Source organism: Carlito syrichta, unplaced genomic scaffold (assembly GCF_000164805.1).
Source record: "Carlito syrichta isolate Samal-C Ts95f unplaced genomic scaffold, Tarsius_syrichta-2.0.1 Scaffold301698, whole genome shotgun sequence".
NCBI lineage: Eukaryota > Metazoa > Chordata > Mammalia > Primates > Tarsiidae > Carlito > Carlito syrichta.
The window spans coordinates 53130-125166 of NW_007245794.1; the positions used below are offsets into that span (position 1 = coordinate 53130).

General features: G+C 40.0%; 2 protein-coding genes and 1 pseudogene across 4 annotated transcripts in view; all 3 read right to left on the reverse strand.

Annotated features, from left to right (window-relative positions):
- The window catches only part of ASPN (asporin), a 26280-nt gene extending 22178 nt beyond the window's left edge, over positions 1-4102 (reverse strand). Inside the window, exon 1 of the mRNA XM_008055140.2 lies at positions 3848-4102. The gene's annotated coding sequence lies outside the window, so the exon portion shown is untranslated. The remainder of the gene's footprint in view (positions 1-3847) is intronic.
- Positions 4075-9621, reverse strand: LOC103257422 (annotated as a pseudogene). Its single transcript, XR_504126.2, has 2 exons — positions 8211-9621; positions 4075-4164 (listed from the first exon to the last, which is right to left on the reverse strand). The product of XR_504126.2 is annotated as an elongation factor 1-alpha 1 pseudogene (transcript).
- An 11077-nt stretch (positions 9622-20698) lies between these two features.
- ECM2 (extracellular matrix protein 2) lies at positions 20699-46280 on the reverse strand. 2 transcript variants are annotated; one of them, XM_008055143.2, is made up of 9 exons: positions 45983-46280; positions 41152-41340; positions 38197-38697; positions 36912-37027; positions 35106-35241; positions 30741-30898; positions 28590-28729; positions 26572-26898; positions 20699-21010 (listed from the first exon to the last, which is right to left on the reverse strand). In XM_008055143.2, exons 1-9 carry the CDS (start codon positions 46263-46265, stop codon positions 20842-20844), a joined length of 2019 nt encoding a protein of 672 aa, XP_008053334.1. In that variant the 5' UTR covers positions 46266-46280; the 3' UTR covers positions 20699-20841. The 2 variants fall into 2 exon arrangements, with proteins under 2 accessions (XP_008053334.1, XP_008053333.1); XM_008055142.2 differs by having other exon boundaries at positions 38197-38763; positions 45983-46278.
- Positions 46281-72037: the final 25757 nt, after the last annotated feature.

Here is a 72037-nt window from a genome sequence, read left to right on the forward strand (position 1 = left end):
CCCATCCATGGCATCAGAAGCATCAGCCAGGGTCCCTCCCTTTCTTTTTCTTCTTTCTTAGACTGATATGTTACATGAGACCCTCCCTGCCTTTAGTCTAAACTAATATAAAATCAAAATCTGAAATTTGCCTGGTGCAGTGGCTTACACCTGTAATCCCAGCACTTTAGGAGGCGAAAGTGAGAGGATTGCCTGAGCTCAGGGGTTCGAGACCAGCCTGGACAACTTGGCAAGACCCTCTCTCTACAATAAATAAATTTTAAAAATTAGCTGGGCATGGTGGTGTGTGTCTGTAGTTCTAGCTACTTGGAAGGCTGAGGCAGAGGGATTGCCTGAGCCCAGCAGGTCGAGGCTGCGATGGCCATGATTGGGCCACTGCACTTCAGTCTGGGCAGCAGAGTGAGACTCTGACTCAATAAATAAATAAATAAATAAATAAATAAATGGAAACTTCTGCCTGCTAGTTTTAGGCAATAGCATTATCTGTCGTAGTTGGGAAGCATACCAGTTGCTGAGCAGTAGAGGCAGCTGCCTGTATACAGTAGTTGGGCCTTTCCCTGGTAAGTGAGAGATGGAGACCTGGTGGTGGAGGAGGTTCCAGAACATTCTGGACCAGAGAGCATATCCACTCTACTTGAACAGCTCCATGAAAAGGACTCATAGGAAGCGCACCACCTCGAGACATCATCTTCTGCTGTTGCTCATCTATGGCTGTTAGAAAAGTCTTTATATTGAGACCAAAAATGCCTTCTGGCAAATGCATTTCTTTGTTCTAGTTTTGTCCTCTGTTAGCCATATAAAATGAACCTAATATTTTTGTATTCCTTATTCTGGTTGCCGCAAAGGAAAAAGTCAGGCCAACCTTGACTCCCTGAGCTCATCATTTACACTCTTCATCTGACGTTACTAGGTCTCCTCCATGGCCTTGTTAATTAGTTCTAGTGGCCAGGCATGGTGGCTCATCCCTGTAATCCTAGGAATTCAGGAGGTCAAGGAGGGAGGATTACTTGGGACCAAGAGTTTGAGATCAGCTTGGGCACCATGATGAGATCTCATCTATACAAAAAACCAAAAAAATTAGCTGGATATGGTGGCGCACGCCTATAGTTCAACTACTTGGGAGGCTGAGGCAGAGGATCACTTGAGCCCAGGAGGTCAAGGTGAGCTGTGACTGTGCTACTGCACTCCGGCCTGGGCGACAGAGTGAGACCCTTACTCAAAATAACAACAACAACAATAATAATAAGTGCAAGGAAGTGTTGGTCTTAAGCCTCTCCCTATTCCCACTAACAAGTAAGTTAAAAGTCTAGCATGAATCCGGAAATCTATTCACTACCAACTGTAAAACTGTTTACCAAGAGAAAAATGTTGGAATGTCCAGGAGGGTATATTATATAGCAGTATTTTTTCTTATTATTTGAAAGACCATAAAGAATATTATTTCTCCTTTGAAATTATGTGAATTTTAGTTGTTAATTATGTGAATTTATTTTTAAATTTTGAGTTTATGAACATGGTTCAAACTCTATTATTAGTTTTGGCAGCATTTAAATTGTACTATTTTTAAAACCTTTAAAAATATTTATATCTTGTTCTCAAGAAGACTCAATATTTCCCTGATTTAGACCAATTTTACCAGTGTTTTTTACTCATGGAATGCTCTGGATTTTGGTTTCAAGTTTCTCTTAATTGGAAGACTATTTGGAGTATTATTCCAGTGCTGCTGCTGTTACTAATAAATCATAGCAGTTTAGAACTAAGAGAGGCCTTTGAGACATCCCCCAGGGCCCTCTTTTTACAGAGGAAAAAACTGAGGTGTAGAGTGTCCAGAACTCACTGAAAGTAGCTGGGATGAGGGCTGACCTCCTAACCCCTTACTGGTGGTTGTGCTTTCCACCGTACTGCACGACATCAGCTAAATGATTTAAATCTCATATTTACTTCCAGACAGTAAAACAGACTTTCCTCTAGAGAAGACTAGGTGAGAAGGTTTGGCCAGATTCTTAAGAGTTCATAACAGAGCTAGAAATGTAGCTAAGAAATATATAAGCTTCCTTTTTTTCCATTTCACTGGTCCACAAACTTAGAATGGAAACTTTATCTAAGTGAAATGGTATTTCCTCTCAGACACTATTATTAGATAAATAAGTCACTGTGCTTTTATATCTTATGTTTAAAGTTCTGCCTGGCAGCTTTTCCACTCAGCCTAAATATGCCTATAAATTTACAGGTACCAGTAGTAGATTTCATTATATAAGTGTGATATGCCATGTTCCATATATCTCACAGGAGGAATCCAAACTAAATTCGGGTAGAATGAAGGCATAACCTTGTAAGCTAACAAGTAAGTTAAAAGTCCAGCATGCATTTGGAAACTTAATTCACAGTACTATTTTTTCATGGATACTGATACTTTTAAGGACAATACTTTTCTTAAAAAATTAATTTTTTCTTAGAAGTATGAATAGCTTCTGATTAAAGAACGTAAGACTGCTTTTCATTTTCTACTAATTTTGCCCTTCATTAAATTTTCAATATGACTGACAACCAAGCTGCTGTCTTGAAAAACATAAAACTCCTGCATCTTTATTTTTCTTATGTTTCCTGCAGTGTCTTCAAGACTTGTGCTTGTAAAGTCAGTCTATTTTGTCTCAAACTTCAGATTAGGTATTAGAATATTCATTTTTAATGTGGAAGTTAGTTGTAACAGAAGGCTGCAAATCCTTTCTTTTTTCCCCTACTACACTGTATTGCTTAATGCCAGAAACAAACTAAAAGCATCAGGATGCTTTTATGTGCTGGGCTTGTGTTTCTCTCTCTTTTTTCTTTCTTTCTCTCTCTCTCTCTCTCTCTCTCTCTCTCTCTCTCTCTCTCTCTCTTTTTCTCTCTTTCTCATCAACTCAGTGATTTTTGGTAGTTAAAACAACAACAACAGCACTTTATTTTTAGAGAAATAAAAACCCCTCAGGTTCTTTATGACTCAATCTTTACACCATGTGGCCACTGTTTTTTGGCTGCCACACCTCTGAGTAGATTAACATGAAAGAATACTATGCTCGATTTGGATGACTAGAGAGTAGAATATTGAATATATTGTTTCATTTTTTAAATCTAAGATTTAAACAAATTTATTTTGGGAGGGGACAAAGGAAATCTTTGAGTGTGTTAAATTCTGACTATATGGATGCTGTGAAAAGAAGTTCTTAACCCTTCATATTGAATATAGAGCTGGCTAAACTGTTGCTGATAAGTATTCTTTCTTGGAATTGTATAGATTTTTCATTTTAACTGTTCAATGCCATTTCATTACATAAGAAGAAGAAAGATGTTTATCAAGGAAAAATGTAGATATTTAAATGTATAAGTAAAAATAACATTTAAATAATTCACACATTTTGAAAACATATAAGAAAATATCATAGTTTTACATATTGGAATATATATTATTACAGTTATTTAATATATCTATGATATCCCCAAACTTCATTATCATTTGTTGTTACAGCAATGTTATGTTTCTAAAGGAACATACAAGATGTTTATTTAAATTAAAAAAAAAAATCAATCATGTTAACATTTATGGTAAAGCATAATGATAGATTTTCACTTAGCTGTTAAAAAAGGTCACATAATCATATTTAAATTAAATTCATATATAAGATTAAAGTTTAGAATACTATTGGCACGAATTTAGGTTTGTATTTAAAGGCTGATTTCTAAGAACTTATAGAAATAGGCTTTGAACTTTATCATATTTATAAGCATTTATTAATAACATAGATATCTCCTTAGTATTGACTGTAAAGTAATTATATACTGGTACATGTAAGACAGACATGAAACATACCTGTCAGAAGAGAGTAGTTAGTCCTCTTGAAAATAGAATTATCCAACATGTACTACTTATCTATAATGTAGTTGTTCTCAAGCACTATTTAAGAAGAAAAGATGAGGAGGTATTACATTTAAAAGAAAAAACACCATTCAACACAGCCCCTGATGTGGCTGTACCCTGGGTGATACTGGAATAAACTGCTTCCACAGATTAGTCCATGTTAGTACTGAGAAGCGAGATTAAAACTTGTTACTGCTCATGTGTTTTCCATCACTGTTTGTATCGTAGCCAAGACTTCTAGCTAAACTGTAGACGTCTACTGGAAGATTCTGAAGAAAAAAAAAGCGTTTAATAATGCATGGCAACTGGCCATTTGAGAGTACAGTCAGAATCATTTAAGAAATACCTGATTTGAAAGAATACTTTATGAGATTCTTAAGTGAATTAATACTTATAAATTGAAATTTCAAAAATCATTCATCCTGTATAGACTAATAAAATACTTATCAAGCTGAATAAAAAATGCCAACATTATTGAAGAATAAACCCAAACTGCAGATTTACTTGAGAAAGAAGCCATGTATTTTGTTTTCTTCTGATGACTGATGTTATCACATTAAGCATATTTCTAAGACCTTTTTTTTAAGCTCTTAGCCCTGTCATAGGCATGTTGGGGAACTGCAGACCAGGCTCCATGAGCTGCTCCCTGGCCACAGCATGCATGGTATGATGCAGACAGGCATGCGTGTCCAGGTAACAACCTTTTGGTATCCCTACGGCTTTCCCTTTTCAAGAGAATTTCGGCTGAGAACTCACTAGCATTTAACAAGACTTAAGAGAAGGGAAGATGCCATTCAATGAGATAATCATTAACTGTGCCTCCATTTTCACTCACCCCAAGAGATTGCCACTTCAGCTAAGACATACTCCTTCAAGAGAGGATGGTTTTCTAATTCCAGTGGCAAAGGCTCACTGTTTTAGGTGACCCCAATGGCTCTTCCTGATTGTTGTGTAGATTTGGGGGCCAGCCTGTTTGCAAAGAGGTTTTCCAGTGGGTTCTCTCCTGTCATAAAGAGTCTGACCATCCTCTTTTCCCTCTCTCCAGAGAAATGACACACATTATTGAAGCAAGGAAGCTATAGTCATAGAAAGAATACTTGTGTCTCAAATGTGCAGGACAGCTAGCCATGCGTTCTTCCCCTCACTCAAAAGACTCCTCCTTGGACCTAGAGCCTGACTTTCACAGGCAGCTTGACTTCTTTATGTGGTCCTCAGTGTAGCTTAGGCCCTGTTCCAGCCCTGCCACACCTGAGGGGAGTCATCCTGTTTAGTTTAGAATGCTCATATTCTCATTTATTCAAGTATATTTTAGTTGCAAGTGTATCTGTTAAGTGAATGAATTAGGAGCATAATGAAAGTATGAACTGGATTTTATTAATCTCTGTATCCAAAGCATCTAGTGTTTGCCTGAATTCCATCATAGCACAGTCATACACAGGAAGCCCTTGGGCATAATTTAGTTTGTCCTGCACAGTGTTTTGTTTTTAACTTTTTATAGAAGTTTGTATCACCAAACAAATAAACACATCTTGATGGTACAACTTGATTCGTTTTTGCAAACTGACCCTTGATCAAGAAATTCCAGTGCTCCTGAATTCTTCCTCATGCTCCTCAAGGAAGTCACTGCCTGACTTCAGCACTATAGGCTATTTCCTGAACTTTTTGTAAATGGGATCATTCTGTGTGTTTTCTCTTGTGCCTGGCTTTTTCATTCAGCGTCCTCCTTTTGAGACCCACCCATGTCATTGTAGTCAGCATTAGCTAATCTTTGTTACTGTATAGTATTATATGAATAAGCCACAAATTAGTTATATATTCGACTAGATGAACTTCTGGAGAATTGCTGTGAATTTTCTTTATTCTGTCGTTTGGAGATCATACGTGTGTATTTTCATTAGATGGATTTGCTGTATATAAAAATCATGAGGTATCACTTCTCTTGAACAGTCAAGTTTAGCCAACTCATGGTTCCTATTTTTTTCATGGCAGCAGTTGTCTGCAGGATGTGTGTTCCTCATTTCTCTGCTCACAGGGTATGTCCACATCACCCACCCAAGTCACTCTTCTCTATCACATCTGCACGGCCCTTCTGGGTGCAGTTTTGCCACTCATGTCTAGAGGGATGGGAGGCATTTCTTTTTAGATTATGTTTCTAAAGGTATATTACAGCTACTTTTTCTTCTTCTCACTGTGAGACTTAAGCTAGTCAGTCTTCCTTGCATCTTGGAGTTAGAAATAGGCCCCAGAGTATATTGCTGGGGTGGGGGTGGTATATCTGGCTTATTCACTGTATTCTGCAGATAATGTGGTGGAGGTATGGGCCTTGGGCCCAACCCTCCATAGTCTTGGCGCTGTGTAATGGAAAACTTCACCTCACATCTGCCAGAGATGGTGCAGCAGGCATGAACATGCCGTCTGGGAAGAAATTGGAGTTTATCTCCACCCTTTTTCAGGTTGTCATTCCAAACATAGCAGTGCACATCTTCTTCATTAAAGGATTACGAGGAGAAAAATCCTCCATTTTTGGTTCCGGAGGGTATCCTAGCAAAAGAATCTACTTCTTTTCTCCCTGTTTGTTATTTGTTATTCCTTTTTTTTTTTTTTGAGTTGGAGTCTCACTCTGTCGCCCAGACTGGAGTGCAGTGGCCGCTCCCAGCCACCGCAGCCTTGACCTGCCGGGCTCCGGCGATCCTTCCGCCTCAGCCTTCCAAGTAGCTGGAATTATAGGCATGTGCTACCACGCCCGGCTGATGTTTTGATTTATTGTAGAGATGAGGTCTCGCTGCCCAGGCGGATCTCGAACCCGCGGGCTCAGGCAATCCACTCACCTCAGCCTCCCAAAGGCACAGGATTATAGGCTGAGCCACCGAGCCCAGCTGTTATTTGTTATTCTTATTGTTTGATTTTTACCTCATGCATTGGTCTTTGGTCTAAATATTGAAGAACTAATTGCATTATAACAATATCTTTAGGCATCATGAGTAATCTGTATGCTATGTTGCAAATGAGCTAACTTACAAAACTAAAAAGTGTACTGACAGTTTATGAATAGAAATATCAATTGCCATGAAAGGAGCTTTAATGCAAATTTCTTTTTAATACAAATTTCTTTTTAATGCAAATTTTTTGACCCTATGTATTTTAGTCATTGTGAAAGTAAAAATAAATTGCTTAAGCTAAGCTCTCATATGATTTTTCAGACCCTCTCTAGAACTTCTGGTCTAGGCATGGACAGCAGTTGCTAAAGTCCATGGCATTGTAGTAGTCCATCCTTATTGTTCACCAATAAGAACATAGAAGGACCTTAGAAACAATCTCATGCAAATAAGTTTTTGTTTTTGGTTATTTATTTTTTTAGAGACATGGTCTTACTCTGTCACCTAGATGCAGTGGCACAATCATGCCTTCCTGCAATGTTGCCTCCTGGCTCAAGCAATTTTCCCACCTCGACCTCCCAAGTAGCTGGGACTATGGGCATGTGCCAGCAGACCTGGCTAATTTTTTAATTTTTGAAAATTTTTTGTTGAGATAGGGTCTCACTGTGTTGTTAGGCTGGTTTCAAACGCCTGGCTTCAAGTGATCCCTCTCACTTGAGCCTCCCAAAGCTGGATTACAGACTTGAACCAATGCGCCTGGCCCGAATAAAAGTTTGGTGGGTGGCAGGAGCTGTAGGAACTGCGTGAGGCAGGGCTATACTGTGGAGCATATGCTGTGCCTGCTGGAGTATGGACTGTTTGGGTTTCCTGATGTCCGTTAGCCAGTGTCTGGTATCCCTTCACCTTCTAAATGAATTGGAATGTATTGTATAATGCTCTCTTGCAGTAGCAGCTGCAAGGAAGACCATTCACCCATACATTCATTCAACAAATGGTGTAAGTCTTATGGAGACAAGCAAGATGGGATGGGGCATTGGAGGTGCCCTTACTGGCAGGTGACAGCCACAAAAACCTGAATGGAGGTTGCGTGCCATGCCATGCAAAATGCCCACTTTAAGAATGTTCTAGACCATCGACTCCTAGGATCTAAATGTGCATAGCATAGGTTTTTTCTTTATTTTTTCATTAAACTTTGTTTTAATGGTCTCCAAATTCTGTAACAGATTTTTGGTCAAGTTGTTTCCATTAAAAAGTATTGATTTCAAAAACTAATAACTTAAAACTGCCACATGCAGAAAACCCAAAATGGTCCACAAAACATTCTTCTTTTCTTCTGAAAATTTAATGATGCATTGTTATCACTATCCAGTCTTTTACTATTAACCTTAGATGACCAATTGAAACAAACAGTTCTGAGACATTCTTCCATCATTGATTACCAATGAGGTGGCAGGTATTAGGGATATTTGGTTAGCCTTCTGAACTTTCTGGGCAGACTTGGTGACCTTGCCAGCTCCAGCAGCCTTCTTGTCCACTGCTTTGATGACACCCACAGCAACTGTCTGCCTCATGTCACGGATGGCAAAATGACCCAGAGAAGGATAGTCAGAGAAGCTCTCCACACACATGGGCTTGCCAGGAACCATATCAATGATGGCAGCCTCAACAGACTTCAAGAATTTAGGGCCATCTTCTAGCTCTCACCAGAATGGCAATTAATCTTTTCCTTCAGCTCAGCAAACTTGCATGCAATGTGCACTGTGTGACAATCCAGTACAGGGGCACAGCCAGCGCTGGTTGGCCTGGATGGGTCAGGATAATCACCTGAGCTGTGAAGCCAGCTGCTTCCTTTGGCGGATCATTTCTACTGTCACTGGCAACGTTGCCACAGTAAACGTCTTTGACAGACACATTCTTGATATTGAAGCTCACGTTGTCCCCCAGATGAGCTTTGCTCAAAGCTTCATGGTGCATTTCAACAGACTTTACTTCAGTTGTAACATTGACTGGAGCAAGGGTAACCATCATGCCAGGTTTGAGAGCACCAGTCTCCACTGGCCCACAGGGACAGTACCAATACTACCAATCTTGTAGACATCCTGGAACGGCAGACACAGGGCTTGTCAGTTGGATGAGCTGGTAGCAGGATGCAGTCCAGTGCTTCAAGCAGTGGGGTTCCACTGGCATCACCATCTTTGCGAGTGACTTTTCATCCCTTGAACCAAGGCTTGTTAGCACTTGGCTCCAGCTTGTTGTCACCATTCCAACCAGAAATTGGCACAAATGCTACTGTGTCAGGGTTGTAGCCAATTTTCTTAATGTAAGTGCTGACTTCCTTAACAATTTCTTCATATCTCTTCTGGCTGTAGGGTGGCTCAGTGGAATCCATTTTGTTAACACCAGCAATTAGTTGTTTCACACTCAGTGTGTAAGACAGGAGGGCATGCTCACGGGTCTGCCCATTCTTGGAGATACCGACTTCAAATTCCCCAACACCAGCAGCAGCAATTAGGACAGCACAGTCAGCCTGCGATGTGCCTGTAATCATGTTTTTGATGAAGTCTCTGTGTCCTGGGGCATCAGTGATAGTGGCGTAGTACTTGCTGGTCTCAAATTTCCACAGGGAGTTATCAGTGGCGATACCACACTCATGCTCAGCTTTCAGTTTATCCAAGACCCAGGCATATTTTAAAGAGCCCTTTCCATCTCAGCAGCCTCCTCCTTGAATTTCTCAATGGCTCTTTTGTCTATACCATCACATTGGTAGGTCCCGTGGCCAGTAGTGGTGGACTTGCCCGAACTGACATGTCCAATGACGACGATGTTGAGGTGCCTCTTCTCCTTTCCCATTTTGGCCTTAAGGGGTGACTTTCACCAATACCTGTGGTCCGGTGTCAAAGTTGTTGCGAAAACGATTTTTTCATGTAGTGGAGGGTCACAAAAACTTCTGTGAAAGAATAGATGGTTCAGAGTTCATGAGTTTTGATATTCGAATGTCTCTTGTAGTGGACTTGGCACTTTGGCTTATAATGAATTTACGGTGTAGATTGAAACTCATGGACAGTATTTGGAGATTGTTAGGAGCATAGGTTGTTGTAAAACCAGAAAATTTCGTATCAAAGTCCAGATTTACAGCACGTTTTGAAACATATGATCTGACAAAACCAACCCTGACAGCCTGCATGGCAGGGAATCACAGAGCATCTAGGGGACACCTCCCTGGTTCTCTGCTGCCTGACCTCACACACAGCCTTCTCCTCTCAGCCCTGTCCTCTCGGGGACTGGCTTCTTCAGTGCCACGGGCTGAGCTCGCTGTTGTCATCCTACCTGAGGTTTTGAGTTCTGAAAAATTAATTAATATGATAAATTATCATTTAAAGTCAGTCCAGTTGAATTTGTGAGAAATGAAAGACTTACACAATTTAGTGTATTATATTTTGTGTCAGATGTTTTTAAGGACTGTTTCAAAAGTCAGCTTGTTTTGAGGAAACTGTACAGGTGATGGTTTTGTTTGGCACAAATTTCCACCTCTTTACACGGAGAGAACCTGAGAGCAGTAAGCACATCTGGCTTCCAGATATGTGTTTCTAAATACTGTTTCCCACTAGAAGGAATCAGGGCCCTTTGGAGAAATGGCCATAATGAGTCTGGGCCAGAGAATGTAGGTGTGCCTGAAAAAGCTTGTTGTATTTATATGAAAGTGTGCATCATTTACCAAAGACTCAGAAATGGAACATAGAAGCCACCATAAAGGGGCAGTTTAAGCATTTCAAAAAGAAGATGGCAGTGGATTATGACACAGCAAGTGTGAAATTCTTTTTATAATAACAGAGAAAAGAGGGTTAAAGGGGTCAGAGCTTTTCCTTATCTACAGAAGAATGCCAACTAATGAAGGTAGAAGGAATCATAGAAAGTCAGTATTGTGAAACCACCAATGTAATAATTGATTTAGGCAAAGATCATCAATGGAAGCTAAAAGTATTCGGTGAAAGTTTACTGGGTGGCAGATTATTCCCAAGGGGAAGAGGACACCACCTTAGCAAATGACTTAGAATCATCAATAATGGGACAACTGACATTTTGTGCCTCCTGACATGATACAAAGAAGTACATGACCTCAGCTATGTAAGATTCTTGCCAAAAATGTTCAGTCTAAGTTGAGTTGTGAGTAAATGATCAGAAAAATGCAGCTTATGGGACATTCTGCAAGGATTTGGACCCTTCAAAAGAGTGAAGGTGTAAAAGACACACTTAGGCAGGCAATCACTACTCTAGATTAAGGGATAATAATGGGTCAGTACGTGAATCTTAATTAGTTCTTGAACTTGACACAGCAGCACCAGGCATTATTGAGACAGTTGAGGAGTTCTGAGTGTGGACCATTGTGGTTTTATATATGTATATATGAGAAAATAAATGTTACATTTTTTGTTTGATAATTTGAGAGACTGATAATTGTCTCATGGTTATGTAAGAACATTTCTTTCTTTTTTTTTTTTTTTTTTCTTTTTTATGTCCCTTGGAAGAAAGGAGTTGCACTGGGTAAGATCCAGATTTAGACAGGCTTTTTCCTGAGGGTATTGTTAGGGTCAGAGGGAAGCAGCGCCCACCTACCCCCATCTTCCCTTCCACCCACCTACCCCCACCTTACCCAGCCATCCCAAGCACACACCCGCATATCTCGCTTGAAACCTCAGAACATTTCTTAATTCTCAAAAGATTTGTACTAAAGTATTGGGATGAAAGATTAGGATGTCTGCAACATACATTTTTTTTTTTTGAGTTGGAGTCTCACTCCCGCCCAGACTGGAGTCCAGCGGCCTCGACCTGCCGGGCTCCGGCGATCCTTCCGCTCAGCCTTCCAAGGAGCTGGAACTACAGGCACGCGCTACCACCCCGGCTGATTTTTAAATTTCTTGTAGAGATGAGGTCTCGCCAAGTTGCCCAGGTGGGTCTCGAACCCACGGGCTCAGGCAGTCCACTCACCTCGGCCTCCCAAAGCACGAGGTCACAGGCTGAGCCACCGAGCCCGGCTTGCAACACACATTTAAATCATCCAGACCCCATTCCATACTGACAGATAGATAGATGGAAAGATGGAAAGATGAATGGATGAATGAATAGTTGGGTGGGTGGGTGGGGGGGTGGATGGATGGATGGATGGCTGGCTGGCTGGCTGCAAATATATATATGCCAGTATATGGATGGATGGGCGGATGGATGGATGGATATAGAAAGAGAGATAGAGATTAAGCAATTTTATAACGTAAAGATAGTTCCTGACTTACAATGGTTCAGTTTAGGATTGCTCAACTTTACAAGGGTCTGAAGTCATACATTCAGAAGAAACTGTACTTTGAGTACCCCTGCAGCCATTCTGTTTTCCCCTTCAGCACAGTATTCAACAAGTTACATGAAATACCCAACTCTTTATTGTGAAATAGGCTTTGTGTCAGCTTATTTTGCCCAACTAGAGGCTAATGTCAGTACTCTGTGCACATTTGTAGTAATCTAGGCTAAGCTATGTTTGGTAGGTTAGGCGAGATGCATTTCGACTTCAGATTTTAACTAACAGTGGGTTGATCAGGGTGTCACCCATCACAAGTTGAGGAGCATGCATATTATTAACTGGTGAATGTAGGTGAAGCATATGTAGATGTTCATTGTATTATTTTTTTCAACTTTTCTGTGACCTTGAAAATATTACCAACTAATGGGAGAATAAATGTTAAATAATTAGGGAAAACAAGGTAGTTGGCTTTAAATTAATTATAATCCTTTGCTTTATCCTTCACTCTAGTGAAATATTTACAGTAAAATTTATTTTGTTAATTAAAGTGTTACCCTGTAGAGGAATTCTTAAGTTGGGTATATGAATACCTAGAGGATTTGTGAAAAGAATTTATGAATCTTTTAATACTTGCAAAGTGTTTTTAGATGTGTATTTTTCTGCAAAAGGGTCCATTATAGCTTTTAACATATTCTCAAAGGGGTCTATCCTTCAAATAGTTAAGAACTACTTTCCTAGAAAAGGCTTACAGTTTATACTACTTTCCGAGAAAAGGCTTACCGTTTATAATGTATTTTTTTATTTTAAGTGTCATGATACTAGTTAAATTAGCTTTTCAAATGGTTCACATATAAATTCGATATTTGTGAATGTAATTCTCAATTTTAATAAAACAAATGAATCTTCAGCTGATAGTTTAATGTAAGTTTATTTGACCACAGAGATTCTGTTACTTAGAAACACACTAGGACATTTTAATAACATGATGTATTCACTTTCTTTTCCAAACTAATACATATTTAGTGTAATCACATGTTACTTTAAAAACAATTCTTCCTTCCCTTGTGTGGATTCACATTCTTCACATTTTATACAAAGGAAAAAATATGCTAAGCTGTAAGTTTTTATTTGATCCATTTTCATGTAGAAAAAGAATCATTACTTCACAGAAGAAATATTCACTCATTTATGTTTTAGTTGTATAGTCACTAAAGTCTACTTACTGAATTAGAAACATTTACTACTTTGCAGATAACACCATGTGACAGACTGAATTTTAGCAGGGCATACAATCTCAAATGTTCCTGTACACCATGTCGAAGCAAAGACATGTACTATGCTGAAACCTTGTTTAAGATATGTGGAATCAAACATGTACCAATACAGAACTACACAGTTTGTAGTAGATTTTCATTTCTCGGAAAATCTTTTACAGATGCCTCTAGTTCTGTTGGATTAGGTTCAGTTGAACCGATGGGCATATGGCCAGAAATAAAATGGGAAGGGAGCAAACTTGCCAAGGGACCCCTCCGCCCAAAGTTTGCTATGTGGCCTACAGATGGAAAGGCCTGGGTTTTGCCTGTGCATTCTGTCTTGTTCCACCATTGGCGACTCATTGATTTCTGAGGGAATCTGCTTCTAGGACAGACTTACTGATCATATTCCTCTCTGGTTTGGCTGCTTGTTTTAAACACAGTTTTCCTACTTCTTAGATAATATAAGGAATCACAGTGAGTCACACTCACAGATCAAGCTTAATTTTTTTTCTTGTGGTCAGGATTCTTTTTTTTTTTAAGTCTTATGTCGAGAAGTAGTTGAGATTCTTTAAGTTCCAGTTTCCTTGCCCTCTTAGCTCCCTAGCCTAGAGATCCTGCTCAAGGATGTTCTGTGCTGCAGTTCTCTCCTTTCTGTGCTGTGGACATGAGCATGCACATCAAACTCAGGCTTTGTTGTTCTTGCCCACCTTCTCCTCAGGAGAGCCTTGGTTTGCCAAGCTGCTGCCACAGCTGCAGGGTGCCTGCTGGAGCCCTTCTGCCCTGCAGAGCCCAGGTTTACTTCTGGACCTTTGCAGAGCGTGTGTGCTGAGCCCTGTCGTACTGTACTAGGCTCACTACTTTTTCCACCATATTTCACAGGAATCAGTTAGAAGGCCTGGCAGCCCTGAGTGAGTCATGTAACTTCCTGCATGCCAATTTCCTAAAGTCCATCGATGAAAACAGTGACAGTCACCTTTATTGAATGTGTACCCTATGCCCAGCATTTCGTGGCACATCGCCTTTTTTAGTCTTCTCATCAGCCCTGAGCAGCAGATGTTGTTTCCTAATTTTATGTACGAGAAAACTGGAACTCAGAGTCTAAGTAATTTGGCCAGATCCACAGCTAGTACTACTTCTAGTTCAGAGCCAAGATATTTGTTATTTATTTATTTTTAACTACAAGAGATGAATCTCTATATTTCACAGACTTTGGGGGTTTAAGGTCCCTAATGGTCATGTGGTATTAAGTTAGAACTGGCCAGAAACTTCTCTTCTTCTCATGGGAGCTTTTAATATTTTTTAATTTGAAGTTTAACAAGGATCTGAATTCACATTCAACTATGAACAGATACGAGTTCAGTCATCTGTCAGTCTGTAAATACTTCTGCTATGAGGACACTTTCAGCCATTTTTCTAAATAAGTGAAAGAGGTGGAATCAATACCATAAAGAGTTTTTACCCTGCCTTTGAGGTCTCACTTAAACAGCACAATTTGAGTATTTTATTCGTTTAAGTCAGCATCTTGGGAACATAGTAATTTATGGCATGTTTGAATGATGGCTTTGGAAGGCATAGTCAATGTTGTTATTATCCAGAACAATCAGATTGATTACTAAGTATTACCAGTTGTCAAAGCATGACTTAATTGTTTTAAAAATATACTTTGGGCTTTTTGATGTCCATGTCAGGAAATATTAATAGCAGAAATGATTCCTTATTAATTTTATGACCCTGTCTAAATCTTTTTCCATTCTGCTTCTCATTTTTCCTTTGAAAATACTTAAATTTTGCGGATTCCTTTCTGTTTTATTTAGTGGAGTTAATATCAACTTTGGATAACCCAAACTGGTTCAGTTTAAACTGGGGGATCAAGGAGATGGAACTCTTTCTATATTCAAAAATCTTTTTAGCACCTACTTTGTACAGAATACAGAGATTCACGAAATGAGTTGTCTCTGTTCTCCTAAATTTTACAGTCTTTTTAGAGAAACAGTATATACCTCTCTACCTAGCTACTGTGCAACACCCACATGACCAAAGAAATAGCAAATTACAATACCTAATTAGTAATTCCAGGCAATCATTATGGGCCTAAGTAAATAATACCAGATAGCTAATCAATACAGACCTGACTAATAATACCAGATCTGTCCCAGAGTGGTGGCACAGACGACACTGGGTTTGGGGCTGGTTTCCTGAGGCGCTGGGCTTTTAGGTGCAGCTCATCCTGTGCTTAGAAGCTGGCTTTGAGAGGTCAGAGGCTCAAGTTAGATGGACGCTATGGTGAATTAGGCTTCTTCACCCCAACTTGAAATTGGAGGTCAGTGCCCATTGGGAATTGGCTCAGCCGCCCTTCTCTTCTTGGGCCCCTTCAGATGTGCATCTTTGCCCAGGCACTCAGCTCTGACCCTGCTCCTTCCCAGCTTTACTGTCCTCTCATCCTCTTGCCTCAGCCCCATGGTGAATGCCCTGAGTCAGCACATTCTCTTGCAGGTGGCCCCTTTCTGTCAACTTCTCAGCTGCATTACAAGATTCAGGGCAGATTTTCCTCTTTGGTCACTTTTCTTCTGTGTGTCCCATATCTGGCCAGACTGCCAGTCACCGAATTCCTTTTGGAATCTCTCGTGTCTGTGTTGTGTAGGCTCCTACTCTGTTTCTAGATTTTTGCAGTGAGTAGTTCTTTTTCCTCCTTAAACCATTGCTTTGCGGAATGCTCCCCTTTCAGTGTTTTTTGGTGATACAGTGCATTTCCCATTGCCTTGAATCTGGTCTCTTCTTCCTGGCCTTGGGAGCCCTCCTCTTGCTCCTTCCTACTGTAGTGAGCCCAGACTCCTGACTGGTGAGTCCAGGCCTAAGGCTTGCTTGCCTCACGTCCCTCCATTCTTTTTCCTCAGCTGATTCACACCCAGTCTCAAGGCCCAGTTCAGATCCATTGATCTTTTCTCCTCTGGACTATGTGTATGTGTTGTGTGGCTCATTGTTAATTACATCTTGTATTATATCACAGGCATTCATCGTTACTCCTCACCTAAATTTGTCAAATTAGAGAAACCATTTTTGCCTACAGCACTGTGCTTAATGTAGTTTGCTACCAGTCAGAGATCTAGGGTTTTATCTTTTATCTGTATACTTGTAATTGATGGCTTTAGTTTTTATATACTTATCAAATCTAAAGTCATCTTAAGACAAGCATTATCATAATTTATTAAACTTCCAGGTCAATTTAAAAGTTTGTAGTACATATTATTAAACAGTTATTGGAATAATTATGTTAATGGAAATGATCATCCTGTCCTGATGATCCCTGGAGTTGTCTGTGCCATCTAGACATAAACAACTGCACTGTGCCTGTGTGGTTTTTCAACCATACAACATTGTGGGTCATTTTTCCTGTTTTAATGAAAGCAGTCATCTTCAGGAGTAATTGGCTGCTAAGAAGATGTATGTGGAGCCATTCGGTGATGCCAGCTCGACAACAGGTGGTTCTGAATCTTTGTTTCCCTGTTGGCAACACCTGCCATTCCACATGGCTTGTGCCCGCAGCCCTCCAGGTTTAGGACTTTAGTTGGGCACCACAGCACTCTTGGGTTCTTCAGGCTTTCCATCCATAGTCTAAGGGAGGTGGCTTTGTCCAGCAGGAGTACCTACTTTAGAATCAGAAGACACAAGGTAAGTCCAGACTCAGCCACATGTTCCCTGTCACTCTTACATGCCCCTGAGGGAGGTTGGTGAGCTTGCTGAAGGGCTGTTTAAGGTGATCAGTAAGTCGGTAGTCTGCTTGGGGCTAATCCTGACCCACTGCACAGGAACTCAGAAAGAACAACAGGCAGCCTCTTCCTAAGGCCACACCTCTCCAGCCTGGGTGATCTGGGACGGAGGTGGAGCTGGGGAAAGGGGAGGGAAGGCCGCATGTTCTGTATGGATTTTAAAACCTGTATGTCATTTAGACAGAACCTAATCTATTGGTTGTAAGAAGAAAAGTGCAGGGATGGGGTGGGGTGCGGTGGGGGCAACCCTTTATGATGAGAGCAAAGCTGCTTTGTTTGAAGGGAAAGGACTGTTCACTTTCTCGTCGGTGACATGAAACCCCTAATGAGCCGTGTTTGAAAACTGTTCATCTGTTCCAAACATATAATTTTATAGTTGAATCAAATGAATCCCAGAGTAGTAAAATGCATGATTGTTGGAGAACAAGATGGGCTCCCAAGTCTCTTGGTTCCTGATGTAATTATTTCCTTATGATACCAATCTGTATAAGTCTTTCACTAAATAATTTCTATAGTGCTTTTAAAAAATATAATTATCTATAATAAACCAAGTTTCAAGATTAAAATTATAGCTAGTGTTCCTTGTATATATGTGCAAAGGCGAGACATAGCAGTAATATTTTCAGACCATGACTAAGCCAGGACTTCCTTAGCATATATGTGTGTTAGTAATCATAGCATATTTATGAAGCCAAACAGAAAATGTATTTGTTAATATATTATGAAGCAGGTTTGTTATAAGGACATTTATCACTTTTTAAATGGAATTAAAACTTCCCATGCAGAACCTGATGAAATTTCAAGACTAAGCAAGTTCCATGCTAGACATATTTTTAAAATTATAAAATCCGTTGAAATAAATGCAACTTCCAACTTAACAAAGCTGCAGTGAGTCATTCTGATTTTCGGCTTCCTTAGGGATTCTGCTACCAGTGCAGAGCTGGGAAGAGACATGTGTAACAGGCCCACAGTGCGCCTGCTTCACACATATGGGCCTGGGTCTGCTCTTACTCCAGGCTACTACTAGGGGTGGCTGCATTCTCCCTGGCAACCCTGGGCCCCAGTGTGCTTATTGTGTTGCCATCCATTTTCCTAACTGCACAGCACTTGTCTGCTTATTTGATTGCTTAGTTTTCTGCGTACTGTCCCTACCAAAGAAGAGAGGCCTCACCTCGTGTGATCTGTTGCTCTCTCTCTTTAAACAGTATCCGAAACAGCTGAATAAAGTCAGAAGAAGAAATGAATGAAAGAATGGTTCTGTATCCATCTGTGTTGTCCCAAGATGCTAATTCTGTTGACCCACCTTATTCAGTTTGAGTTTCCTTTGACACTAGTTTTGTTTACAACTTAGATTGCCTTAAACCATTTATGTCGATGCATTTATATCCATACAACAAGAAGTATTGCACAAGTGTTCTTGTTAAATGTGTGTGTAACCTTGCTTTCTTGTTTTTACCTGTCTCTTAATTCAACCTGGCCATTTTAAATTAGTAATGAGGGCCGGGTGCAGTGGCTCAAGCCTGTAATCCCAGCACTTTGGGAGACTGAGGTGAGCAGATTGCTTGAGCCGACAGGTTTGAGAACAGCCTGGGCAGCTTGGTGGAACCTCCTGCCTACAATAAATCAAAAATTAACCGGGCATGGTATCACATGCTTGTAGTTTTGGCTACTTGGAAAGCTGAGGTAGAAGGATCGCCTGAGCCCAGCGGGTCGATGCTGGGGTGGCCATGAATGTGCCATTGCACTCCAGCCTGGGTGACAGAGTGAGACTCCAACTCAAAAAAATAAATACATTAGTAATGCACCTACATTCCTAAACTGATTATGGGTATCAACTTTTGTTTCGTAAGAGTCTGTTTCTGTTTTTAAAAACCAGTTGTGAGTCTTTGACCCTTGAATCTAATCTAACTGTTATCTTCATGTTTTACTCTTGTTCATGTTATAATCGCAGAATTCTGGATATTAAGAAAGAGGGTTTAGAAATAAGGGCTTAGAAATAATATTAGCTCAAATGGCATAAGTCAACCTTTCATACCTGTGAAATTGAAAGTTACCCATGAATTGTCAATTTTGATTGACTGTGCTGGTTCTTCTCAGTTTTATATGAAATAACTGTACTCATAATCCACATCATACTTCCCAAAATCTTTACGTTCTTTTTTGGTTCTCATAACAGCCCTGAGAAGTGGAGCTGTAAGATTCCCATGGTAATGAGAGAACTATTAAGAGATTAAATAGGCTGGACGTGATGGCTCAAACCTGTAATCCCAGCACTTTGGGAGGCTGAGGCAAGAGGAATACCTGAGCCTGTGGGTTCAAGACCAGTCTGGGCAATGTGGCGGGACCCCGTCTCTACCATAAATAAAAAAGTGAGCCAGATGTAATAGTGTGCGCCTGTAGTTTCGGCTACTTGGAAGGCTGAGGCGGAAGGATCGCCAGAGCCCAGCAGGTCGAGGCTGGGGTGGCCTTGAGCGTGCCACTGCACTGCAGCCTGGGTGACAGAGTGAGACTCCAACTAAAAAAAAAAAAAAAGAGAGAGAGAGAGAGAGAGAGAGAGAAATTAAATAACTAAAGCTCAAAAAATTAGAGTAAACTAGCCAAGGGGACTAAGACTAGAGCTAAAGTTCCTAGCTTGGTATTTTTTCAAGACACAAAACAGAGTAACAAAAGAAGTCAACATAGTTTTTATATGTGTCTATAAATTACTTTAGAAGTACAAAGATAAAATATTGCATTATGAAAATTTTAACATGGTCTAATAAAATTTTAATACATGGGCCAACACATAGTAACACTAAGCTTTATGTTCATTTGAAATGAATAAAAGGATACATTTCAGCAAAGTAAGGCAAACAAGATAGATGCTAACTATGACAGCGCAAAAATTTTCAAAAGTTCATGCATTAGATTTACCTTTACAAGTTTGTAGTCAAGAATAATTAAATTGTATTTTAAGTAAACTCTACTGTTTCCAAAAATTATTTTGATCTTGAGTGAAGAATGGTGAACACAATCTTAATATACTGTTTTTGACTTTAAAAGTTTTAGAATTACAGAAAATTTCAAAAATAATATAGAATTTATGTATACCCTTCTGCCAGCTTCCCTTAATGTTAACAGTACAATAATTGTTAAACAATTATCAAAACAAGAAAATTAACATTCCAATAGTGTTTTAATTGTACACATGTAATTAATAGAAGGAACTAGTGCTACTCCAGTACTTAGGTATATTTTTTTACCAGTAATTATAGCACAAAAAATCAAAAACTTACTGTTTTAACAGAATTATAAACAGCACTAATTCATAAATTTTACCTGTTTTTTTCTTGCCATTATGCGTCTTAATTTGAACCATAACATACATAATTTTTAAAGGAACTTAGGAAGTTCTCAGCTAATGGCAGTATTCAAGCTGATTGTAAAGGATATGTTTATATTATTCCAGATTCTCCTGGTCTAGCTCAGCATGCATAATATCCTATTCTAGTGAGATGGCTTCTTTCCAGAGGTGGGCAACTGAGTGTTTTTTGCCCTTATTAAAACTTCTAAAATGCTATACTTTGTAGGGATATTTTTAGTTGTTCATCTGTGGATTGGTGGATATTTTTTGTTGTTCATCTGTGGATTGGTGAATCAGGTCGACTAGATAATGATATTGAGTATAACATGAGAATTATGTCTTTCTTATTAATGACAAATGCAACTACTACAAATATATGAGTAAAATTTATAAATGACAAAGGAAAGCTTGGAATTACTTGATATTTTGTGGTTTAAGAACAATACTTGAGTATGATCTTATGCATGAAAATGTGTAAGGTGGTATTTCTCTGGTTTTAATATAATTGTTTTCAAGATGAAGATGTTCCAGATTTGAGTCATCATCCTCTTCAGCATTGCAAATTTGCTCTGGAAGAATATTCCTGAGGAGAAATAGACATGCAAGTCACACATGGTCCAAGTAATAATCTGCTTTCATTTAGGAGTTAAGTTTTACATTTGTTTAATAAATTATTTTGTTCTTAAAATAAAGTTGGATCTATATACCTTATACATCAGAATAAATTCCAACTATATCAAATATCTAAATGTGAAATAGGAAGCCATAGACGCACTATAATGGACCGTGGTCACATCCTGTGGCTTGGGGAAATTTTCCTATTTGTGATTTGAAAAACCAGAAGCGCTAAAAAGAAAAGATTTATACATTGACAATAGCTTTATTTATTTATTTGTTTGTTTGTTTTGAGTTGGAGTCTCACTCTGTCGCCCAGGCTGGAGTGCAGTGGCACGTTTCCGGCCACCGCAGTCACAACCCTTCTGGGCTTCGGCGATCCTTTCGCCTCAGCCTTCCAAATGGCCAAAACTACAGGAGCGTGCTACCATGCCTGGCTAATTTTTTGTTTATCGTAGAGACAAGGTCTCACCAAGTTCCCCGGGTGGGTCTTGAACCCATGGGCAATCCACTCGCCTCGGCCTCCCAGAGTACTGGGATTATAGGCTGAGCCACCCAGCCCAGCGACAATAGCTTTAAAAAAAAAAAAAAAAAAAAAATTCGAGCCAGGCTCGGTGGCTCAGCCTGTAATCCCACACCTTTGGGATGCTGAGGTGAGTGGATTGCCTGAGCCCGCGGGTTCGAGACCCGCCTGGGCAGCGAGACCTCATCTGTACAATAAATCCAAAAAAAAAAAAATCAGCCGGGCGTGGTAGCGCATGCCTGTAATTCCAGCTACTTGGAAAGCTGAGGTGGAAGGATCGCCAGAGCCCAGCCGGTCAAGGCTGCGGTGGCCGGGAGCAGCCACTGCACTCCAGTCTGGGTGACAGAGTGAGACTCCAACTCAAAAATAAATAAATAAATAAAAAATAAAAAAATAAGAGGGCCAATTAAACAGAATAAGTAATCATCTTCAGTTTCTATACATATAAGTTCAAAACATATAAAACAAAATTTGACAGAACTAGAAGGAGAAATAAGCGAATACACAATTATAGTTGGAGATTTTTAATCACACTTCTCTCTGTAACTGATACAAAAAGGAAATAAAAAATCAATAAGGCTATAAGAATTTGAACATGATTGACCAATTTGACATAACTAACATACATAAAACACATCTCCCAACAACGGCAGGATACATATTTTTTTCAAATGCACATGAAGTATTTACCAAAATAACTCATATTCCGTGCATTAAAGAAAACCTCAACAAAGTTCAGAGTATTGAAATTGTACAAATTATGTCCTCTAAGCACAATGGCATTAACCCAAAAACCAATAACAGAAAAATAACCAGAAAATCCTTGGATGTTTAAAACATAAGCAACATATTTCTAAAAAATTCATGAGTCAAAGAATAAATCACAATAAAATTTGGGAAATATTTAGAACTAATGATGATGAATATGAAATGTACAATACAGCTAAAGTAGTACTTAGAGAGAGAAATGTATAACTTTAAGTGTGTATATTAGAAACAAAGAAAGTTTGCAAATTGGTAATCTAAGCTTCAAACTCAAGAAACATGGCCAGGTGCAGTGGCTCACGCCTGTAATCCCAGCACTTTAGGAGGTGGGGGTGAGAGGATTCCCTGAGTTCAGGGATTTGAGACCAGCCTGAACGACATGATAAGACCTTGTCTGTACAATAAATCCAAAAATCAGCTGAGCATAGCGGTGCATACCTGTAGTCACATCTACTTCGAAGGCTGAGGCAGAAGGATCACCTGAGCTCAGCAGGTCGACGCTGTGGTGGTCATGAGCGTGCCACTGTACTCCAGCCTGGGTGACAGAGTGAGACTCCAACTCAAAAAAAAAAAAAAAAAAAAATTCAAAGTTAGACAAATGACAAACAAGGAAAAAATATTTGTAATTTATATCACAGATAAAAGGCTAACAAAGAAAGACCTTCCAAAAATCTAGGAAGAAAATGTAAAAGAACAAAAAAAGATAAAAATAACTGGGTAACCAGTTCACATAAGAATAAATGAAAATGATGTGTAAACATGAAAAGATGTTCAAATTCATTCATAAGAAAAATGCAAATTGAAACTTTACTGGCATATTACTTTTCATTTAATCAGATTTGCCTTAAAAAGAGTCCAAAAGCTCATCCACATATTCTGATGATGAATCTGGGAGGATCAAAAGTGACTGAAGGAAATGCAAAATGGTGCATCCCCTGTGGAGAAGAATTTGGCAATAGCCAGAAAAGTCATACATGCATTTTACTCTTTTCACCCAGCAGTCCCACTTCTAGGAATCTATCCCAAAGTTAAACCGGGAAAGTACAAAATTACATTTATACAGTTATTCATTGTGGCATATTTCTAGTAATTAAATATCTATCAGTAAGGAACTGATTAAATAAAATATGGTACATCCACATAAGATTCAGTTGTGAAAAGGAATGAGGAAATTCTCTATATACAGATATGGAATGATTTACTGATAATTTTACAAAGCAATGAGTAGGAAAAAAGGCGCACACCCACAATGCATGTATATTGTATGGTTTGGTTGACTCCTCCAGATCTCCTGTTGAAATCTGATCCCCATGTGGGAGGTGGTACTCAATGGGAGGTATTTAGATCATGGGGTGGCTCGCTCATGAATAGATTAATCTCCTCCCTGGGGTGAGTTCGTTCTTGCTCTGTTAGTTTATGGGAGGGCTGAATGCTTAAAAGAACCTAGCACCTCCCCCTCTCTCTTTTGCCTCCTCTCTTGCCATGTGATCTTTGCACACATAGGCTCCCCTCTTCTTCTACCATGAGTGGAAAGCAGCTTGAGTCCCTCACCAGATGCCGATGCCATGTCATGCTTCTTGGATAGCCTGCAGAAACATGAGCCAAATAAACCTCTTTTACCAGCCTCACGTCTTTCTTTATAGCCTCGCAAATGGGCTAAGATATATGGAGAGACAGAGAATGCTCCTTTTGTGTAATAATCTGTATAATAATTATGGGTAGGAATGGGGAAAATGTATATATATGTACATATGCTTATATTTGCAAAAATATTGGAAGAATAAACTAAAACTTAAAAAGTTTAACCAATGGAAAGTATCATATAGGGTATAAGGGGTAATCATAGAAACACGACTTCTTAATATACCTTGTTACACAGTTTTGACTTTGGAATCGTACAAATGATTAACATAGTCAAAAATATTATTAACTCAAATAGAAAAATGCAACTCCTAAAACCAAAAACAGACTAAATATCTTATCTGAATATTAAGTTGATGACATCTTTTTACAGAGAAAACCACTGTATTTCAGCTTTCTATCCTTGGTGGAACATATTCTAAAGACAAATAAATGTACCCCAAAAATCATAAACTTAATTCAAAGCTTTGCTATTAGTAGTAATAATGATATTGTCACTTTCAAACTATTGTTTACGTATTGTAAGATCATGAAACTAAGCGAGGTGTGGTGACTGATGCCTGTAATCCCAGCACTTTGGGAGGCCAAGGCGAGAGGATTGCCTGAGCCCATGGGTTGGAGACCAGCCTGGGCAACTTGGTGAGACATCGTCTCTACAATAAATCAAAAACTTAGCTGGGCATGGTGGCACATGCCTGTAGTTCCAGCTGCCTGGAAGGCTGAGGAGGAAGGATTGCCTGAGCCCAGCAGGTCAAGACTGTGGTGGCCGTGAGCATGCCACTGCACTCCAGCCTGGGCGACAGAGTGAGACTGCAACTCAAAAAACAAAACAAAACAAAATACGGAATTTCCTGGCAGTCCTTAAAAGACATTGAAACAATAGCAACACAATTAAAAGGAGCACTTTTGCTGCCTTCTTGGGGCTTCTAAATACTGTTCCCCACGGAAAGGAACTGGAGTCTTTGGAGGATAGTCTGCAATAGGGGACGCAGAGTCTGAGCCTGAGGCCTATGTGTCCAAAGGCAAGTGAGCAGGTATAGGAAAGGGTGACTGCTGGCCAAAGGAAGGACAGTGTAAGGATATGACTGCAATCGATTTAAACATGCTGCTTATATGAAAGCATCCATGTGTATTCTCCAAAACCAGAGAGAACCCCAAGACCGAAGGCAGGCTCCGACTGGCGGTGAGCTTCTGTCTTGCCTGTCCGAGTTACGAGGCAGCCCTTGTTGACCAGCAAAGACACTTCCAGCTAATGAGCGTGGGAGGAGCGGCAAGAATGAGGAAATCATCATCTTGTCGCCACTAATGCGATATCGGGCTCGAACGGCAGCCGCCTGTGAGTAAAGCCTTGCTTCGCTGGTGGAGGGTGCGTTTGTCATGAGGAACGCCAGGTTGCAGCCACCCAACCCCACTGATAAGTTCTGTAATCGCTAAAAGTGGGACAAACTTCATATGCTCTCTGATGCAGCATGACACGGAGCATGTAGCACGACCTGGGTTTTCGCCAAAAAACTTTGAAACCAAATCTTACAAAGTCTCCCCAAGCCCCCATCTCTGTCCCCAACGCTTTTAACAATTCCAGCTTTTCCGGGGTTTTTTTAAGTGTTGATTTTTATCTGGGATTTTAGAACAGGGCAGAGACCAAGAGGTATAAGCCTCAGGTACAGAGCGACAAGGCTCTTGTCTCCTTATCGCCAGTGGAAGGACCACACTGACAAGCTAGTCCAGGTTAACCCTCCAGACCGCCAGGCTGTCTGAGCAGAGGCGACGACTTAGTAGGTAGGCCAGACACACACAGAAGCGTGTGTTCCCGGACGTGGGAAAAGCTGGGCCGCGATACTCGTTTTCGGAAATCCGCCTTCGGCCTGGCACGGTGGCACAGTGGCTTGTGCCTGCAATCCCAGCACTTTGGGAGGCAGAGTCTAGAGGGTTACTTGATTTCACGGGGTTGAGACCAGCCTGGGCAGCTTGGCGAGGCCTCGTCTCCACAAGAGACCAAAAACTTAGCTGGGCATGGTGGTACGTGCCTGCGGTTCCGGCTACTCGGAAGGCTGAGGCAGAAGGATCGTCTGAGCCCAGCAGGGCGAGGCTGCGGTGGCCGGGAGCATGCTATTATACTCTAGCCGGGACACCAGAGTGAGACTCCAATCAAAAACAACAACAGCAACAGAAAAAAGCACAAAAATTTGCCTTCAGAAACATCTAGGTGGAAGCAATTTTCATTTTAATGTATATTTAGCTTTTGTGCTCTACAGATTCGTTTTTTCAATATATGGAGGTAGGAATAATAGCATAATCTTTTCATTGCTTTGAAACTTATTGAATCTGTCTCAAAAGCACTAAGTATGATTAATACTCTGGGTTTTTTTTTTTACTATGGAAATTTACAAACATTGCAGAAGTAGAAAAAAATTATACTGCATCCTCGTGTACCTATCACCCAGCTTCAATAATTAATAACGTTTGCCAGTCCTGTTTAATCCAACCTCTTAGCACCTTTTTGTCCTTAAAGTAAATCCCGAAGATCATATCATAGTTGTTTAATCATATGCTTTGTCAACTACAATTTAAGTTGCTACTTGAATGAAGCCTAAACTTACCGTATCTTGTTGTTGTTCAACCTCAGAAAATGTAGTGCTTTCATTTCTTGTATCCCAGGTGGTATAGATTTTAAGTCATTGTGATCCAGAAATAATTCTCTCAAAGAATGATATGCCCCATAGAATGAGACACGGTCCACACCATCATCAGCGAGCTTGTTAAATGACAGGTACAAGTATTCCAGGCCTGGCTCCATGTGGCCAAACACATAGCCAGGTATCCGTTCAATCTGGTTTCCGATGAGCCCGAGGTGCAACAAGGACTTGGGTAGATAGGAGGGGACGTGATAGAACTTGTTGTAGGAAAGGTCGATGGCATCCAGATTTCTGCAGCAAAGAAGAAAGTAAACAGCAGGCGGCAACAGGATAGTGACCATCAGCTCTACTTTTTTTTTTTTTGAGTTGGAGTGTTACTCTGTCCCCCAGGCTGGAGTGCAGTGGCACACTCATGGCCACCACAGCCTCAACTGCTGGGTTCAGGTGATCCTTCTACCTCAATCTTTCAAATAACTGGAACTACAGGCACGCGCCACCACATCTGGCTAATTTTTTGATTTATTGTAGAGATGAGGTCTCACCAAGTTGCCTAGGCTGGTCTTGAACCTGTGGGCCCAGGCAACCCTCTCACCTTGGCTTCGCAAAGTGCTGGGATTATAGGCGTGAGCCACCGTGCCTGACCCAGCTCTACATTTTGACAAGGCCAGTCTTGATGCTGGTCCATTTTCCTATAAGCACCCAGTTTGTGGTGATGATTCTTAAAATGAGTTTTTTTAGGTGTAGCCAGCCTGAGTGTGTTGCTTACTAGTGCACCATACTGCCTCCTAGCTATGTGAGTCCAATAGAAGGGGGCACTAGAGACCAGGAGGGAAAAATTCATATCCCTGGGTAGTAATAGAGAGGCCCCAAGACCAAAATATCTGTAAGGTTGATCTGTTGAATTCCATCCCAAACGAAATCCAGGAGTTCCAGCCTTCATCTGAATGCCTGTCCCTGAAGTTCTCTGATTTCAGCAAAGAAGTTTGGTGTTTTGCTTGTTTCGGTCCCAGTCCCCACATTTTCATTCCACATTTGGCCAATGACCTGGCACACCTGGGACTTGGGGGTACGCCTGAGGGAACTAAAAAATCTTAATCAGCCAGAAGATCTGGGAAACGTGGTGAGCTTACTGACTTGTTTCAGGAGCTTCGTCTGAGTCTCCTGAGGCTTCTGGCCCATTCCCTCTTTTTGCCTGATGAAGACTCTCCTCCGTCCACAGGAGAATTTGTCCCACATGCTGCTGAACCCAATTGGCCTCTCCATCTGCTTCTGAGTGACACGTGTCCCAGGCTGTGCTACTCATGCATGTAGGTTCAGGACATACAACCCAGGGTCCAGGTCATCTGCTGAACTTGCTGCCAAGGCTTGCCTCTGACTCCCTCTCCCTCCACTGAAGACTGGCCAGAGGCTGCTGATTCCTATTCAAGAAGATAAAGTCTACTCTCTTGCCTCTGCTCTCAGGCCAAGCTTACGTCTGTTTTGTAAAACTTGAGATGAAGAAGTAGTCTGGAGGAAAGACAGTGCGGCATAGGAGGACAGGCCTGGGGACTGGAACCTTATGCTTCCATCTAATGAGGAGGAGGAGTATGGCAGATTTCTTCCTCACACCGCGGGGGGGCATCACATTTAAACCTCCTAGCAACTTGTGAAGTAGAAAGAGCTAGGGTGTTATCTGACAGTTACGGTCAGACTTCAGGAGCTCAGTTTTTACTAACTCAGCACTTGGTTCGTGGTAGGGTGTCCACGAGGCAGTATGGTGGGCAATGGTAGTAATCCTAACACCAGTCATGTAATTGCAGTTTTGGAAACGGCATGGAGTTTGAGGACTGGACAACTGTCGAGTTCGCTGAGAAAGGGTTTCGTCTCTGAGCCCTTGGGTGTCATCACCTCCCTCAGCTGTCCTGTTCCTGTTTTCATACTCAGTTTAATAACGGCAAAAGGAAGAAATAGCCCAATAAAGTTAAGTTGAAGCACATACTTACTCTTGATTTATCCAGGCTAGAGGAGCAATCCTGTCTTCTTCAATTTTATTATGGCGTAGTACAATGACATTGATCTTTCTTGTATGATTGAAACAAATTTCATTTATTTCTTCAATTTGATTATTTTCTAGATATAATTCCTGTAAGTAAGAGACAAGACTATTTTTCTTTTGTGTTTGCTGATAAATACATTCAATTTCTTAGAGACTAAATGGTAACGTAGACTAGTACTATCTAGAGTCTTTACTGCTCTTTCAAGTGAGTTCATACTTTTAAGTCATCAAATTTTAAAACAAATTAGTAAAATAAAATGTACTATCTGTCATGGTTATAGGGTTAAATTTTATTAATTTTTTTTTTGCTATTGTGTTACAAGTGACTACAATAATTGTAGAACACTTTCTATTTTACAAAACTTATTCACATAAATTATCTCATTTGGGCTTCAAAACTCAGGAAAGCAGGTAGAAATTCTGTCCCTACTTATCAGTGGAGGACTTCAGGCCTGGAGAGACAGGGAAGGCTTGCCCAAGGTAGCACAGCTGATGCTGAGACAGGCTCCTCCTGGGGCATGCAGTCTGTAAATTTTTTAGGCTCAAGTTTTTATACTTGCTTGTGTTATAATTAAAGTTAATTAAGAGCCTTAATTTAGGACCAAGGCAAAGTTTGCTAGAACTATTAGTAAGCTATTAACAGCTACCTGCCTTCAAGTTAGAACCACCTCATGAACTTTTTGAAGCGTAAATTCCAACCTAAATGTGCCCCAGTAAGAGACTAGTTAAATAAATTCTGGCACACCTGTCCATACACTGAAAACTGCAGCTGTAGGAAAGAATGATGTGAGATAGCCTTGAAGATGTGTGATTAAGTGAGGCAGGCATGCAACAATTGCTGTAAAAGGATTTATAGCGTGTGCCGTGGACTTAGGTGCCAATTCAAACCAGTGGGAACGAGTCCCTTTGGAAAGAGAATCTGTGATGGGAAATTCAGGCATGGAGTAGGGCACATTGCTCTTTTACGTTATCCAAATTGTATATGTATGTGCTTTATCATGTGCGTGCTTTACCTGCCTAAATTTTTGATTTTTAAACAAATTATAAGTTTCTGGCCCTGCCCTCTAAAGAATATGACTTCGCATGTCTGGAATAGGTCTAGGAGTCTGTATTTTTTAAGAACCCAGGTGATTCTGATGTAAAACTAGGTACTGATAAATTGCAGTGTTATTCAGCTCTGTCTCCTAAACTGGAAATAGGAAGAAGAGGAAGGATAATCAACATGGCAGCAGCATAAGATCACAATAGATGCCTCGCTTTTCTGGCTCACTGGGGCCATGGCCAAGGGAAGCGCCATCCTGCCTTCTGGTTGGATGATCATGTAGTTAGGAGAAGCATCGTTCAGATACGAAAACCTGGGTTACAGCTGGGACTGCCAGTACTGATAGACCCTCTAGACCTTAGTGTTCTTCGTGCAGGAAATGAGGGGCACTGACACTCATTAGCCAAAGACCCCCAGGCACATACCCTGCAGTAAGGAGACCACACACCTACCTGGGGGACAGTGTACCATCTTCAGAAGAGAATGAAACAAGGTTGAGCGTGGAGTTAGTCACAGGACAGTTTTGGTAGGAAGTGGTAAAAATGTGTAAGGTACAGAGTGGCTGAAATAGTCTGAGACCTTCTTTATACAACACCTATGTCCATGCAGAGTTACCATTAGGTCATAGTATCTGTGATTTTACCTGGAATGTGTGAATGTGATGTGAACACGCTGGTGTTAACACAGTTTGAGTGTAGTCTGTGATGAGCTTTTGTTCTGGTTTGGGACAGTTTAAGCTGTCCTGTGGGTTTTCATAGTATTTTATGGAAGCTGTGGTTTCATTTAAATACTCAGATCCTCTCCCCTGTTCATCCCAAGATCTGTCAGCAGTAACATTTTTCACTTTTTCAGGGCTCTCTACTAGTAATTATAATTTTGATTCATGATTTTATATTATTTGTAGAAAAACATGCTCAGATTATAGAAAGTTCGGTATACGGCATCGAAACTAGAGTTTACATCACAATAGTCTTTTAATATATATTGTTGTTTTATTGTAATATACTGTATTTAAGATATAATGCATTTAAAACATTGGAAGAAAAATATTGTTACCTCAATAGAAGCAGGAAGACCCTGTGGTATAATTCTAAATTTATTTTTCCCCAGACGCAAATAGGATAGGCTCTTCAAAGCTTTGAAAGCTAAAGGATTGACATTGGCTTCGCTAAGATTGTTTCCTTCTAGTTCTAAGGTGACCAGTTGATTTAAGCCTATAAAAAGTAAAATTACCAGACTGTTAGGAAAATTGAAAAACCATGTAATTTGTACCGGCTTTCAAAATGTCGTGATGAATGTCCAGTTTATTTGGAGGGCAGATGTAGTGTCTTTGTATCTTCCTAGTCTTTTCCCAAGTGCTTTGTACATCCCAGATGCTCAATTCAACCAGCACTAAATGCATGGCCCAGTGAAGAGGCAGGCCTATAAAGAAATCATTGAAATACTACATGGTAAAAATATGTATAAGGAACAGAAGCGAGAGAGAGGACAAGAGTCAGGGGAATTTCCACTGGTTTGAATTGGCTCTGGTGGCCAAGCAGGGATTTGGAATACAGGTGGGCAAGCAGTAGAAATATGTGGAAAATCGTTGGAAGCGTTGCAGCGACATACATGTATGAAGTGGCAGCACGATAGATGATAGGTTGGGTGGGAGTTGAATTTCAGTGAGCGATTTCTTTTTCCAGGACATAGAAAGGAACACTCTCTTCCTGGCAAACCCTCAATCTCTGAACAAGGGAGTCAGAAATAAAGCAGAGCAGTGAATTCCCATCATAGTTATTCACTTAACTGGCACAGAGTGTAGCCAAATGGAAGCTTTGAAAGAAAAATGATTGAAAATTCTCCACGCATTCAGATTGAACTACCAAGAAAGGCCTTTGTACAAACAAGTTTTTTCTACTTTGCTTCTACTGGCCTCAAGAGTGGTATGATCCAGGTCAAATGGAAGCTCAGTACTGGAAAACGGACAGTTTAGAAATGACAATACCCAGAGGCATCTGAGTCAGAGGTTCAGGGTGTGGCCAAGATTCCCAGATTAGGGAATGTTTTTCTATTCAACCCCCTTCATGGGCATTGCACTGAAAGCCGAACGGGACTCAGTCCTACTCTTAGGCAACAGCAAAGTCAGTTGCATTAGGAATTGGGATAATAAATGCTGAAAGATTCAAAGAAGAAAAAGCCATGGAGATTTGAGTGGGATGAAAGTGCTAGGCTCCTGCCAATAGGAAGCTTTAGATAGAAATGGGAGAAACTTCCAGGTTGAAAAAGCAGGTGAAGGACCTATGTGAGTGTGCTCCGGGGGCAAAGAGACTGGCCCAGGGCGGCTGTGCACCGTGGAGTGAAGATTGATGCTTGGGGAGCAGTGCCCCAGGAGGGCCTGTGTGCCCTGGACTGCAAGGTCTGGCTTTCATTCTCTAGGCAGCGAGAAGGTGATGACAGGCAAGAGCCACGTTTCACAAAGATTAATCTGGTGGTAGTGTTTAGGGTCAATGGAAGTAGCAAGGGCAGCCTGTAAACTCTGTTAAGTTGTTATATTTCCTCATATTTTCTTTAATTTCCAAAACTAAACGTACTGCGCGTCCAGCATATTTCTTCAGTACATAGGTCGGGTTTTGAAATGTAGTGGAAGTTTTCCATTGAGAAATAGATAATACAAGTGGACTAATGGTCATGACATGACCTCCAGAGAGAGAAACACAGGGCAAATACAGGACACTGTATTTCTTTGCAGTTATTCTCCGGTGTGTGTAGGAGACAGGAGGTAACAGGAAATAGGATGAATCTAGAGAAAGCTTCTTGTAGGTCAGACTCGAAGATGTTGAGAGAAATATTCATAAGCAGAAAATAGGAAGTCCTCCATAGCAGGCAGGGCCCATGCAGGCTGTGGACTTGGCAGATGACTTGGCAGACAGCAAGACGTGGTTGTCACTAGAGTGGCCACAGTACTGCTGCCTGGGTTGTTTCAGTCGTTCGTGATGACAAGAACGCCTTGAGGCATGTCCAGTTTTCTCTTGTCAGCCCTCCCTCTCCCCGCGTTTATAAGGTCATCCCTCTCTGCTTAGCCCATCTGGAGTGGACTCTGCACCTCTCCAGAGAAGCGTCTGCCCTTGGGCTGCTCGTCACCTGTTCTTCGTTCGTCTTCGCCTGTCTGCCGCTCCCGCAGCATCTAGAATTCCCATGTCTTTGCACCTTTGTGCTGCTTTCTCCCCTGGGAAGACCCTCCTTTCATTCGTTAGAAACGTAGTCTAAACGATTATGAGCAAGGAGCGGCCCTGGGAGAGAAGTCAGAAGAGCAGTGGGCCACTAATAGTCCGGCTGGGGGCTGCCACACAGGAGGGCAGCCTCATGGCTCTGACCTCTGCCAGCCTGGCCACCAACAGCGTCAGGGCTCCCAGGAGCCGCCTCAGCCAGCGGGGAGCCCTCTCCTGAGGGGCCAGCAGCCCAGTAGCACCCAGAGCCCAGCCCACCCAGGGAGCGCAGGGTGGCATTCCGGGCCAGAGGACAGAAAGTCTCTTCTCTGGCCACACGCGCGGGTCAAGGCTCCTTGGTGCTCAGACGGGAACAGGCGGCAGGCCGCTAGTTCGTCCTGGACAGCACATCAGCACCCTGGGAACATAGAAGCATTTGTGCTGAGGGACAAGAGTGTGCTGAGAAGCATTCCAGGGGTGTATGAGAGCGCCTGCAAAATCAGGAACTTGTGTTTGACAATGCATCACTTCGATAACAGCTTGAATTGTGGCTGACTTACAGTTCATCTATAGCCGGTTGGTACACTTGTGCTAAATTAAGTGTTCCCTTTGGTCTTCAGCAGTCAGAAATGGAATTTCCTAATGTCTTTTCCATATGGCAAACCCCATCAAAATTTGTGTTCATTAATATTTTTTTCTGCGTGTCCTGAAATCCATCTGGAAAGTGAGTATTCCCATAACTCTGTAATCCTCAGCCTTGGCAATTCTCATTACTATTTTTCTGTTCTCATCACCAGAAGTGTTTGTTCCTATGAAATTGGGGGGAGCTAAAGGAAATACTTGGGTTGTTTTGTTCCTTTAAAGACTTGATTTATCAACATTTTTACATAATAGATATGTTTCAAATCAAGTAAACAAAGTGTGGAGCACTATACCTCAAGAACTGTGCTAGACCGTTAAGAAGAAAAAGACAAAAATTAGGCGGTCTTTGCCTTAAGCAAACAGTCTAATCAAAGGCAATTAGAATTCGTGAAAAGTAAAATGCGATAAAACCTCTCCTAAACAGTCACAACATGACAACTTTAGCCATCTAGTGCAGACCAGAAACCAGCATAAGAGGACCCAATTTTAGCATAAGAGGACCCAATCAAATGCACAGAACACAGGGCACCCCACTAAAGTCAGTCTGTCAGAAATTCAGGTCATAGTGGCAGCTGCACATCCACATACTGTGAGGTGTGGATGTAGCAGGACTTCAGTGACACACAAGTACCAGATGTTCCAGCCCAAGCCCTCTCAGGAACAAAGCTGCCAAAAACCAAAGTTACTACCTTGAAGTTCGCGTGCTTTCATTGCAGGATAGTGTCTCAGCCTCATAACCTCAGTGCCCATTTATTTATACTTTTTACATAATTTTCATGTGCTCGGCTTTGGTTTTAGGTTCCAGCATATGACAAGTTAATGTAGCAAAATGTGACCGGGCACGGTGGTTTGTGCCTGTAATCCCAGCACTTTGGGAGGTTGAGGTAGGAGGATTGCTTGAGCCCAGGAGTAGAGACCAGCCTGGGTAACATAGCAAGACCTATCTCTACAAAAAAATCAAAACATTAGCCAGGCGTGGTGATGCTCATCTTTAGTCTTAGCTATTCGAAAGGCGGAGGCGGGAGGATCACCTGAACCCAGGAGCTTGAGGCTGCGGTGAGCTGTGGTTGTGCCACTGTACTCCTCCAACCTGGGCGATAGCACAAGAACCTGACTCGAGGAAATAAAAAGCAAAATGTATATGTGGAGGCAGCAAAAGCTGTGGATGGGTGTATTGACCATCAGAGTGATAAAGGCGATCCAATCAACAAACCATGGTACTGATTATTCATCACTAAGAACCAACAATAATGTCAATAGAGAACGCCAAAACACATGGCAGTGTGGGGAATATTTAGTATAACTTTTCAGGTATTATGGATTTATAGTCGAGTTACTGTATTGTGAATGATGAGAACCTGAAAGCATTGAGAAAAAGTTTTAATTTATGGTTAGGGTAGTTTTCTAAGACAACAGGCAGTTTAAAATTCACTTTAAGTTTCACCAGTCAATAGTTAAAATCAGTATGCTCAACTTAAATGGTAAAGTGACTTATAATTTTTTTTACTAGTATTCATTTGGCAATACTGTAAATAAAATGTCTACAAGACTATAGAAGAAACATATCATTAATGAAATAAATATTAAATACCTGATAAACTTTCTTCATCAATTGCCTGAAGGTTGTTCTCATTGATTTTAAGTTCTTCTAATGTAGATGGTAATTCTGAAGGAATCTGTACCAAATTATTTCCATCCATATTCAGTCGTGTTAACTTCTTCAGAAGCTTCCAAAGCAAATGTCACAATCACTGTTTTATTTGGTCGCAGCTGTGCAGTCACATATTTCACATAATGGTTATATTTCATGTAATAGTCTCACAAACCTATACTTCCTCAGGCTTAGACATAATGTCCAGGCCACACGGCATTCCCCATAGGTAGATATCGATCTTGTGGTAACAGTGGTTCTCGGGCATTTTCAGCGACTACATTTGATGATTTTGTAGCCATTCACCTATACTTATATTACAGCTTGAGAGAGTGAAAGAAAGCTGTTATAACCACTGGATCGGTCGTATTTTACTATTAAGTTTTCATCTTCACAGAAGTAGAAATTTCATGAAATCATGCAGTAATTTGAATATGTCATAGATGCTAACAATTAAGACAGCAATTTTAATCCTTTTAACATACTTGCAGCTTCAGTTTTTTAATCTATACTAATCTCTACACTAGAAAGAGGGACATAAAATAACACTGATTACTATGGAAAATTTTCGAAACGAAGTGTTGCAAATATCTATTCCCACATGGCACCCAAGCAGTTGACTGGAAAAGTGTGTTTTCACTTTTGTAGTTGCATGGTTGTCGGGAAAACCTAACCTTCACCACCACAAGTGAGGAGCTGAGGTTGGTCAGGTTTTAGTGAAGTCACATAGAATGATTCACTTCTCCAGTGATCATATTCAAATTTCAACAGTTTTGAATAGGACAGAGAATTCCAAAGAGAGAAAAGGAAGTGATCTCCTACACTGTTTTTCTCTTGATTCATATATAGAAAATGAATTCCCTAATAGCCATTTTCTATTAGAAGGAAGGATAGCATGAAGCAAACCCTTTGAGTCTGTGACACAAATGTGGAACCCTCTTATTTGCCAGCCTATTCTCCAGATGCCAACCGGAACTGAGAATATAAGTAGCCAGTGATTAGTCTGAAGAGTAGACCAAAGACCCAAAAGCCTGTCTAAGGGAATAACTGTTTGAGCTAGTGGGATGTAGTGTGTTTTATTTTTGGATTTAAGACACACACATTTATAAGTTTTTGTTTGCACATGTAAACCCCTCCTCTCTTACTTCTTTGTTTCTCTGAAATTCCTTGAATCCTCTCTTCTTTTCTCCTTAAAAAATGTTTAGTTAAATCTGTATTCAAGGGTTTATTCTATGCTGTTTTCTATTATTTTTCTTTCCCTCCTCTCCCTAACCTATCCCTAATTTGTATCTGAGCTTATTTGTTTTTCCAGAACTTCCTTCTGTCAAAGTGTCCTCCACCAGATCTTACCCATTGCACAAAAATAAGGAAGCGGTGTTTTGCTGGTCTGAAATCTGTTAATAGAGGTTCCATATAAGCTCCACTTTATTTCCAAAAAATTCCTCATGTACTAAAAGACCAGATTTCAACATGTTTTCAGTTTCTTGGGGAGAAACTATTCCATAAATTCAAAACATTAGTTTTGTCACTGATGCTACTATTGGTAGCTTTAGAATGAGGCTAAAATATGTAAGACAACAAACTATATTTAAAAGAAAACTTGAATGCAGTTTAGGGACATGCATTTCTTAGAAGAAAACTACCAGTTAAAAACATTTTCCTTTTCCACCTGCAGCCATTGCCAGTGCAAGTCATAGTGAAGCTGTCCAAATGGAGTGTTAAGTACAAATCAGAGCCTCTATTTACCTTTAATGCTTTTGTACCTATGCCTGAAGAGGTGATATTATTTTTGCTCAGATCAAGCCTTTCCAAATTCGGTAATCCATTAAATGCTTCATCCGGGATGGAGGTGATGGAGTTGCCTAGGACACACAGTGGTTATGTTTTAGTTGCATGTACACACGTGGACAGGTGTGTGAGTGTGCACAGGTATCAAGAGAGAGCTTTATCAGGAGGAGAAAGCAATATTCAGAACAAGGGCAGAGCACATATAAACAAATGCATGTTCAGAAAAACATGGGACTAGACAGTTTAACATAGTTGTACTGTAAAAGCCACATGGTGACCTTCTTGTAAAACCAATCTGCAAACTGGAACCAATCTACATGACCTTCAACTGTTGAGTATGGCCCATCTATACAATGGAACACGACTTGGCAATGAAGTGGAATGAACTACCGATAAACAAAAACAAAATGGATGGCTCTCAACAGCATTAGTAGCCCAACTGATAAAGCTGCATACTGTAATTCTATCTATATGACATTCTGAAAAGACAAAACTTAAGGGACAGAAAACGGGTAAGTTTTCTGTGGTAGAAAGGCTTGGTGGAGAGAGAGACACCATTGGTGGAGGGAATTTGGGGGAGTGGTGGAAATGTTCTATATCTTGCTTATGGTGCTGGCTGTTACATGACTATGCATTTGTCAAAACTCATAGAATTATACAGTAAAAATAAGTTTGAGTATATATAAATTATACCTCATTAAAGCTGACTTTAAAAAGCAGTCCATGGGAAATGAGCATTTGATTTGGAGGAGTTTGTTTTATACCTAAGTATGCTATACAGTAAAAATCTGTCTCTTCTGCAAAGTTTATTTTTATGTTTGAAGATTGTGAAGTTAGTCTGTTCAGCGTCCTTTTTTTTTTCTCTTGAGTTTCCCTCTGTCATCCAGGTTGGAGTGCAGTGGCACGCTTATAGCCACAGCATCCTTGACCTGCTGGGCTCAAGCGATCCTTCCGCCACAGCCTTCCACATAGCTGGAACTGCAGGCATGTGCCACTGTACCCACCTGATTTTTTTATTTATTGTAGAGATGAGGTCTCACCAAGTTGCCCAGGCTGACCTCGAACCCCTGGGCTCTGGCAATCCTCTTTCCTCTGCCTCCCAAATTGCCAGGATTACAGGCGTGAGCCGCCATGCCTGGCCAAAGTCCATCTTTATTATGAAATTAATATACAATGTTCACAGACCAATGAGAGTCATTTACTTTTAAAATCACAAAATAAAGTAGAAGTCAGCATGTCTTACCAATGAGCTCCAGGCTTGTTATCTCTGGCGCGGTCAGTGGTGGTATCTGGGTGAGGATGGTGTCAATGCAGCTGATGGTCCTGTAGGACAGAGAGCATCCATTTGGCAGGTGGGGCCTGCCTCTGGGATGAGCAGGAACTGGGACTCGAGAGGGTGTTCGGAACACATCTCCTCTTACATGGTCCTCTTCCTCCTCCTCCTCCCCGTCTTCCTCCTCCTCTTCCTCCTCCTCCTCTTCCCTCCTTTCTTGGTGTTGCTGCTGATGTGCCAGCCTGCCTTCTTCTCCAGGCCTCTGCTTTCTCTCTCCTTCTCTGCTTTCTGCCTTGTTATGATGCTTCCCCTGATCTGTAGGTCGAGGGCGCTCCTTCTTTTGCTTTTTGTCTTCTTTAATTTCTTCTTCATCCTCCTCAGATTGAGGTGCTTCTTCTCTTAGTGTCTGGTCCATTTCCACCTGGGGAGGTGGCAGTTGCTTATGAAGCAAATTGGTAGTTTCTCTTTGTTCTGAAGAATCACCAGAAAATTCAGTTCTATCACTTAATGCTATGTCACTGAGTAGAGAATAGGAGACTAATGACCACACAAGGAGGAGGTAGCAGGGGCACATTGATGATATTAATAAAGGAAAAATCGTAATGAAAATGAGGTTAGCGAATATTATTCCCTCCAAGTATTTGAGTGCAACTTAAAGATGATATGCACCTTAAAATCTTTGCTTTAAAAGTTTTAATGGTTACTTCATTTCTATTTTATAAGGTGTTACAGAACTATAGGCATTATTACTAATTTTTATATTAAATTACTTAATACTTATTTTGCTAAGATATCATGCTATCTGATGACTAAAGAGGGAATAATATTACCATGTGATGCAAAATGGTAAGCAGTTCTTTTGTAAGACTATGATATAATCAGATGTGATACCTTTATAATAGATACTGTTCTGTTAATTGGGACTGTCGATAATGTAATAACGTATAGACTGTCATCAGACATAAAAGTGAAACAGATATATATTTTGCTTGATTGTGGCAGTGAAACTGACTTGTTTATAGATTTGTTATTATTTTTGTCCAATTTTCTTTCAGTTCTATGAGCCAAATAGCATCCTTTGAAATTCATAATTATAGGGAGAAAGTTCTCCTTTTCTTTCCCAGACTCTCTACTTAAATCCTTTTTATTGTCTGAGACGTACACGTGACATTCTGGATTTCAACTTAGACTTTGCTTTAACTTAGACATATGTACAGGAATGCTGTGTATCCTTCCATGACGATGGGGATAGAATAGGTAATAGCAAAAAGTTCATCTACATTTAGATGTAACAGTTGTGGCTTTGGCAGAAAGTGGGAAAGACATGATAAAGGCTATATTCAGATTCACCCTTTGAGTAAAGAGTTCTAGGAAGAAGTGAGTTCTGTCAAAGTTTGTAAATTTTCTTAATCATCTCCCTACTCTCATTGAATCGTATGTGCAACCTACTCCCATAAAGAACTCAGAATATATAATTGTTTGAAGAAATTACTTGAGATATCAATTCAGTATATATTATAAAGTCTAAGTATTTTCACATCTCTAGCAAAGCATGCAGAAGAACAGGAAAAAAATTAGTGAAAGGAAACTAAAGCCTATCTTATTGAAACATTTAAAATCTTTTCCTTATATCCAAGTTTATCCTTCCAAAATAACTACAACACTTCAAGAATACCTAAGTCCTTTGAAAAATGTCTGAGAATGCCTCAGTCTTACCTTATAAACCTTGCACCTCACCCTAAGGAGTTCACTTCATTAAGCTTTTTTTTTTTCCTGAGTCGTGGCACGCTCACGGCCACCCCAGCGTCAACCTGCTGGACTCCGGTGATCCTTCCACCTCAGCCTTCCAAGTAGCCGGAACTACAGGTGTGCGCTACTACACCTGGCTAATTTTTTGATTTATTGTAGAGACAAGGTCTCACTATGTTGCCCGGGCTGGTCTTGAACCCGCAGGCTCAGGCAATTCTCTCGCCTTGGCCTCCCAAAGTCCTGTGATTAAAGGCTTGAGCCACCATGCCTGGCCAGCATTTTTATTTTCTTACATTTTTAAAAACATAATACTTTAGTGAAATAATTGGTAGTATAAAGCAAAATATAATTCCTAAATATTCTAAAGTTTTTCTTGGAAGGAGACTCATAGACATCTACCCTATGATTATCTGTTTGCATGACAGCAATCTACCCTGGTTATAGATGAGAGAAAATGTCCCTAACCTTTCTCATCAAATTATATAACAAGTATTTATTTGTTTATTTTCAGAAGGTATTGGTTAGGCTTTTCTTGGAGGACACTGGGCCTTCCTCCCAGGAGTCCTCCACTCAGTCAGGTGTGAGCCTCATTGGAGCAGGGATCCATGAGCCCCCAACAAAACCCACAGACATCACACACAAAGCCGTGCTCCAGGCCATGCCTTTGTATTTCCAGGGGATTATTCAAGTAGTGATGTGGGCTCCTGTGCCACCTCTGAATGGCTGGAAATAACTAGGAGGGCTGGGACTTTGTTCTCTCCAGATGCAAATCACTCCTTCTTTGTTCACCCCGACTTCAAGATGATAACTGTGCCCCCATGTTGAGTTGGATTAAGTGTGATGATGCATATACACACCAAAGCCGAGCCTTAACTCATAATAAGAATTCAGGATCTACTAGTTGTAGAAATTATCTTACTATATTTCAAAAGCTGAGAGTCAAACACGGAATGTAACTGGTCTAAATTTACTCAGTCTGATAGAGCTAGAACTGTAAAGCCGCTGTTTATTATTTGTCTCCTACCATACATTTTCCCATAGTTTAAATACCCAGAAGACTAGCTTATCATCCATTTTTTAAAACTTAAATTGGTTTAAAAATTAGACAAAATAAAAACAAATGAAAGTTAAAGTCTAAATCACACATGATATTTTGCTTAAGCTATATCTTTATACCAGTATCAGAGCAGACTGGGCAGCATTCTCCTTCAGGTGTAATAACTTTGGGACATGTCTGGGGGTGGCACATGGTTTCATCACAGAGTACTCTTCCCTCTGAGCAGAGGCATGTCGTGCAGGGCTCAGGAGACCATACAGCTTTGTTGTACATAGTCATGCCCTTGACCAAGCAACGTCCCTTCTTTCCTAGAAGAAAGCAAAAATACACAGTGAAATTTCTTTCTTTCTTTTTTTTTTTTTTTTGACAGTTTACAAAATAAGTTTTATTCTTAAAATGTCAATGTCATGTAAATGAAATGAAGGCTAAGGAACTGTTACAGATTAAAGGTGCCTCAAAACACCTAACAACTAAAGACAGTGCATGATTTTGAAAACAGTGCTATTAAGGATGTCAGGTGAAATATGAGCTTACATTACTGTATTAATGTTGTTTTCTGCTTTTGACGACTGTGTTGGAGCAATAAAAGAGAATGTCCTTGCTCTCAGGAAATGCACACTTAAGAACTTGGAGGCAAAGGGGCATGATGTCTATAATTTACAATGAAATTTCTTGTGTGCTTACAAGAAGCTTTGAATGGAAGTGAACACAATGTGAAGTCAAATTGATATGACAACATAAGAATAGAATTCTGTGTGCATTTATGCACAGCATAAAATAATCTTACAGACATTGCCCTCTGAAATGCTATTCACTGGTATTCCTCTCGGCCCCCTCACTTATCCTCTGAGAGTGACCTCTGCACAGTAATGTGACTGCTTTTACCTCCATTCTGTATCTATTAGGATAAGCTAAGTTATACAACAGCAGCAAACAACTCCCAAATGTTAGTTATATTTTTCATTTACACCACATGTCTAATATAGAACACAGGGACTCAGCTCATGGTAATCACTCAGGCTTCTTCTACAAGCAGGCTATCCTGATCACTGAAGCTGTTAGTGCTAAAAGAGTCTAGCTATATTGGTCAAAAAAAATTGGATGGCTACATATAACTTCAGAAGGGGCCAGGGAGTGCAGTTCCATCACATGCTCAGAGAGCTGAAACAGCGCTGATGACAAGTTTCATAGCCCACCTTGATGTGCAGATGCGGAAAGGAGAAACAAGACAGCATGCTCTGTGACACTTCTCAATGAGACATGCAGCTGTCTCTTTCATGAGTTACTATGTTATTGAAATATTATCCACATACTGTAGTATTCACCCTTTTAAAATACACAATGCAGTGGTTTTATTATATTCATTTCTCTACATACAGAATTGTAGATATGTGGATAAGTATATCAGCTAAAGCGTTCATGGGGAAGCTTTTCTTCCAACCCTAATGTCATTCCAGATAACTTTCTTCCCTCTGACCCACTGTTCCCAAATTCCGCCCCCAAAAGAACCTCTCACATTGGTCCCTTCCTTTCTGCCACCCTAACTCAGCCCAATTCAAGCTCTACCCATCTCTCATTTGGATACTTGCAGTAGACTAATTCCAACCACCTCCTCTGAAAAAAAAAAAATACACATAGGAGTTTTTTCCTAATTGTAAAAGCACTATATCCTATCAAAATTTCAGTGTTGTTTTTTTTTTTTCCTGCAGAAATGGAAAGGTTGTTCCTAAATTCATATGAAATTACAAATAGCCAAAACAATCATAAGAAAAAAGAACAAAGTTGGAGGTCTCACACTTCCAGATTTCAAAAGGCTTCCTCTAAAGCTTTTTTAATCAGCTTATGCCAGTGTGATACTGGTGTAAGCCTAGACATAGAAACCAATGGAAAATCATACATACATCTATGGCCAACTGATTTTTAAGAAGGTTGCCAAGACCATTCAATGGGAGAAATAATAGTCTTTTCAAAAAATGGTGCTGGAACAACTGGATATCCATATGTGAAAGAATGAAGTTGAATTCCTACCTTATACCAAATATAAAAATTAACTCAAGATGACTCAATGATCTAAACATAAGAGCTAGGTCTTAAAAGCTCTTAAAAAAAAGACATACGAGCAAATCTTTATGAGCTCATATTTGACAATGGATTCTTTTGCTTCTTAAGTTCAAGAAGCAAAAGAAGACAAGACCCCATCTCTACAATAAATCAAAAAATCAGCCGGACGTGGTAGTGCATGCCTGTAATTCCGGCTACTTAGAAGACTGAAGTGGAAGGATCGCCGGAGCCCAGCAGGTCGTGACTGCAGTGGCCAGGAGCAGCCACTGCACTCCAGTCTGGGTGACAGAGTGAGATTCCAACTCAAAAGAAAAAAAAAAAGAAGCAAAAGAAAAAGATAAATTGGACCTCATCAAAATTTAAAATTTGGCACATCAAAGGACATCGTCAAGACAGTGAAAAGTACCTGCATAATGAACATTTGTATACCTGATCCTGAATTGTACCCCACATCTACAAAATTAAAAAAAAAAACAGTGAAAAGACAATGTACACCATGGGAGAAAGTAATTACAAATTCTATATCTAAGAATCTGATATCCAGAATATACATACAAATCTCATACAATTCAACAACAAAGACAACCTTATTTTTAAACTGGGCAAAAGTCTTGGATAGACATTTCTCCAAAGAAGATGTACAAATGGACTACAAGCACATAAAAAGATACTTAAGTGTCATTCATCATTAGGGAAATGCAAATCAAAAGCACACTGAGATACCACTTTACACCCACAAAAATGCTATAATAAAAGTAATTAAATAATGCTAGTGAGAATGTAAAGAAACCGGAATCCTTGTTCATAGCTGATGAATATATAAAATAGTGAAGCTGCTTTGGAAAACATTTGGCAGTTCATCAATAAATTAAATATAGAATGACTATATGCCCTAACTGTTTCACTCGTAGGTGTATACCAAAAAGAAATGAAAATAGGCGTTGAAATAAAACTTGTACTGAATGTTCACAGCTGTGCTATTCACAGTAGGCAGAAACAACCCAAATGTCCATCAAGCAGTTATGTGGATAAACAAATGTGCTATATTCATACAATTAAATATTATTCGGCTGTGAAAAGGAATGAAGTTCTGATACAGTCTAAACATGGAAGAACCTTGAAAACATGCTAAGTGAAGAAGCCAGATGCACAAGGCCACGTATTATGTGATTCCATTCATATTAAATTTCTGGAATAGACAAGTTCAGAGAGACTGAGAGAACAGATTCGTGGTTGTCAGGGTCTGGGGATAGGGAAGAATGAGGAGTTTATGTACACAGTTTCCTACTGGTGTGATGCAGATTTTCAAAAACTGGATAGAGATGATGGTTGCACAGTATTGTGAATGTATTAAATGCCACTGAGTTGTATACCTTAAAATAGTTAAAATGGTAAGTTTTGTGATATGTGTGCTAATACAGTAAAAAAAGAATGTTAAGACCATTGGAAAACATTTTTTTTAACAATTCAGAAATGTTTAGTATACACCTTATACACTTTTGTATACATACCACCTTTTAGAATGTTTAAAAAATTTTTAAAGCAGGTTTGAAATTACATTATGAATACTTACTTTTGGCCTTTTTACTTTTCATTATTATAACTTAGATATTTTTCCTCTTAACTACGGAAATTGACCTCATCGTTCTTTAGCAGTTATGGTTACACTATTATTACAATAGTTTTTATTTGGTTTCTCTGCCTCTTTTCCCATTCATGTTGTAAAACTTGCCTAACTTGCCTTTTTTCATGATAATTGTATGTTATTTCTGTTGACTTCATGGAAATAAGAATGTAGAAACACTTAGCTTTTTAAGACAATGTATGAAGTATCAGCCACAGAAAATTATATAGTGATATTTTCTTTTGTCTTTTGAAAGTTTTATTTAATGGTAACATACCTATAATACAGTTATTTTTTTCTTCCAAATGTGGAAACATATGGATTGTTAAATACTAGTTTTTAAAAGTGCCTAGTTGAAATCTTTGGCACAATTTTCTATTTTTCAACTTTTAAAAAGTAAACAGGTTATTCTATATAAAATAAATAGATATAATTATATTATAATATATATTATATATTAATACATATGTTGTATATTATATAATATGTAATTATTGGCTTCATTTGTGGTTGAAAGTTTTTGACTGAGAATATTTATAGGCATGTGTTAAGAAAATCATCTGAATAATTTATTTCTATATTCTTCTAGAGGATCTAGCATTGTAAATGAAAAAGCGGTTTACAAATGCATATGTATATTATCTCTGTCCTGATTACTACTACTTAATATACATGCATACAAAATATGCTGGTGCCAGGCACAGGGGCAGGGGCTCATGCCTGTAATTCCAGCACTTTGGGAGGCTGAGGTGAGAGGATTGCCTGAGCTCACGGATTCAAGACCAGCCTGGGCAGCTTGGCGAGACCTCATCTCTACAATAAATCAAAAAATTAGCTGGGTGTGGTGGCATATGCCTGTAGTTCCAGCTACTTGGAAGGCTGAGGTGGAAAGATCGCCTGAGCCCAGCAGGTCAAGGCTGAGGTGGCCGTGAGCATGCCACTGCACTCCAGCCTGGAAGACAGAGTGAGACTTCAGCTAAAAAAAAAAAAACCAAAAAAACAAACTGGAAAGAAATATACCAAAATAGATGATTTTGTAAGTATAGTGATATAAGTAACTTTTTTCGATAATTTTATATTATAAGTATGTTCCTTAAATGATTTTTAAAATTAATTTTAAAATATATCTTTGTAGATTAAACCAAAAGGTAATGCAATAACTTGCAGTTTTCTTTGGAAAATTATCTTCATAGAGGTATTCTCCCTCCCTGGTTCTCTTTCCCCACCTCCCTACCCTTCCTTCTTCTCTCCCATACTGTTCTTACCTGGCAACACGTTGTAGCTTGATTCTACTCCAAGAAAACTTGAAAAGGGTTCAAACTTTTCCTCCACACTATAATCAGAGTTAACAATGGGAAATCTTGCTACTGTTGTTGCTTGTGGTATTCCAAGCTGTCTGTTTGATCTGTGCTTGGGTGAGCTTGAACTTTTTCTCAGTCTTCTGTGATACATTTTCTTTCTTTGCTTCCTAGGGGTTTCTTCATTTTGTCCAAAGTCAGTTTGAAAAATGATAAGCAGGACAAAAAACAACAAAACAGCAAACTTCATGTTTGATTTTTTTTTTTTTTTACCAATTTCTAGAATGAAACAAAATTTTAAAGTTAGTGGTGACTAAAATACCTCTGAAAATTGGCTTATAATTGTTTGTATGCCTCAGTAGGCAAGTCTTTGAGAAATAGCATGTATATGAAATATGCGAGAGTATTATTGCCAGATCATAATTTGGAATTCTTCTGTCAGATTCAATTAACTTTTCATATCTTTATCTCTATTCCGGGAATGAGCAAACTTTTTCTGTAAAGGAACAGATAGCAAATATAGGCTTTATAGGCTGTATACTCTCTATTATAACTATTAAGCTCTGCCACTGTATCACAAAAGCAGACATAGACAAATGAGTGTGACTGTGTTCCACTGAAACTCTCATTACCAAAAAAAAAAGGCAGCAGATCAGTTTTGTTCCCCAGGCTGTAGGTAGCTAGCCCCTTTCTGGTCCCCACTGTTCTCTAGGTTTTCAAAAATTACTTGGGAGAGTTCTTTCCGCCTGTCTGCTAAGGTATTTTGTGACTAATGTCATCTACAATCTTTCCCGGCCCTTCTGTCTTATTCTTTTACTCATTAGCTTTATAATTGCCTGGAGGGAGGATATGATGATTGTACCATATAAAAATAACAGTAGACTGGCATCAATTATAAGGAGGTAAGAGGCGGGAAGAGTAACTTTTTTTTTTTTTTTTGGAGTTGGAGTCTCACTCTGTCGCCCAGACTGGAGTGCAGTGGTTGCTCCTGGCCACTTACTGCAGCCTCAACCTGCTGGGCTCCGGCGATCCTTCCGCCTCAGCCTTCCGAGTAGCCGGAATTACAGGCATGTGCTACCACGCCTGGCTGATTTTTTTATTTATTGTAGAGATGAGGTCTCGCTGCCCAGGCAGGTCTCAAACCCACGGGCTCAGGCAATCCACTCACCTCAGCTTCCCAAAGGCGCAGGATTACAGGCTGAGCCACCGAGCCCGGCTGAAGAGTAACTCTTAATCAGCTCAAGGACAGTACGGGGCCCTGCACATGATAAAGCTGGAAAACTGTTTAAAAAATGAATTGTTAGGCACTCTTGGTGATATAGTGACATAGTGGTCAGACAGGCGAGTGCCATCCTTGTAAAGCCAGGTAGCAGGGGCAGGTTAAGAGAACTTCTCCGGGTGGTTGCAAGGGCTGCAGTCAAAGGATAACCCCGCCAGTCTCTCCTGGCCCAAAGTTGGTCCTGCAAGGGAATGCTCTGCTGCCTCTCAGCTCAGCACCTGAGACCCACTTTTGTCACATATGCCCCTCCACCTTGCAGCTCTTCTCCTGTTCTCTACTCAGGTCCACCCACTGTCAGGATTCTCCTCCGCAGCCAGGGTGGAGGAGAAGCTGAAACCCCAGGGTTTGTAAGAACCCAAGTCATAAAAACTTTGCTGCTGTTGTTTTTAATGGAACTTAAAGTATTTTATTATTCAAGAAGGTTAAAGTAATGGTCTTGCTTAGTGATGAAATTATCCCAATCCTCACAGGCCTGCCATTGTCCCATTCATTGACCAGAACTAATCTGTAATGGGCAGAAATGGTAAAGGTTTAAGTTGATGTTACTACACAGATTAAAACTCTAAGCTACAAAGGAGGACCTTTGAAGGATTGAGGGGCAACAAGTGGCCACAGACTGTTAACCCAGCCATCTTGTTGGAAACTTAAAAAATAACTGAGAGAGCCAGGCTCGGTGGCTCAGCCTGTATTCCTGTGCTTTGGGAGGCTGAGGTGAGTGAATTGCCTGAACCCGCAGGTTCGAGACCCGCCTGGGCAACTTGGCGAGGCCTCATCTCTACAATAAATCAAAAAATAGCCGGGCGTGGTAGCGCGCGCCTGTAGTTCCAGCTACTTGGAAGGCTGAGGCGGAAGGATCGCCAGAGCTCAGCAGGTTGAGGCTGCGGTGGCCGGGAGCGTGCCACTGCACTCCGGTGTGGGCGACAGAGTGAGACTCCAACTCAAAAAAATAACAATAACTGAGAGACCCTCCAAGCATTTGACTTAACCTTCTGTTTGACCATTTGAGCAAAGAAAGCGCAGTTATGTACCACAAAATGACATTTCAGTCCACGACAGACTACATATACCGTGGTTGTCCCATAAGATTATAATAGACCTGAAAAATTTCTATTGACTGGTGATGTCATTTTAAAGTCATAACATAATGCATTATTTTCGTGTTTGTGATGATGCTGATATAAACAAACCTACTGAGTGGCCAGTTGTATAAAAATACAGCACATAGCAATTGTGTGCCGTACATGATACTTGATAAGGATAATAAATGATTGTTACAGGTTTATGTTTAGAGTGTACTCCTCTTTATTTTAAAAAAAGTTATTTATAAGAAAAAGTTAACTGTGAAACAGCCTTAAGTAGGTCCTTTAGGGAGGTATTCCCTAAGAAGCATTGTTGTCGTATGAGATAACAGCTCCCCGCGTGCTACTGCCCTGAAGACCTTTCAGCAGGACGAGATGTAGGTGTGGAGCACAGTGATGATTCTGACCCTGGGCAGGCCTAAGCGAATATTTGTGCTTGAATCTTATTTTTTAACAAAAAAGTTTGCAAAGTAAAAAAAATATATTTTAAAATAGGAAAGCGCTTATAGAATTAGGATTTAGAGAAAGAAGATTGTTTTTTATACAGTCGTACAACGTGTGTTTGAAGCTGCTTTTTTTTTGATGGTGGTGGTGGTGGTGGTGGTGTTGCCATTTTTATTTAATCAAGGTAAGTACATATAGGAAACAAAACTTATTGGAGAGATTCTCAGAACCATACCAAAAGCATCACAGATATCATACAATTTTCTCAGTTGTCTTCCAAGGCAGGTATTTTAATCAGCTTTACATTTTATTTATTTATTTTTTTCTCTGAGCTGGAGTCTCACTCCGTCGCCCAGGCTGGAGAGCAGTGGCACACTCATGGTCACCCCAGCGTCGACCTGCTGGGCTCAGGCGATCCTTCTGTCTCAGCCTTCTAAGAAGCCGAAACTATAGTTGCCCAGGCTATTCTCAAACCCGTGGGCTCAGGCAATCCCCCCACCTTGGCCTCTCAAAGTGCTGGGATTCCAGGCTTGAGCCACTGCACCCAGCCAGCTCCACATTTGAGATATGACAATGGAGACTGAGAAAGACTAAGTGGCTCAAGATCATAAACTGGGAAACTGCAGGGAGAGACTTGAGTCCAGAACAGACTTCATCCAATCTGTTTCATTCAGAAGAAAATTTAAAATTTTCCTGAAACAAATGAAGATGGAAGCACAACATACCACAGCCTATGAAATACAGCAAAATCATTGGTAAGAGGGATGCTTATAGCAGTAACACCTATATCCAAAAAAGTAGAACAACTTCAAATAAACAACTTAATAATGCACATTAAATCACTAGAAAAGTGAGAGCAAACCATATCTAAAATTTGTAGAAGAAAAGAAGTAATAAAGATCACAGCATAAATAAATGAAATTGAGATAAAAATACACAAAAAAGTTGTTTTTCTGAAAAGATAAACAAAATCGACAAGCCCTTAGAGTAAGAAAAAAGAGAGAAGACCCAAAAGCTAAGTACTATTGCAAAAGAGTTAAATTTTTTTAAAAATTAAAAAGTTATAAAGTAAGAAAGTTACAGTATACTAAGGTTAACTTAACATAGAAGAAAGAAAAATATCTTTTTATAAATTTAGTGTAGCTTAAGTGTACAGTGTTTATAAAGCCTATAGTAGTGTGAATTAATATTCTAGGCTTCACATTCACCACTTAATCACTGACTCACCAGAGCAACAAGTTCCATTCATGGTAAGTACCCTATACAGATATACCATTTTTTATTTTTTATTTTTTTTTTTTGAGTTGGAGTCTCATTCTGTCACTCAGACTGGAGTGCAGTGGCCACTCCCGGCCACCGCAGCCTTGATCTGCTGGGCTCCGGTGATCCTTCCGCCTCAGCCTTCCAAGTAGCTGGAACTACAGGTGCGCGCTACCACGCCCGACTAATTTTTTTATTTATTTATTGCAGAGATGAGGTCTTGTCAAGTTGCCCAGGTGGGTCTCAAACCCGCGGACTCAGGCAGTCCACTCACCTCAGCCTCCCAAAGCGTTGGGATGACAGCCTGAGCCACCGAGCCCAGTCCATTTTTTATCTTTTATACCTCATTCCTACTGTACCTTTTCTATATTTAGATGCACAGTTACTTATGGTTGTATTGCAATTGCTTGCTGTATTCAATGCAGTCGTATGCTGTACAGGTGTATATCCCAGGAGCAACAGACTGTATTATATAGCTTAGGTGTATAGTAGGCCATACCATCTAGGTGTGTATAAGTACACTCTATGATGTTTGCACATTGATGAAGTTTTCTACTGATGCATTTCTCAGCATGTATGCCCATCGTTAAGCTACACATGTCTGTAATCTGTTGCTATCCAAATGCTACTATCTTAGAGGTCTACTTCACAACCTAAAGCAAGCTGTGGAAAATTCCAAGGGCATCTAAATGGAAAACCATGTGCTGGAGGCGATGCATGCCTTTCTTAAGCCTCAGCGTCTACCACCTAAATGTTTAGGAAATGCACGGTGATCAGTGTCAAGTGTGGGAAAATATTCTGGTTTTCTCTTAGTAGAAATGTATAATAGTATTAGCAAACACAGGGTTTCCACCCTGGATCTTTGCCCTAGGTATAAATGCCACTAACTGACTTATTTCTGACATTCTGCCATATGATACATCACCTGATGACCAAGAAAATAAGCACTGTGTCATGTTTTACACACTGACTCACCAGAGCAACTTCCAATCCATCACTACATTACCATAATATTTCTACCAGTTTGACAACTGTAACTGGAGTGGCTCCATGAAGTAGCAACTCTTGGTGTCTGCGTAATATGTTTTTGGTTTCAGCCTCTATATTTTTTATGTACTTTGTATTAGTAGCATGTCATGGGGTTTTTGAATGCAGTCTAACAATCTTTGTCTTTTAATGGTACATTTAGTCTCTTTATATTTAATGTAATACCTGATATATTCACATTTAAATCTACTTTCTATTTGATTTCTACTTGTTGTACCTGTTCTGTGTTCCTTTTTGCTCTGTTTCTTTGTAATTAATTGCTTAGTTTTTAGTATTTCATTAGTAATTACATAATTTTTACCATACCCTTCTTTGTACAGATTACCACACACTACTTTGACTCATAAGTCTAATATAAATTGATACCATTACCTCTTCCTTTTGTTTTTTTTTTTTTTTTTGAGTTGGAGTCTCGCTCTGTCGCCCAGACTGGAGTGCAGTGGCCGCTCCCGGCCACCACAGCCTCAACCTGCTGGGCTCCGGTGATCCTTCCGCCTCAGCCTTCCAAGTATCTGGAACTACAGGCATGTGCTACCACACCTGGCTAATTTTTTTGATTTCTTATAGAGATGAGGTCTCACCAAGTTGCCCAGGCGGGTCTCGAACCCGCGGGCTCAGGCAATCCACTCACCTCAGCCTCCCAAAGCACGGGATTACAGGCTGAGCCACCGAGCCCGGCTTTTTTTTTTTTTGAGACAGGGCCTTGCTCTGTTGCCCAGGATGGAGTGCAGCAGCAAAATCACAGCTCACTTCAGCCTTGACCCCCCGCCTCAAGCAATCCTCCCACCGCAGCCTCCTGAATAATTGGGACTACAAGTGCTCACCACCATGCCTGGCTTTTTTTCCTTTTCTCTAATTTTTTTTATAGAGACAGGATCTCGCTGTGTCGCCCATACTGGTCTCAGACTCCTGCCCTCAAGCGATCCTCCTGCTTCTGCTCCCCAAGTGCTGAGATGACCTGTGTGAATCACTGCTCTCAGCCCCTCTACTCCTTCCTAGACAATGCCAGAACCAGGACACACTTTAACTCCTGGCGCCCCGTCCAAGAATGTTTCTGTTTTCGTTATGTATTTTGATTCTATGTATATTTTAAACCTCAAAAGATGATTATCATTATTTTGTCAAAGTTCATCTAGATCATGCTTTTTCAGCTTCAGCACTATCAACATTTTGGGCCAGATATTTCTTTTTTTTTTTTTTAATCAATATTTTTTATTATGATTTTGTGGGGTACAGTTAAGGGCTAGGTGTACAATTACGTTTCATTCAGGCACCCTGTTGATAAGAGGTGTTTCCCCATCCCCAGACAGATATTTGCAACTGTTAATCCCATCCCCCCCCATAGTTTCCCAGTACCGTCAGTCATTTTCTTATAGTATTACATTGGATGTTCAAGGTCCATTATATGAGTGAGAACATGTGATACTCGGATCTTTGTTTCTGTGAGAGGTCACTCAGTATTATAGACTCTAGTTCCATCCAGGTTGCTGCAAAATTCATGATTTTGTTCTTTTTTATGGCTGTGTAGTATTCCATTGTGTATATGTACCACATTTTCTTTTTTGTGGGGAGCTGACCTGTGTATTACAGGATATTTCACAGCATCCCTGGTCTCTCCCTATGAGATGCCACTGGCACCTCCCCCTAGTTATGACAACTGAAAACGTTTCCAGACATCACCAAATGTACCCTGCTCCTCAGCTGAGACCCACCTATTTAGATTTAACTAAGCATTTATACTTTTTGTTTTACTCAGTGCTTCCTGGATCTTCAGTCTTCTATTGTGATTATTTTCTTTCTGATCGAAGAACAACTTTTAGTAATTTCTTTGGTGCAGATCTATTAATCAGTCCTTTTTGTTTACCTGAAAATGTTTATATATTACTTTTTTCTGAAAGGATATATGTCCTAGATATAGAATTCTAGGTTGACAAGTGATTGGTTTTTTATAGCATTTTTGAAGATATATATATATATATTTTTTTTTTTTAACCACACTTTCATTTTCCTCCTAGCTTCCAATATTTTACTGCTGCCTTCTTCTCATCTCTTCTTTCTTCTCCTCCTCCCTTTTTTTTTTTTTTTTTTTTGAGATAGGGTCTCACTATGTTGCCTAGGCTGGCCTCAAACTCTTAAAAAAAAACAACTGTGCTCTCAAGTGATAACTCCTGCCTCAGCCTCTTGAGTAGCTGGGACTGTAGGCAGAAGCCAGCACACCCAGCTTAAAGATATAATTTCTATGCTGTCTTTTTCTCATTGATTCTATTGCGTAGTTGTCTTTCAATCTTTAGATTAACTATTTATCCTTTAAAAGGAGCTGTTTTTCTTTTCTTTTTTTGGCTGTATTGAAGATCTTCTCATTGTCTTTGCTTTTTAGTGGTTTTGTTCTGATGTACAAAATTATAATTTTCTTGCTTTATCCTGTTTGGCATTCATAGCACTTTTTGAACTTATAACCTGATGTTGTTCATTTAATTTGGAAATTTCTCAGCCCTTATGTCTCTCTTCAAATAGTACTTTCTCTATTCTGTTTTCCTTTCTAGAACTAGAGTTATTGGCATGGTAGCCTTCTCATTGTGTCTTTAATGTTACTTTCCTCTTTTGTATTTTCTATCCTCTCATTCCATGACTCATTCTGGTTATTTTTTGAACCGATCTTCTAGTTTATTAATACTCTCTTCAAGGCCAGGCACAGTGGCTCATATACCTGTAATCCCAGTAGGAGGCCAAGGTAGGAGGATTGCTTGAGCCCAGGAGTTCGAGACTAGCCTAGGCAACACAGCAAGACTATGTTGCTACCAAAAAAAAAATTTTCCAGGCATGGTGGCACCAGCCTGTAGTACCAGCTTCTAGGGAAACTGAGGCAGGAGGATCACTTGAGCCCAGGAGGTCGAGGCTGTGGTGAGCCATGGTCATGCCACTGTACTCCAGTCTGGGTGGCAGAGTAAAAAACCCCAACTCAAAAAACAAACAGCTGGGCGCAGTGGCTTAGCCAGTAATCCCAGCACTTTGGAAGGCTGAGTCAAGAGGATTGCCTGAGCCCAGGGATTCGAGACCAGCCTGGGCAACTTGGCGAGACCTTGTCTCTACAATAAAAAAAAATAATAACTCACTTGTGGTAGCGAGCGCCTGTAGTTGCAGCTACTTGGAAAGCTGAGGTGGGAGGATCACCTAAGCCCAGCAGGTTGAGGCTGCAGTGGCCGTGAGTGTGCCACTGCACTCCAGCTTGGGCGACAGAGTGAGACTCCAACTCAAAAAACAAGCAAACAAACAGAAAACATTCTCTTCAGCTTGGTTACCTGCTATTAAATCCACCCATTGACTTCCTTATCTCTTTTATTGTATTTTATAGTTTTTAAGTTTTCAGTGGTTTCTTTTTATGGTTTCCAATTATCTTGAAATTTTTAATCTCATCTTTTTTGAACATATAATCATATTTTTTTTAAAGCCTGTGGCTGAAGACTAGAGTTTCTGATCTTCTATGTGTTTATTTCTATTTTCTGTTATTTCTTTAGGTTTTAGCCATGCTGTTCTGTCTCTTCATATGCCAGATGACCTTTGATTGACTGCCAGGCATTGCCTATGAAAATACTTTGAGGTATAGCATGATGTATTCTCTATTCAGAGATTTACATCTGCTTCAAACCTGAGGTGATTTGAAGCTGGGCTTTACTATATTCAATTAATGGTTACACCTGGAGGGTCCCTGGCCCCTTACCCCCAACTCTATTTATTTATTTCTCTTTGGCCTCATGAGGCTGTTTTAAAGCTTTGCTAATCTTCTCAACCACCTCTTCTGGAATCCATAGATGCCTCAAAAAAAAAAAGCCTGTCCCAAACCTCTCTGGGTTTCAGTACTATCCCAAATATTGACCCTGTTGTTTTCTCACCATGTCTAGATATTCTCAGCAGGTCTGATGTTCTCTGACTTACCTTGTGTGCTATTATCAGGGAAGTGCCCTTGGATTCATTTTATTTCTTGCAGAAATATATCTTCTTACTCAGAAAATGTTATAGGTTGTAAAATTTTGTGGTTCTTATGTATCTGAAAATGTCATTTGGTTTGTTGGAAACAGAATTATAGTTTCAAAATCATTTTTCTTTAATACTTTACTGATATTGATCTCTTATTTTCTTGTATTTCATTTTGCTGTTGAGACTTTGTCTTGAATGTCTCTTCCCTTTGTAGGAAATCTTTTACTTCTTTCTTTAGAAGATTTTTTCAAATTTTCATTATACCTTTGATATTCAGAAGTGTTACTATAATGCACTTATGTATAGGCTGTTTAATTTATCCTTCTTGGTATCTTTTAAGCTAAAAACAGCTTTGTCATACACGTAGTTCTCTTTACCTAGTTTCTCCTATACCTATTGATGGCCACATTTTCCCTCTTTAAATTGACTCCCATCTTCTCTTCATCTGTAAAGGACTCCTCAGTGTCTGTCCCACCAGGAGCTCCCTTTTTTATTTTCTAATGCAGCTGTATATGTATGTATTTATTTGTAATGTTTCTTCTATTATCTCTAGGGATTTGATGAGAGGAGAAGAGGGCATAATGTCTGCTCGTTTGAATCTCTGTGGTTCCTTTTATAAGTTCATCCACCAGAATTATCTTCCTCTAGTCAGGATTCTCCCTGGTTCATATTCTAACTTGCCACCTCATCGCCTTAGTTCAACTGACGGCAGCCTCTAAGATATCTTCGTGTCAGCATAGAAACTTTTCTTCAGTATATATGCACGTTAATTATTGCAGTCATTTTGGAACCATCACTTACATTACATCATTGAAATGAATCCATATTTGAACAACTTTTTGCAGTCTACTTTAGTTTTAGAAAAACTAGCACACAGAATGGAAATCCACTAGCTAATTGCACCTGAAATCGTAAAAGTCAATTCAGAGAGCAAGGTGATATGTTGGCAAGGAATAGCTACAGCAGCAGGGAAAGCCATAGGAAAAACCGAGAGACAAGGCAGAGCTAGAACTGGTTGAGTAACAGGGCAAATAGGTACTGATGAATATCATAAATGCTCTGCATTGCATAAAATGTACTGTTGAAGTTTCTTGCTTTGACAGTCATATTTGTGGACTCTGTCCTGTTGTGAAGAGTCAGGCCCTGGGCCTGAGAGCTCTAGCGTTAAACTCTCGTGAAGGTCTCAGGCTTCCTGCTGTCCCTGGGCCTCTTGTAAGCACCCATACAGAGCATTGCCTGATTGAGTGCTTAGGAGTGAGTTGCCCTTTGTGACCAGCTGAGAACATTCTTCTCTCCCAGTGTTCTCATTCTTGAAACCACTTCTCTTCATCTTTTTTCTCGACAGTCTCATTGAAATGTTTAAATACATTTTATGAAATGACATCTCATTTCTAATTTTATAGTTGATGCTTAGGTCTTTGTCATTTTCTGTGATTTATAGAATTTTGCTTTGCACTTAATATTTGCTTTCTTAAACAATTTCATTGGTAGTAAAAATCCAAAATGAAAAAAAAAACACTTCATAACTGAGTGCATGTGTTTCTAAAGGTAAATTTTCTAGCACTTCAGTCACAGTATCATATTTATGAAGTACATATTTTTCTCCTAGCATTTATTGTGTTTATTCCCAACATTAAATATCAACTGTTAATCTTGATTAACTTTTGCCCTTTAAAGTTTTCATCATTTGTCTTAAGTAGACTTTAAAATGCTCATTTAGAATTTTAAACTTATACACAAAACCGTGAGATGTCTATTATTCCTTTTCACTTCACTTAACAGGTTTAAAACAAAAACATTTTGAATTATTTGCTTTTTTAGGACTTAAAAATTAAGAATGAAAATTTTAAACCAGTGTATACTTCTATTGAGCATGTAATTCTATCTAAACACATACAAATAATTTCATTCTAATTCTATAACATTTGAAATACTTGGAAAGAACATTCTGGAAAAAAAGAAACAAAGAGAATGATACATACTTTGAAATATAAGAATCTACTAGTAAAGAGCTAATTTACTCAAGGGTTAAACATATTTACAACATAAAACACCCAAATATTAAAACCATTTTACATGCTTTAGTAGAAACTTAAAATTTAAAACTTTTTTACCTGGAAATCTAAACTAAGTAGTTTTTGCTTGGTGTCATTTAAGTCTCCAGCTGAAAATGAAACAACATCAGAGCTTTTTTAAAAACAAAGAACAGAAGGAAATGTTGAAAATGTTAGCTGAACTTAGTAAAATCTAAAATAACTGCCTCTCTTGGGGATAAATGCCTTTCAGTTCTTTGTGCAGAAAATCAGCCAAGAAAGTAACCAGGGAAAATGGTTACCAAGGGAAATATTTTTTTAATCCTAGGAAAAGTGGAAAACAGCAGCAGGAGTGGGACATTTTATTTGTAGGCTAAAGAGGCAGAGTTGGAAGCACAAAAATGAGCTTGATTAAGCAGTCTGTGGTTTTCATAGACTGTTTGCATTAAAAAATCTTGAAGTTCATACTAGCCAGCATATCACTATAGAGATGATATTCATGTTCAACTAAAGGCTGTATACATCGGGAATCTCTTAAATCGGATTAATATTATTTAGCTTTCATCGCCTCTCTGCTCATGCAGCCTCACACACAATATTGTTAACAAAACAAAAAGCAGTTGACATATTAATGTCATTGGAAATTACATAACTTCTAACCATGAAATAATAAAAAGAAAGCGTGCAAAGGAGCTATAAGGCTCCTAATTACCTGTTTCTCTGGCAAATAGTTGTCTGCTTTGGCCTCAGTTTCTTCATCTGAAAATGAGCAAGTTAGAGATATGGCAGGATTCCAAGCCCAACCCTGCTGATTATGAGGGATCTTGAATTAAGTTGCTTACTGTTTCTGACTAAAGTGTATTGTTCTGTAAAACTGGGACCATAATACCTACCTTTCACATTTTTTTCTGAAAAGAGAAGGAATTACATGTATAAAGGACCCAACTCAATGCCTGTTCTAGATTAAGTAATTTTAGAAGAACTAGTTTTTCAAGCTCTCATATCCTTATGTCAGGGGTCCAAGTTATTTGATAAATACCAGCTCAATTTTTGTTTAAATGACCTGTGTATACTGAATCAGGATTAGGGACGAAGTACACGAGCCACCCAACTTCCTAAAAATAAGGAAAGGTATATTTGTTGTAAAAACTTGAAGCTATCAAGGCAAGATGTAGGCTGATAAAATAATAAAAATAAGTAAAACTGTAAAACTGTGCTGCAGGACAATAAGTAGTTCTCTTAGAAGATAAGTAGTATTGAGAAATCCCTTAAAGATTGAGGGCAAGTGGGCTCCTTCCCACATCCCAAAACATGTGGGAGAGGACAGTCCTCTGGTTGTCCCAGGTTTGGAAATTACAGATCCTAAGACCAGTGATGTTAATTGGTAAACTGTACTCAAAAGTAGCAGGAATGATGACCCACTCCTCCTGATGTCTCTGTGATTTGTTTCAGATATTAGGCATTTGCCCCTGCATTAAAACCCATGTGCTCACCCACTTGTCCTGAAATAGCTAGACAGTGGGGTCGGTGGCTGGTGGAGCAAGGAGCCCCCATGTTCTGAATTCAAGGTAGTTAATAATGCAGTCCAGCTACACGCACAGAATTGACAAGATTCATCCACATGTCAAGACCTTTTAGTCAATGTTTTAATCCCCATGTTCTTAGTCATGAGCATGTTAGTTCAGGATTATCAAACATTTGGGAAGATTCTAAAATTAGAGTTGAGAATTTCCTCCCTCAAAAATACATATGCACATCAGAAAAGAATAATTTTGGAGATTAAAAGCTTGATAATGGGCCAGGCTCAGTGGCTTTGCCTTTAATTCCAGCACTTTGGGAAGCCGAGACGAGTGAATTGCCTGAGCTCACAGGTTCGAGACCAGTCCGGGCAACTTGGCAAGACCTCATCTCCACAATAAACAAACAAACAAACAAACCAGGTGTGGTTGCTCGTGCCTGTATTTCCAGCTAACTTGGAAGGCTGAGGCGGAAGGATTGCTGGAGCCCAACAGGTTAACTCTGGGATGGCCATGAGTGTGCCATGGCACTCCAGGCTGGGCAACAGAGTGAAACACCAACTCAAAAAAAAAAACAACTTGATAATGTTACCAAAAAACACCAGGGGTTCAGTCAGGGTTCTGCTGCTTGTCTCATAGAAAACCAATCAGACAAAGAGTACTGCCAAAAAAGAAAGCTTTTTATTTGGGTGTTATCAGCCAAGGAGAACAGGCGATTCCTTCTCAAATTCATCTTCCTGTCTCACTGAAGTCAGAGGTTTACACAGTGGGGCAGGAATGTAGAAAACGGGAATTGGGGAGGGATAAGGAAGAGGAGTTGGTAAACCGGTGGAGTCTGGCATCTTGTCTAGATGTGGCTATCTGGTGAGTTTCAGTTCCTTGATACTATGGGCCTGAGAATTGGTATCCTGAGAAAAGAACTCAGGTAAGACATATATAAGCGTAAGACTAGGAGGATCAATTACTATATTTATTATTTAAAAAAACAAAAACAAAATCCTGTAACCATTGGTTCCATGGGGAAGTTGGGCTGGTTCACACACATGAGAAATTCAAGTCATTTGAGGAGATAAAGCTAAGGAAGCCGCTTAAAAAAAATAGGGCCAAAGGGCAAGGTGGTAGATAGAAGAGAAAAGATATAATTCAGAACCAGACAAGGAAGTTCGGTTTCTAGTTAGGAGTTTGAGAAAAAGAAAGCAGAGAAAATTGTGTAAATCAATTAAGAAATAATTCAAGAAAAAGCCCCACAATCTTAGAAGGACACAGATTTCCATTATGAAAGGGCCCACTGAGTATTCAGCATAATGGATGAAATTAGATTGCTATCAAGGCACATAATTTTGAAATTTAAGAATATTAAGGACAAAGAAGATCCAATATTTGCAGAGACAAAAATAAATCAAAGGATCTGGGTTAGAATGACTTTAGACAGCCGGGCTCGGTGGCTCAACCTGCAATCCCACGCTTTGGGAGGCTGAGGTGAGTGGGTTGCCTGAGCCCGAGGGTTCGCAACCCACCCGGGCAACTTGACGAGACCTCATCTCTACAATAAATCAAAAAATTAGCCGGGCATGGTAGCACGCGCCTGTAGTTCCATCTACTCAGAAGGCTGAGGTGGAAGGATTGCCGGAGCCCAGCAGGTCGAGGCTGCGGTTGCCGGGAGCGTGCCACTGCTCTCCAGTCCGGGTGACAGAGTGAGACTCCAACTGAAAAATAAAAAAAATAAAAAAAAAAAATGACTTTAGACTTCTGACAGCAACTCTAGAAACAAGATAATGGATAAATACTTACAAAATTCAAAAAGAAATTTATTTTTCTCAGAGTCATTACAAATCAGAAAAAGTTGAGTAAACAAATGAGCAAAAGCCACTAAACAGGCAGTTTATAGAAGAAAAATTACCAATGGTCAATAAACAGAAGAAAGTCATTTCTAACCTCAGTAATAGTCAATAAATTTAAATTAACAGAGTAGTTTATTTTTCCACTACAGGGTGAAATATTGATAACAAAACTTTGAGGATGGAGCTTGCACTTCAATATTTTTGAAAATTAGCCAAATAATTTCAATGTTCAGTCAGACTTGAGGACTACTGCTAATCAAAAATCATGGCCTGATTTTAAATATATATGTATAGTGTTTTGGGGGATTAAAAAAATGTTGATGATATGCTGTAAAAGATAGATAGAAACTCTTATATTCTTTGAGGACATAGCCATACTGTTTGTCCAAGTATTTCATGCCTAGAAACCCACACATCTTTCTGAGCAAAAAACATTCCTCTAGGGAAGTACTTTGAAGCACAATAACCGTTTTCTTTCTTTCTTTTTCTTTCTTTCTTTCTTTCTTTCTTTCTTTCTTTCTTTCTTTCTTTCTTTCTTTCTTTCTTTCTTTCTTTCTTTTTTTGTAAGAGTTACCTCAGTTATGTATTGACACAGAACAATGGGCTTACCATAAAGCTGTTTGGAGAGACTGAAGTAACTCTGTTAATAACAGCATGTATAGTCATTTATGATATACCGGGACAAAGGAGATTTTCAAAACAATGTGTATTATGATGTTACCTTCTTTTGAGTTATTTAAATTCAGCTTCTTTCTGAAGAACAAATTGGAAGGAATAAACAAACTTAACAGTAAGTATGAGAGGATTTTTACTATGTAATTCTATATTTTTATTATGTTTTGAACTTTATATAACCAGATCAGAAAAGAATAGCTTTTAATAAAAATATAAACCATCAGAAAAAGAAGCATAAGGAGTACCAGTAACTACCATGATGGGATTGACAAGGCTGCAGAAAACCAAATTTTGTAATTTCTGAGGTTCTTACTCTGAAATTTTGTGGTTTAATGGACTGTTACATGAGTCCTTTTGCAGAAACTATTTTAACCACACTAGTACTGGAAAATGCTGGCATTATGTTTTCTTCTACCCCCTTGATTATTGAAGACATGATGATATCCTGAAACTTGGTTCTGACAACATTCTGCAGGAATGTAGTATTGGTCACCAAATGACATGCATAGAACGAGCACTACCATGCCACAGTGTTGTCTGTCTGGGACGATTTAGACTCTAGGACATTTCTTTCAGATGTAATTTGTTTCATGTAAAGTCACCTTTTCAGTATTTTCAGTATGGACTAGAGCTTTTCTTTTAAGGGTGCAATTACTTACCACATGACAACTTTGTAGATACTAGTACCCAGATAAAGCTACATTTTGGACATTTTAAGTAAGATCATGCTCAGAAACGGGAATCTTGTTTCAGTCCTGTACTAGGACTTACCCTCCTTCCTCAGGCTATAGTTCAAATGCCTTTTAAACTAACTCACACTAAAGTGTGACAGGTGTTTCTTTTACTTTTGTTGAACTTGCCTTCCCAATGAAATATTTACATTTAAGTGGAATGATGATATATATTGATGCATAAATATGCCATGACTTATTAAACCATTTCCCTATTAATGGACATTTGGGTTGTTCCCCATTTCCCCCTGAAACAGAATGGGCTTTTTGACTTTTGGTGCGTGTTTCCAAGTTGCTTTCCACAAAGATTGTAATGTATGTTCCTACTAGAAATATATAAAAAGCCCATTTCGATGTCACTTTATAGTTTAAATGATTTTCACATTTTTGAATGAGTAATACATAAATTATTTAAGTACACAGTTAAAATGTTCAGTTTTCTACATCCAGTACTGATAGGTTGGATGATTCTACCAACCTTCCCATTGAAGTAACTCAGATAGCTAGATCACATATAAAAATATCTTAAAATCATAAATGAGGTGAGAAGGTAGTGAGGAATCACTGGGCCTAGATTTGGGAAATTACCGTGAGTGGCCTTTTTGCCCTGGGAGTATTTGCCAGAAATACTAAAGAATAAAAAATATCAGTGAAATAAAAAACAAATATAAAGGAGACAAGATCAGCAAAGCAAAAAGTTATTTTTTTCTTTCCTTAATGTAATTTATCACTTTAAATAGTTATCATTTATTTTTCCTCTGTAATTGAAACATTGTATGTACCCTTTGGTCAACATCTCTCTAAGCCCCAGTCTTTGGTAACTACTGTTCTATCCTCTGCTTCTAAGACTTAGATTTATTTTTAAGAATCCACATATAAGTGAGATCATGCAGTATTTATCTTTTTGTATCTTATTTTGCTTAACAAAATCATCCATATTGCAAATGGCAGAATCTTCTTCTTTTTATGGCTGAATAGTATTCCATTATGTATGCATACTACATTTTATTTGCCTGTTTATTCACTGATGAACACTTACGTTGATTCCATATCCTGGTTCTCATAAATGGTGTTGCAGTAAACGTGAGTAAACATGGGAGTGCAGATACCTTTTCAACATACTGATTTTATCTCCTTTGGGATTAGTGAGATTGCTGGATCACATGGTGGTTCTCTTTTGAAATTTATGAGAAACCTCCATACAGTTTTCCACAATGTTTATACTAAGTTATATTCCCACCAACAGTATGCAAGGGTTCTTATTTCTCTATAACCTCGTCAGTGCTTGCTGTCTTTTGTCTTCTTTATAATACCCTTTTTTTTTTTTTCAGTTAGAGTCACTCCCTTACCCAGGCTGGAGTGCAGTGGCATGCTCACGGCCACCTCAGCATCAACCCACTGGACTCAGGCGATCCTTCTGCCTCAGCCTTCCAAGTAGCTGGAACTACAGGCGCGTGCTACCACATCCGGCTAATTTTTTGATTTATTGCAGAGATGAGGTCTTGCCAAGTTCCCCAGGCTGGTCTTAAACCTGTAGGCTCAGGCAATTCTCATACCTTAGCCTCCCAAAGTGCTGGGATTACAGGCTTGAGCCACCGCACCTGGCCAACTGTAGGGATCTTTCAACTCCTTGGTTAAATTTTTTCCCAACTGTTTTATTTTCTTGGAGCTATTGTGTATGTGATTGTTTTCTTGATTTCTCTTTCATGTAGTTTGCTCTTAGTATATAGAAACACTACTGATTTTTGTATGTTGATTTTATATACTGCAATTTTACTGAATTTATCAGTTTTAATAGTTTTTTGGTAGAGTGTTTAGGATTTTCTATATATAAGATCTTGTAATCTACAAACAGGGAAAATTTAACTTTATTCTTTCTAATTTGGATGCTTTTTATCTATTTCTCTTGCCTAATTGCTCTGGGTAGGACTTCCAGTACTATGTTGAATAAAAGTGATGAGAGGGCATCTTTGTCTTATTCCTGATATTAGAGGAAAAGCTTTCAGCAGTTCATCAGTGAATATAATGTTAACTGTGGGCTTGTCATAAATGTAAGTTCTCATGTCATGACTGAAGAGAACATTGTCATGACCTTGTCCACGACAGCAGAAGATCACATATGAATGTTAAAAAGTGGCATTCGGGCTCGGTGGCTCAACCTGTAATCCCAGCACTTTAGGAGGCCAAGGCGAGTAGAATTGCCTCAGACCGCCGGTTCGAAAGCAGCCCAGGTAACTTGGCGAGTTGCAGCCCAGGTAACCTTGTCTCTACAATAAATAAAAAATTAGCCAGGCGTGGTAGTTCGCGACTGTAGTTTTGGCTACTTGGAAGGCTGAGGCAGAAGGATTGCTGGAGCCCAGTGGGTCGATGTTGGGGTGGCCGTGAGCATGCCACTGCAGTCTAGCCTGGACGAGAGAGTGAGACTCCACCTCCAAAAAAAGAAAGTGGCATTAAATTTGTCAATCACTTTGGGTAGGGTAAGCATTTTTAACAGTATTCTTCTAATCCATGAACAATGAATTTCTATTTATTTGTGTCTTCTTCAGTTTCTTTCATCAGTGTTTTATAGGTTTTAATGTAGGGATCTTTCACCTCCTTGGTTAAGTTTACTCCCAAGTGTATTATCTTCTTCGAGCTATTATAAATGTTATTGATCTATTTTTCATGTAGTTTGCTGTTAGCTTGCTTGGTCATAAATCCCTTGGCTTTGGGTCAGGAAGTTTGCCGGTCTAATCTTGAGTTTGAATCCACACTTCCCCAGTGTCCATCCTTTTGGACTTATGACCTAAATCTGAATGCAAAGTCTTAATTAGACTAATCTACGGAACTTGATGTTAGAGCCCAGGTGATCAGTGATGGGCAATTTATCCAGGTGGATAGACATTTTGTTTTGTTTTTTTTTTGAGTCAGTGTCTCACTCTGCCACCTAGGCTGGAGTGCAGTGGCACAATCATGGCCACAGCAGCCTCGACCTGCTGGGCTCAGGTGATCCTTCCACCTTCGCTTTCTAAGTAACTGGAACCACAGGTGTGTGGCCCCGTGCCCAGCTAATTTTTTGGTTGACTGTAGAGACAAGGTCTCTGTGGCCCAGGCTGGTTTGAACCCCTGGTCTCAGGCAATCGGTGGGGCCTGACAGCATCCTTGAATCAGAAGCATGGCAGTTTGCATTATCGAACTTTGTTCTTAGGCTCCTAATGTACTTACGTTTCTGTCAGCCAAAAGGAATCTCCTGCATCTTCTTGGCTGTCCTCAGACTGCGTGTGTTCTTTCATCCCATGCTCTACTTGATTTCTTTAACAAGTAATCCATAGGAGATGCCTCTGTGTGTTGACCTTCTATTTATTCCTTATTCTACCGCATTTCTGTTTCCGCATTTATCGCTGTCAGTAAGACTGCAGTCTCAAAAGTTCCAGGGACTCCAAACTGTGTGTGGTGGCTCACGCCTGTAATCCCACACTTTGGGAGGCAGAGGGGAGAGGATTGCCTGAGACTAGGGGTTCAAACCAGCCTGGGCCACAGAGACCTTATCTCTACAGTCAACCAAAAAATTAGCTGGGCACGGGGCCACACACCTGTGGTTCCAGTTACTTAGAAAACGAAGGTGGAAGGATCACTGGAGCCCAGCAGGTCGAGGCTGCTGTGGCCGTGATTGTGCCACTGCACTCCAGCCTGGGTGGCAGAGTGAGACTCTGAATTTAAAAATAAATAAATAAAGTCCTAGTGACTGCAAACCCACTCACCCTTCTTTTTTTCTTGCAGTTTTCTTATTGTTACCTTATTCTTGACAGTCAATCTGCATTTCTCTTTTTCTGCCTTTTTTCCTCAGTATCTTGTGATACTGCTCTCCCTCATCCACCTCTTAAATGTTGATGTTCTCCAGATCGCATATTCGCCCTTTTCTCTTCCCGTTCTTGCTCTCCCTCACGATCTGCATTGTTCATCAAGTAAGCATGAATGAGCACCTCTCTTAATCCTGTTGCTTCAACATAGGCAAATGAGTTACTTTTTTTTAAGTTCTAAGGTATTTCTTGAGCTTCACACTTAAGTCGCCAGTTTCCATTTGGTCACCTTGACTTTATTTCTCTCAGTCATTGCATCAGCACATCCTGAAGATGAAGACATACTATCTTCCCTGTTCTTTCTCTCCCAAAACTTGTTATTCCTCTTAGGTTCTTTATTGTGGATAACTCATGGAACTGCAGAAATGCAAGAGTAATCTAACCACTGGTTTTATTGATTGGAGGGGTTTGAAAAGTTAGCTTCATTTCACTTTTTATAACTGTTTATTTAAGTTTAGTCTGGATGGATATAGTGAGTTTATACTTTGTCCTTAATAGCCAGGACATTGTTTTACTTATGTAAACCAACCTGTTTTAACACTTGTAATATTCTGACAAGCGCTCATGAAGAATTTACAAAAGAAACATCGTACAAAGAAAACCACAGTTGGTATTTATAGTTCAATTTTCTTTCTTAAAAATTATGTTGTCATTTTTTGCCATAAGAGTATGTGTTCAAAGCTAAAGGTGTTCTTTATGCCGTTCAGCACTTAAATTGTTTTGTAGAGTTTTAAAGTAAACTAGTAATAGACATTTTTGGCATGCTTATGGACAGAATCAGGTACTTACCTGTTCCTACACACTGTACGTGACAGGTGATAGGGAGAGCCAGGTAGGAGAGAAACAAAGGGAGCCAGCATGAATGAGCACCTACTGGATGCCAGACAGCTGGTTATTTGCTCAGCACTGTGCACGTATAATCTCAGTAAATTCTTTAACTCAATGATGTGTGTTAGTCTCCAACGTACACAAGAGAAAACTAAAGTGTCACAGAGGCAACATGAGGAAACTGAAGCTTAAAGCTTCATGGGGTTCAATAATTTGCCTAACATGCTGATAAATCGGAGAATAGGGAATGAACCCACGCTGGTATGATTTCCTTTTCCCACAACAACCAGGCTGGAGGTGTCAGTCAACTCTCTTTCCTCCAGCAGACACTGAAGAATATTAGAGCTATATCCTGCAGGCCACATCAGCAGAAGCTGACTCTCATCACCCTCATGGCTCCACACTGCCACAAAGCCTTAGGATTCGGATGCCTTTGAGATGGAAACCAGATTGCCTGAGTGCCTAGATTTGGTGACAGGCCTCTGCGAAAGGGTCAGAACCCAAGGTCAGACCTCAGTTAAGCCAGTTGCCTCACAGTGAGGACTGCATGAATCATATTTCCCTTCTGGAACTCAGTTTCCTCATCTTTAAAGTGAGAGCGTTAGAGGTTTCTTAAGTTGTTTCTCACATTCTAGGGTGTGGTGTTCTGGCTCTGGGAAGCAGCAGCCACAGCCTCCAGAATGGTTCTCTTCCCTATAATTTCTCCTCTGCAAACCCTGAAACCCATGCTTAGCGTGAGGTTTGTGAGAGAATTACACATATGGTAGTTTTAACATTTGCTGGGGATGGGGATTCTTTTCCGTTGATATACTGTCTGAAGGAGATGGCTGGAAACCAGAGTGGCCACAATGTTTGCAAAGGTATTTAATGAAAAAGACTTTGGCAATCAATGTAGCCCATCACTCATGGGGGGGGGATAAAGAGACATTCACTGGAGATTTAATAAATCAAAACATAGTGTGTTTATCCACAGCCTCATTTTTTCCCCATTACTGGTAGATGATATCATTTTCATTTCCATTAGAATTTTTTAGTGTCCAGGAGAAGAAAAATTAATGTTAACTGTATTTTTTGTGCTGTATTTTTTATGTTTAAAGAGAATTTTAGCTTTAATTCTGCTAGACATGTGAATAGAGTTTTCAAACTGTACCCGAGGATTTATGGCATTTTAATAAGAATTTTTTTTAAAATTTGTGAGGGAGGTCTCACTCTTGTCACCCAGGCTGGAGCGCAGTGGCACAATTCCAGTTCACTGCAAGCTCAACCTCCAGGGCCGAAGTGATCCTTCTACCTCAGTTTCCTGAGTAACTGGGACTATAGGCATATGATATCACTGGCTAATTTGTTAATCTTTTGTAGAGACAATGTATCGCTATATTGAAAAGGCTGCTGTCAAACTCTTGAACTCAAGCAGTCCTCCTGCCTTGGCCTCCCAAAATGCGGGGATTGCAGGCGGGGGCCACCATGCCTGGCCGCAAAAAAGTTTTTGTATGCATACAAGGATTATTCTTATGAAGCCTCAAGTCTCCACCACTTTATGATAGTCTGCTCTTTTCTTCCATCCCTAACTTAAACATGTCTTCCAAGAAGCATTCTCCAACTCCTCAGTGCTCCCATAGCACACCAGTTACACTGCTTCACCAGTTCTCATCGTCACTCTTGCCTTGTGTTATGAATGGCAGCTTCCGTCTGTTTTCCTCAAATAGTACATGAATTCCTTGAAGACTTACACATGTGTGAGTCAGTGATTAAGTCATTCAACAAATTTTACTGAGTGTACCTTGAGCTCATTGCTGAAATCTATAATAAAGCACAGTTCTTGCAATTAGAGTCAATAGTCTATACTAAGGGATGAAACAAATCATGGCCTCTGCATTAAATAGTGGGATCACTTCTATGACTGGGGAGATGTGAGATATTTTGGAAACATGCAGGAGGTTACACATCTGAGTTGTTAAAGATTCAGAGGAGCATTTAGCAACACTCAACACACATGATCCTCCTCCGAATACTCAATTCTTTGGGGTTTCATTCTTAATGGCTTTGGCTGGTTGTTCCTCCTCCTGGGTGGGGAATGAGGGAGTGAACATGATTCTGAAGCTGGAGGGTCAAGTGCAGAAGGAAAGTGGCCAGATCTCAACAGGCTTTGGAAAGGACAGTGAAGGTTTGGGACTTTACCCAAAGGCTACAGGGAGGGAACATAAGCAGGTCTGCATTTTGGAAAGATCGCTCCGGTTGTAGAGTGGCTTATGAAGTGAATGGAAGGATCAAGTCTAGAGGCAGGGTCCCATTTAAAGTCTACTGCAGTAATCCAGGAAAGAGAGAAGATTGCTTTACCAGGGCTGGGGGAGTTCAAGTATAATTAGGAGGTAAAACCAACGGACTTAAGAGTTACTTGGATATAGAGAAAGGGGAGGAAGAGGAATCAAATATATGAAGCCCAGGTTTCTGGCAAATGCATAGTAGGACGACCTGTTCCTGAGGTAAACACAGGTTGATGGAGGAAGATAATGTAACTATTCTGCAGATAAACAGAGAAACCTGGGCTAGATATATAAGGTCTGTTAGAATGTGTGAAGCCGCAAAACTGAATGAGATTACAGACCATGATGTATAACCAGGCCATGTGGCAAGGCCTGCAAAAATCATGGGAACTAAAATGAGATAATTTTAAAACTCCAAAATAAATAAATCAATCAACATTGTTGATAGAAATGTAAATTGATACTCTTTTTTTTTTTCCCGAGGCAGAGTCTCACTCTGTCACCCAGTCTCGAGTACAGTGACACGCTCACAGCTACCACAGCCTCTACTTACTGGGCTCAGGTGATCCTTCCACTTCAGCCTTCCAGAGAGCTGGAACTACAGGTGCACACCACCATGCCCAGCTACATTTTTTTAAAAATCTGATTTATTATCTTGCCAAGCTGCCTAGGCTGGTCTCAAACGCCTGTGCTCACGCAAATCCTCGTACCTCTGCCTCCCAACGTGCTGGGGCTAGAGGCTCACGCTACCATGCCCCTCTGATAGACTCTTCATGTGGGTCAGTTTATGAGCCTTCACTAAGGGTTAAGCCATTCTGCTTCTAGGAATATGTCCTACAAAATTTTTGTACAGCCAGGCTCGGTGGCTCAGCCTGTAATCCCAGCACTTTGAGAGGCCAAGATGAGTGGATTGCCTGAGCCCGCGGGTTCGAGACTCACCTGGGCAACTTGACGAGACCTCATCTCTACAACAACAACAAAAAATCAGCCGGGCGTGGTAGCGCGCGCCTGTAGTTCCAGCTACTGGGAAGGCTGAGGCGGAAGGATCGCCGGAGCCCAGCAAGTTGAGGCTGCGGTGGCCGGGGGCGGCCATTGCACTCCGGTCTAGGTGACAGAGTGAGACTCCAACTCAAAAAAGGAAGAAAAAAAATTTTTGTACAAATATACAAAAGCTCTTATGTGGACTGTCAATGTAGCATATGAGATAGTGAAAAATTACCAATGACCCAAATGATTATCAATAAGAAACTGGTTAAATTGCCGTACGTTAGAAGATTCTGGGGAGATGGCAGAGAGGAATCTCTGTTCCCACCTAGATAATAGCCTACACTATCACTGGCAGAATCTGTCTGATGTAACGATTTTGGAACTCTGGAGTCTATTGAAGGCTTGCAACTTCCAGAGGAAGACTAGGTGAGTAAAATGGGATTAATTCTGGCCAGTTTCAGCTCTCAGCACGGTAACACGGTACCCATCCCCCACCTCCAACACCGTAGCGGGAAGCTGCGCAAGCGCTGCTGGAGTGGCCGGCACTCGGCTGAGGACCAGCGCCCTTCTCCAAGTCTCAGGCAGTTGTGCTCTGACTCCGGCTTCTCATCACAGAGGTGCCGTCGGAGGTGTAAATGACCACTGTTACACACAACCAAGCCACTCTTGCAAGCCCCTTCCGCCCCAGCTGAAGCAGCTTCCAAGGGATTTAAAGGGCTAGCACCCCTCTCCCCAGACACTACCCCCTGGGTTACTTCCCCTCCCCCTTTCTCCTTTTGGGAGCCAGACATTAAAAACTAGGACATTCAAAAGCAAAGGCATATACAGGGAAAATCAAAATGATAACATGCCCAGGAAAAGTTGCTAGACCTGAATAGACATGAGCCCGGGCATGGTGGCTTATGCCTCTGATCCCAGCACTTTGGGAGGCTGAGGCAGGAGGGTTGTTTGAGCCCAGGAGTTCAAGACCAGCCTGGACAGCATAGTGACACCTTGTCTCTACAAAAAAAATCAAAAAATTGGCTGGGCATGGTGATACATGCCTGTGGTCTCCAGCTTCTTGGGAGGCTGAGGCGGAAGGATCACCTGAGTCCAGGAAAATGAGGCTGTGGTAGGCTGTGATTTTGCCACCCACTCCAGCCTGGCATGAGACCCCTAACAAAAAAAAAAAATAGACTTGAGAAGTCTGTATATCTCAGGCTGATCCCTGGTACAGAGACAGCCTACAATAGTCAGTAAAACAAAAGCAATTAAAAAAAAAAAACAAACAAACTTTAGGGAAGGAGGATAATCTGGATTTTAGTTTTACCACATTATTAGATTCAAATGTTCAGTTTTTAACAGTATGTCTTATGGTTGCAAGACATACAAAGAAACAGGAAAGTATTGCCTATTCAAAGGAAAAAAAATAAATCAACAGAAACTATCCATGAAAAAAACCTGATGGCAGATGTACTAAACAAAGATTTTTTTTTTTACAGCTGTCTTAAATATACTTAGAGAACTAAAGTAAGTCAAGAAAATGATGTATGAACAAAATGGAAATGTCATTAAAGAGACAGAAAACCTAAAAATAAACCAAAAAGAAATTTTGGAGCTGAAAACTACATTAGCCAAAATGAAAAAGTTATTAAGGGGATTCAAAAGCAGATGAGCAAGTCGAAGAAATAATCAGCAAACTTTAAGATAGGACAGTCGAAATGATCAAGTCTTAGGAACTGAAAGGGAAAAAAGACTGAAGAAAAGTGAGCATAACAGACCAGCGGGACTCCATCGAGAGCACTGACTTACGTATTACAGGAGCGTCTCAGAAGAAAATGAGAGAAAGGGACAGAAAGAATATTTTAATAATTAATGGCTGAAAACGTCCCAAATTTAATGAACGACATGAATATAAACATCCAAGACACTCAATGAACTCATTAAGAAGAATTCAAAGAGATCCACACCAAAACACATTATGATCAAACATAGAAAGCCTTAAACAAAGAGAGAAACCCGAAAGCAGCAAGAGAGAAGCCACTTGTCACACAGAAGGCATCCTTGGTAAGATTACCAGTAGATCTTGGTAGATTACCAGTAGAAGGCAGTGGGCTGACATTTTCAAAGTGCTAAACTGAAAAAAAGAAAAAGCAATATCCAGCAAAACTGCCCTTCAAAAGTGAGGGAGAGCCGGGCTCGGTGGCTCAGCCTGTAATCCCGCGCCTTTGGGAGGCTGAGGTG

Bases quoted from the DNA above. Each gene is read 5' to 3' on its own strand.
- ECM2 (XM_008055142.2), bottom strand. From the start codon at position 46,265: ATGAAGTTTGCTGTTTTGTTGTTTTTTGTCCTGCTTATCATTTTTCAA. The intron at 30,899-35,105 runs GTATTTAATATT...TACTTTTTATAG, and splicing joins TGATGAAGAAAGTTTATCAG to GCTTAAATCAACTGGTCACC. The intron at 26,899-28,589 runs GTAAGTATGTGC...TCTTTGCTGCAG, and splicing joins CTAGCCTGGATAAATCAAGA to AAATCTGGATGCCATCGACC.